The 72,089-nt window shown below is 40.5% G+C and overlaps 2 protein-coding genes across 3 annotated transcripts; one reads left to right on the top strand and one right to left on the bottom strand.

Annotated features, from left to right (window-relative positions):
* Positions 1 to 22,537: 22,537 nt before the first annotated feature.
* Positions 22,538 to 23,516, bottom strand: GSX2 (GS homeobox 2). The gene is made up of 2 exons (XM_021529727.1): positions 23,060 to 23,516; positions 22,538 to 22,878 (listed from the first exon to the last, which is right to left on the bottom strand). Exons 1-2 carry the CDS (start codon positions 23,514 to 23,516, stop codon positions 22,538 to 22,540), a joined length of 798 nt encoding a protein of 265 aa, XP_021385402.1.
* A 16,879-nt stretch (positions 23,517 to 40,395) lies between these two features.
* Positions 40,396 to 70,767, top strand: CHIC2 (cysteine rich hydrophobic domain 2). Of its 2 annotated transcripts, none has more exons than XM_021529926.3 (6): positions 40,396 to 40,559; positions 47,338 to 47,392; positions 47,535 to 47,690; positions 60,463 to 60,519; positions 60,686 to 60,745; positions 63,603 to 70,767. In XM_021529926.3, the coding sequence occupies exons 1-6, from the start codon at positions 40,489 to 40,491 to the stop codon at positions 63,651 to 63,653; spliced, it is 450 nt and encodes a 149-aa protein (XP_021385601.1). In that variant the 5' UTR covers positions 40,396 to 40,488; the 3' UTR covers positions 63,654 to 70,767. The 2 variants fall into 2 exon arrangements, with proteins under 2 accessions (XP_021385601.1, XP_021385526.1); XM_021529851.3 differs by having other exon boundaries at positions 40,396 to 40,607.
* Positions 70,768 to 72,089: the final 1,322 nt, after the last annotated feature.

The following is a 72,089-nucleotide window of genomic DNA, read 5'->3' as shown; positions in this document are numbered from 1 at the left end:
CTCTCAGCACCAAGGGCTCTGTGCAGGAGGTGATGCTGGTTCTGCACCCACCGGACACACTGGGGTTCACAAGGGGACATTTCAGTAAAACACAAAGCTTCTCACACTGTTAAAGTTTAAAGGAAAAGTCCAGCCAGACCACAGGCCCATGTCAACAGTAACACAGAAATTGAAGCAAATGCAGAAGGAGACATTTAGTATTTTATGTTTAATGATTCTCAGTGTCCATTCATTTTTACAGTTGTGCTTTTTTCCCCAGCAGATTCTTAGCCCCTGCACATCCAGCATCAAGGAGTTCCTTGGAAAGAAGCATCATTAGAGGCTTGGGAGAGATGAGTACCACACAACAATACAGAAGAATGATTGGCAGGTCTGGAAAGACTCAAAGTCAAAACATGAAATCAGTTTTTTGAGAGCCTAATAAAGAAAACATAAATTACTGCTGGCAAATATTAGACAGAAAATTAATAGGAAGTGTCATCATAAATTTCATAAAGAGAAGCATGAAAATGTTTAAAACAAACAGTAAGATTTTTTTTTTTTACCTGTTTTGGAAGAAAGATCTTAAAGAACATGGGGTTTTCTGGGTCACTAGGGATAAAAGGCAAACCTTCAAATAGACTCAGAAATATGGAAAGGTGTCTGCACTGAAGTTGGTCACTTCCCTTAAGAACCATTAGGCCATCTCGTAGATGTAAAAGTCAGAAATAGAATTTACAGTGCAGTAAATTTTCAGTTCCAGATGTTGCATATATGTAAAGGCTGTGATGAAGCTCAAGGCTGGATTTGCTGAGCAGTCAGTAACTACACACAGTATCCATGGTGGCTCCTCCAGGAGGCCAAAGAACTGCAAAGGCCACAGCTGCTCTTCAAAAACCTTTCTAGACAGTACAGCAAGGGAGACTCTGCCAATATAGTCTATTGGCATCAAGCTGGGAAGAATCACTGGTAAGCAAAAGGACCAGGACAGAGGGCAAAAAAGACGTTATGGACTGAAGCAAGAGAAGTAAGATTAAATCTGGCATAAGAAAGTGCAAGATCATCTGCCAATGGGGTATGAACAGTTTTTGCTGTGGATATAAGAAAAACTTATAGATTGATGGGATAATTTTGATCTCCTTCAGACATAATGGTAAAAAGAAAATAAACAAACAAACAAACAAACAAATAAAAGCAAACAGATAACAGGATATATCAGGATATAAATTAACATGAGAGAGATGGAAGAACAAATGCCATTCCACAAGGCACTGGGTTGACTTTGTTCATTTGTATTCAAGAATATCCATAAAAGGGAAATCCTAGGTACAGGAGAAGAGCTACTTTGAAAGTGGGAGGACACTTGGAGAGCTTGGCTACCTCAGTCTGTCAAACTGAAAACTGAAGTGTAAATGTCTTGAAAATTTATCAACAGAGTAAATACCAGAAGTGAGAATACTCTTAAAAAAAAAAAAAAAAAAAAAAAAAAAAACAAGGCAAAAGAAAAGTGTGCTTAAATATATTGGTAAATAAAACATCAATAATGAAGTAAATATTGATGATGCACATGTTTAGGATGATAAATAAAGTGCTTCCATTTTGCCCTCTAAAATGGTGGGCTGGTCACCAGGAGCACTGCAGCAGTCTGACAGGTGAAAGATCTCATGTTCCTAGTCTCAGACTCCATATAATCCTGAGGAGCATCTGTTTTGCCAGAAGGGAGGGACAGCAAAGGTAAGTGGGCATCCAAACTCTGGTATCCCATTCCCAGCTTGGAGAACCAAGCTATGGAGTAATGGCTTCTCTTACGGGGAGAAGGCATCTCCTTCACTGATAACCTCTGCTATATATGCACCAATTCATCCCTTGCTGGTGGCTGCAGTAACTGCAGTCTGATTTTCCAGAGCTTTAAGAAGAGGCAGAGATTTGCTTATGCTAAGAGTTAATGCTGAATTATGACACTTCACAAACCACTGCACTGCAGATAGGTTCATATCTCTTTATTAGGATTTTTAAAGGTCCTAAATAAAAATAAAAAAATAAAAAAACCCAAAACATTAATTGCATTCATGGTTCATTAATTGGCTTGTTAGAAGTTCAGTATTTGCTCATGATTTCCTAGATTACTGGGCAGGTCATCAGAAAGATTACACCTTTCTGAAGCTTGCATAATTAGCTGTTAGCTAGGATTAGTCCTCAGTATTGAATTAAAATGCTGTGACAGCAGGCAAGAAAAAGACCAGGAATGGAACCAAAGCTGCAGCCTGCCAACTTCACAGATACATGGTACTCTCCTCCGAGATCAGCTCATCAGCTTGTGAAGGGTCCTTCTCAGCACACAGCCCTTCAAAAGTGGTGTGGAGGGGTCAGCATCTCACTAAATACCTCGGCCATGTGCTGAATCATCTTGTTACACCCCCAAAAGTAAAGGAATGCTATTAAATCAGGCAAAACTGGAAGTCGTATTTGTAGAATGATCTGGACCTCCTGTTATTTATATCTGTAAAACAATTAGCCCTTGCACTCTCCTTTCAACACTCAATTCTATCTTCTTTTTGAAATGATAAAGGGAATTAAGTTTGTGGGTGTTTCTTAAGTAACTCTGAACACAGTTGCTATCAGTGTGGTCTCAAGGATTTCTCTCTCCTTTTCAGCACTCACCATCTAAGTTTCTTCAAATACTTTTATATATGGGCTGGTGCTGTGCCAACCTTTTATCATTTGCTTACACTTGTTGCCTGTTTGCTGCTTACAGACAGAAAACTAAGATTTTCCCATGGTGGAGAGAAGTATTTTGTTCTGCTTGCTCAGGCTCACACAGCAAATGCCACCTTTGCTTTGTGAGTTTCCTTGTCACTTCTCTGTCTCTCCTTCTTCTCTTCTGCTTCCAGAAGCAAAAATATTTTGTCTTGAAATAAATTCTCTGCATTCCACTTGCTATTTTTGTGAATGATGTGAGGCAAATACCTGCTTTTCATTACTCTAGCAACCAGACAGGTTTTTTCTTTTCTCAAAGCTTTGGAAATACTTAGGTGATCAGGGATCCTGATATAGCTCTGCGGATATGACTCACCCTTCACCTCCGGGGACATTCACATTCAACTCAGGGAGCAGAATCTGTAATTTGAATCTGAAGGACAATACTTCTGTTTCTATATTCACAACTCATTGAGTTTTAGAAATAATTTGTGTCAGCCCCATCCTAAGTCTGTGCCTCAACTCCATTAACACACCCACAAAATCTATTACAAAAATACACAGAGTGCATTGAGTGAAAATGTTGCATGTTTCCTACAAAAAGTAACAAATTCCAGCATTAACCAGTAGAAAATGAGGTCTCTGTATCAGCACACATGGAGGCAGAAGGGGATTAGAGTCCTTTCAATAATTAAAAATGTATAAAGTTGAGGCTTGACTCAAAGCCTGAATCACAACCCATTGAACTTTCTGGAGTAATTCCAGAGGCTGCAGTAGGTTTTGGATCAGTTCCAGACTCCAAAAAAGAAGTAGGTGAAATTTAATAACCTGATATATAAATGAGCCCGCATTAGACAAACTAATAATCTCATTTTGGGCTTCAACTCCATGCATCTTGTCAAGTCTGAGGCATTTTTAGCCTCTTAGAAACAGCTGTAGCATGAATGGTCTGAAGAAAACACAAAGTAGATGTCTATGCTACACAGCAGGGCATTCTACAGAGACCCCAGAGCCACTGCTGGCTGCACATTGTCCCCTCAGCTGCGTGGCACCATGCCCAGGCTAATAAACCCTGCTGAGCACCATCATTTGTGAGCGTCAGAGCAGCTTTTCCCAGCTCCTCTGCTCCTCACACCCATCCCCATATGGAAACTCCACCAGTGTCTGTCCTGTCTGCACAGCTGCTCAGACTTGCTCCTAAAATGGATCAGGTCAGCCAAAATCAACTCATTAAGCTAATTAAGTTTACCTGGTCCATCTCCATTGACTATGAAAACAGGAATGGCTTTACAGGAGGTGCTCCATGGGTAGATGCAAGTGGTGTGGAGCTGCTTGGAGTGTAAAATGGCTGTGCCAGAACATCTGTCACCCAGCTGCCACCCAGGAGTTTACCCCAGAAATGTTGCCTTGGTCTGTCATCTAAAAGTCTCTGTGTCTTTTTCTCCCTTAAAAACATTGTAGTAAGTCCTAAACATCTTTTCCCAGGCAATGCTTGCAGCCTTCTACATTGGTATAACTGTTTTGTTCTGAAGCAAAGCTGTAGCTCAGCTTGCAGTCAGAAATTTGGGATTCAACTTCATATTGATAAAAAGGCATCCAATGCAAGTAGAGTGATTAAAAATAAAACTGGAAAAGTCCTTTACTGACTTCTTTTGTCACATTTCAGCTCTTACAGGACAGAAGGCAAGTGTAAAAGGAGAATGGTATTGCTCCATCTGCTATGGGCTTCTGAGCAGAAAAAATCCCTGCTATCCTAAATATACCAACACCAATATGCTAGGGTAATATTTTCCCCACCTTTGGTTTTGTCAAGTCTTATTCCTTCTTGAGACTGTTGATCATGTTTCTATGTGAGAAGAAAGTCTATGATTGCAGGTTTCTCACTAGTGTTGCACTTTCTAAATATTGAAAAGGCAGCAGTGGCAATTTTGCTTGTGGAGTTGTGGTATGCAACATTTTCCCACCATGCTTTAAAGTTGCTTTTAAAGTGGAGTGAATCAGCACTGTTTTCCAAATTCCAGGAAGAGGCTATAACTCTTATGAACTCTAGAGGAATGGAAATAACAGTTGGTCATTTTACTGCAAAAAGCAATATTGCTCTAATGCATCATTTGAAACCTTCACACAGTTCATTATAACTATATTTTAAATCAAACTGTAAGGTAGTTAACCCCATAAATCTGAAAAGGGTCTTCTGGAAATCACAATACTTTCTTCATAGGCCAGTTTTTGTACCACTGAAATGAAGAAAGATTTTTACTTTCCTGGGAAAAGATAACAAACATTCATGTTGTCAAAACTCAGAGAACTATTTTAAATGACAGTAACACCAACTGAACATATTGAGTGCTGCGTTACAAGCATTTTCTCTCATCAGTCAAAATATTTTCCTGAGCAGTTCAACAAAATGTTCATCAGCTCAGCATAAAAAGATCCCTCTCTTGCCTACGTGGTCCAAATCAGGAGGAATCCCACTGAAATAGCACCACTGCTGCACCCCTGATACATGAAGGAGAACCAGGTAAGAGAATAAAGTGTAAGTTACCTGCCATTTTATATTAACTACTCCAGGAAATCACCTGAGAGACTTCCCAAACTAATCACCTGTTAAAACTATTATTTATCTGTATTATGTGTAGTTGAAAACAAAATTTTTATACACGTGTTTGTATTTTAAAATATAGATTCTTTTCCATTAGAAAGGTGTCGTTCTTTCTTGCCCATCACAATAGTTTCTTTCAACATACCAGATCCAATTACTGGTGTACAGCATGGGTTTCCCAAATTTGTGGTACTGCAGAAGTGCTTCATAAGTTAGCAGGGTTTAAGAAAAGGAAGCAGAGAATACCAAGAAATCCTCCTAGTTTGGACAATATACATGCAGCATAAATCTAGGGCCCAATACAGAGACTTACAAAGGTGACCTGAAACTGAGGTCAACATCAAAATGAAGAAGCAATGTCATTAATAAAAGTGTATGTAATATTTTATCCTGTATGCTCTCTCTCCATCTGTAACTAATCTTTACCATGTGCAAAGGTGCTTCTAACTAAAACTTCACAGAATTGAATGTATTAGATAAATATGCTACTACCCTCTCTTTTCTTTTCTTATAAAGTTGTCAAAACAGCACAGTAGATACCAATGAGGCCTCTTAGGTTTTTGCCCAATCTTTACCTTTTTGCAAGACTGTATAAACAGCATGGGCTCAATAGCTCTTGACTTCATGATGGTGAGACCAGAAAATCCCAATCCCTGTTCTTTTCTGATATATATGCCATACAGCAATCAAGTGTGAGCTGCTCTGATGACTTCACTCTGAAGCACACTCCACACTCTGGCAGTCATTGTACAGGTTGGATGGGGATGGAGGAATTGGGAGGAGTGAGAATCTTGACCCCACTTATTCCACATTTTCTGGCCAGTGGGTTTAATTTCTTGCCTACCAGATGACTAATGACTAATCACTACACTAGACTGACTGTGCATTTGCCCATAACTGCTATTCCTAAATCAAATTATTCCAGATTTCCTCTGTTTGATCACCTAATCCAAAACAAAACCCCTTTGAGATGCTACTACTAACTCTAAGCCTTCCCCAGGAAGATCCATAAAAAGTTCACAGAGGTGAAGATGAATATATGGAATGCAGACAGGGCAGGACTGGAAAAAAAAACCCCACACCTGAAAAATCCTCCCAGCTCTTTTGACATCACTGCCCTTTTCCCCAAAAAATGGGGAAAATGAAAGAAAAATCTCATCATAATTTCTGAGCTGGCAGGGAATACATCCACAATTACTTTTCTCCCAAATATTAAGGGTTAACATTTCATAGAAGTATGAAAGCAAGAAGACACCCACTGCTGCAGCCTTCAGAGCTATAGCATAATGAGCAGCAGAATTTTCCCAAGGGAATGTAAAGCCAATTTCAATGAGGTTTTTATGCTGCCAGACAGACCTGGAGAGGAAGACACTGGCTGATGGAACTTGATACATGTGATCTGGAAATGAAAAACTGTCTAGCCTCCTTTTACAGTCATATCCACCAAGAAGGAACTTAAGAGTAGCCAGTTCTAGCCTTCTATATGCAGGTACCCAAGCTGAGCTGGTTGCCTCTGCATTCATGGAAAGACAGCAGTGTCTCCAGAGAGTGATTCAGGAAAGCACTTAATCACATACTTAACCTCTGAAGTGTGCTCAAACAATATTGAATTCTCTAATTAAAAGGGAATGTTTCCAGTGTATAGCCATAGTGATGAAAAATGCAATGGACATAAGAGCATCAATCCCTTGCTCCCTCCAGTTAGAAACTGCTCTCAAGGTTTCTCTTTAGAGCCCGTGCCTTTAGCTGGCCTGCTACAGAAGCAGTAAAGAAATCATCAAATAAGAAAGTATTCTGATTCAGAGACCTGTTGGACTTAGCTCCCAAGGGGAAATCCCTGCACACTTACACCGATGAGTGGGATTAACAATAGCACTGTCAACTCATCTTGTCAACCTACTGCAGTACCTCTAAAATGGTTGACTTGGAACACTATAAACAAGACAGCTTTTGTGTTCACAGTGACAGAAATGTTTGCTTACAGTGAAGTGTGTGTTTCTCTCTGACAATCTTCCAGTATTTCAAGCTGAAATCCTCTATGCAGAATAATGCTTTTTCAAAGAAAAAGCATTTTTTCCAAAGAATTTGAACACACAGCTGAATATTTAAGGCATGTTAAAAGTAAAAATATCCCCTTGACAATGTTGTATACTCTATTTCACCACCAAAAACAAACAAACAAACAAAAAAAAAAGTAAAAAAGGAAGTATGTGTGTAAATGCTGAGGCATACTTACAACATTTTATATTCATTACTTAGAGCAGAGGGTGGGTGGTTATCTTGTTTTTGACAGTTCTCACATTTTTGCAGTCTGGGGAAATGTGGAATAACATGCAGCTCTGACACCCTGTAAAATATATGGCATCACCAGTTCTTGTACTTCGTTTTTTTCTTCCTGCCAGTGAGGGTTCATTTTGTCTCACTTCAGGCATCCAGTCTAAGAGTTTATTCAAGTAGACTGGAATAGTTCATGAAGGAAAATAAGTATGCTAAAATGGGCCAAACCTGTGCTTTTTTACATGTTATTTTTTCTTGGGTTGTTGCACTTAAAATAAAATTAGTTTCAGGTGTGTGCTTAAATTGTTACCATTCAGTATTAACAAAAAATAACATGTGCACACACTTCCACTTGAAAGAAAAAACAAAACCAGAAAAAATTGTATTTCCACTGAAGGTGTCTTACTGTATGTAAATTTTTTTGTGTGATTTCTGGGGTTTTTTTTAATTAATAGGCACTTGTTATAGTGCCTCACCATCTCCAGAGCAAAGGCTGCAAGTTTTCACGCTGAATTCCAGAAACAGACATATCTCCCAAAAGGTATGTGTATTTCTGCAATTTGTGGTAAAGCTTTAGAAGGATACCTGGATCTCAAAAGCCAACAGTCTGTTGCCCACAAAATTATAGTAAAATCTGGTGTGCACAATAATTCAATGCAAAAATTCTCTCCTTGAGCATTTAGTAAAGCTGATTCTTTTCTTATTTGAAAATGTAGGCGATGGAGGAATAGCGTATAACAGTGCATTGAAGAGTATCATAGAATAACTGTCCTGTGTGACATTACAATCTAGGGTTTGTATGCTCAAAGTTCTTACATCAGTCAATATTATCTTAGAAACTGACCCTGCAGTCAATGAAATCAAAGAGTAGTTTGTCACTGATTTCAGAGGAACATGCTCTAAAAGAGTAGGCATTCCTCCAAGTGAAACACTTCCTTATCCCAAGACTTTTAGGTAACCTATAGGAAGACCCAGAATACTGGAATGACAATCTGTTGAACGCAAAAGGGCAGGTGGCTCAAGGATATAAACAAATGCATCAGCATTCACCAGGACTGCTTCATACTGGGCTGATCTTGAGTAGTGAGCAGCACAGACAACAGCATTTGCAAAACGTGGCCTCTGGTCTTGTCTCTCATCATCTGTACTTGGTGATGCATTATTTTTATCCTCCTCACTCAACATAACAAGAAATGTCAGTAAGTGTTCTCTAAGACACAGAGTGGGGGAAGCTCCAACAAACAATACTTTCTGCAAGAGACTGAGAAACTTAAATAAATAAATAAAATCAACTATGGCAGTGTAAAAGCAGTGACAGATTTCCATACAATTTTAGCAGAGATTTGTTTTGAATAAAGGGGAAGTTTGCTCTGCATAGTAAATGCAGCAAAATAGTTTGGTTCCTTGCGGCTTAATATGGACAAATGAAACCTTAGAAGAATATTAAAAGAAAGCTGATAGAAATTATTCTGCACTGCTGTTATTTCTGGGCTGCCAACAGCACTGCTGACAATGCCATTGCTGCATAAAATCATTAGCTCCTTTTCCTGTGGATACCTACGATACAAACATCAGTATCTTCAGGCTTGCATTTGATTATAAACCTTCAGAGAAAATGCATTTCATTTAGACAACACATTGGACACCCCTGCTATTTCATATCCTGCATATCTGCAAAATTGTTTTGCCCTCATGCTGCTCAGATGCACAAATGCTTTGTGATCAATTCAAATAAACACTTTCACTTATTTCAGTGCGTAACACTTCCAGTCTTCTCCTGTGCTTCAAAACCTATTCCTTTGACTCAGAATACTGATAATAAATTTAACATGAGATCAGTGGCTATACATACATGGTGGGTAACTTTCAAATTCCACAAAAGCAGAAGGGCAATAGGGTCCTAAAAAGGAGCATTTTTAGATTATTAAGTACCAGAAAGTATTGAAAAATTCAGATTGGGGAAAATAGTTAATTCCTCTGGCATGGAAAATTAAAACAGAAGTATACAAATGCTTTTTGTGTTAGATGGAAGACCTACTTGAGGCCTAAAAGTGAAGTCATCACCCATCCCATCTCCTTACCTGTAGTACACATCTTTCTTTAAAAGATATAATTTACGTTATAAACTTAACCTAGGTATATTTTCTCCCATAAGTAGCCCTTAAAATTGTCATTTATTGGCTAAAAGATTTATAATTCTGGGATTTCTCAGTGTTCTGATAATATACCAAGTATATATAGAGAGATACAAAGAGAGATACACAGGTATCTGTAGTAGTCACAAAATCTTTTAATCAGTTTTTAACAAATTCTGTTAACAAATTCAAATGGTCTACAAAAAATATATCATGAGAGTTAATTAATCACCTAACTGGTGAGACTTGGCTTTCACCTTGGCCCACACTTAACTCTCAGCCCTGCTGCAGCCCTACTTCTAATCTGACTTTAAGATTTAGCAGCTCTCTAACAGTCAACAGCCCTCTAACAGTCCCCAGGAGGCTTTCCATAAGGATCTGTTTGACCCTTGCTGTAATTAACTCCTGAATTCCTGCCCCACTTTTCTTCTAGCTGTACACAAACCCACCAAGCTGTGCCTACAAGCCAGCAAAGCCTTCTCAGCTCTTTCCCAGGAGGGTGAGAAATGGCCAACAGCGTGAAGTGGCCCAGGCAAATATCACCATCCTTCTTCACTTTCTAAAATAATTAAAGCAAAACTTTCCTGCTGCTTTCTGCTCCAGCTAGTTAGTGTATGTGCTCAAACTCCCATTTACTTGTACATCCTGCTTTGCTTGTACTAACTTATGTTTGCATGTACACTTCAAGGTTTGTTTGTAGCTCCAGTTGTGTTTGCAGATATCTGAGCCAGGCACAGCGTTTGAAATGTTTGTTCCCTGACCTTTTTGGCTGACAATACAGTTCATCTTAGTAAAGACATCCCAATTTTGGAGTGCTCTAAGTGGATGGAATAGGCTGATACTGAAAGTATTGCTTTAGTCACTGTAACATCACTTTCATGGTGCTGTAGAACAGTTAAAACATATTTATTGATTAGAATTAATGTCATTACAATGGAAACTTCTGTTTTCCAAAGATGAAACTGTATTTGCTAATTCACTGCTCCAGGGCTACAAGCATGCAGTCATTCTAGCAAAGAAACCAGTGAATTACACAAAATAGAGAGCCAAAGGGTGTTAGGACCACACAAGTGTACCTTGTTAGGACTGGAAAGGGTTACCTTTGTGCCATTCCCTTTCTCATTTACAATCATTGCCCCTAGAATGGATTCATGTTGTGCCATTTTCTCTTCTAGCCACAATAACAATGAAGTTTTCAAATCCCCGTCCCCTCTTTGATTTGATGGTCATTCCTGTTGCCTCTTTTATACAGTCTGGCAGCCTGAACAGTAAAATCACCAATGAATCAAAATACTGCTTTTCTTAGGGAAAACTTTTGTTCTCCACTTTTTTTTTTTCAACTTTCACCTTTTGCTTTCACCGTACCTTCCAAAGAGAGCCCAGGGGGAAACCACCCAGCTCCCCTGAACCGACCCTAAACTTCAATCTTTTCTTTTGCCGCAGTGATTCCCACTCTCCATTAGGTGGCATTAGTTCAAATTCTATCTTGGAGCAAATTTGGTCCAATGACAGTTTCCCGTTAAAGTCCATCTCTGAGTGGGCTGGACCATGTCTTCCTTTCTCTCCTTGTTTCAGACCTGTATGTTGCCCACCGATAGAGCTGTTAATTCTGTATGTTTGCCAGGGTCCCCTGCCAAAAAGTATCTTTGCAAATGTATACCATTTTGATTAGTAAATAATCTTTTCAAATACAAAATTTCCTGTTAGTTTCTATATTTTTTTTCAGTGTGTAGAAAGAACTGTGCATATGTGTAATAGTACATATGTGTATAAGACCAACAAAAGAACAATAAACCATTGCTCAACATTATTCCCATTGTTTCCAAAAAATAAAGTTCTTAAAAGGTGAAAGAGAAACATTTCCTTATCTCGTTCCTAAATAACTTCCAAAAAAGAATAAGGGAATAAAAACAAATCCAGCAAAATCTGTTGTTTCTGTGTTGTTAATTCTGTGAAAGACAGCACTATGTAATAGACAGACTGGAGTATAAAACACCCTGTTTTCCTATGATTTTTTTTTTAATTATTACTGCAAAATGTGACCTAGAAGAATCACAAGATGCACAAGTTCCCTCAAGATAAGTTGAAACCTGAATAAAATCAAATAGGAAAACCAAGGTGAAGATACAGAGAGCTGGCTGAGGACTGCAGCTTGCTGCAGAGGCTGGGGATGTGCTAAATTAGGGTAAGGCAGAAATAGTTTTCAAACATCTCTACTTCCTGCTTATCTTTTACACAAAATATACACTTCCATTTCAAATGTCAAATTTCTTCAAATGCCCTGGAGTTTGTCTCGGTGGGAAGGGCATCAGAGAGAACATTAGTGTGGTAAGCATAAGGAAAAAATAATGAATCTCTTCCATTTCTCTTTAGAGTATGGGAAGAATTAAACACAAGACTAACAAGGGGGAAAAAACAGTTATGAAAACAACAACAGATCAGTCCTTTGCTCTAAATATGCACTATGTTTACTCTCTCCTCTTCCTGTAATTTTATGCAAGTCTTCTTTTTAAGTCAAAACCCCATAGTTCTTATAGGCAAAGAACCACCAAAGTATGTAATCTTTATGGCTTCAGGCAAACCATGGTTCCTGCTGATATTCCTGTATCTCAAGAACAGCAGAGGTCTTCCTCTGGAAAAAACTCTTTCAAAGCCTGCATTTACACTGAAGGTTTTATTTAAACTATCTCAACTTTGACCTAGAAGCTATGGGAGTGCAGGTTCTGCCAGCAGATTATATTGTAAATCTCATATTCTAAAGAGGCCAAATTTATGACAGTGGTCTTTTCTCTCTCTCAAGCTTGTCCCGCCCACTCAACCCCCAGTAATTTTGGGATATATTAGCTAATGTCAATTAGAAAAGTGTAGAAGTAATACAGATGTACTGATACTCTCTCCTCTCGTGTAGGTGCAGGGCTGTAAACAAGTTGACCTGATAATATCCTCTGATTTTGTATATTTCTCAAGAAATGGAATGAAGGCAAGGGCAGAAGTTTCCATAGAAAAGAAAAAAGAGCAAAACATGAGACAGTCCAGAGAACTGTGAATGACCAGAGGCAAAGGCCATTTTTTTTTGGCAACAACACTGTCCTCTGTCATAAGATTCCAGCATAAACAAGGCTGACACACATCATTCTGGCAGCCTGCACTTCTCAGGATTCACTTTCATTTACTTGTACAGAATTTCCCTTAATGCAAAAAGCAGCATCACCCCTTTGCTTGTCTGATGGCACAATGCCTGTACCCTCAGGATGATGAGTCACAGCACTGCTGCTCCAATCTCAGCAGCATCAAGGGGCTCAGAGCAGCACTGTTGGGAGGGGACACATGTCCTCCCACCCCGTGGAGACACCTCCAATAACTGCTGGCCCTATTATCTATGCTGATAGTAGAGACAATAAAGAAACCCTCCAAGTACTAAGGTGATGATCCCAGTCTTGTTCCTGAATATTTCCACAGATCAAGGTGTTTGAAGGACTCGGTGCCTGTTTTGGGAAATATCTTTAGCTGTGAGTTTCTTCTCAAGCTCATCTATAATGGCAGCTCACCTGCAAGGTCTGAATTCCATCCCTAAATCAAATTTCTAGCTGAAACTCATTCTGATAATTAGTTCTGAAGATAAAAGGTCTGCTCATTTTATCACAAACTGGGAGACTGACTCAAGAGGCAATCCATTGCTGAAGCGGACTAGTGTGGAGTAATAGGCATTTGGAACTCAATACATTTCAGCTTTGCTCAAGAAAGAAAAAATAGAAAAGCTTGAGAGCTACTTTCTGTGCATGCAATCACTTACTCATATTTAATAGCAATTGGAAAAGAGAAAAAATTTGACAACTTCACTACAATTCGACAACTTTTGCTAAAAATCCAGTGCGCTGAACTGCAGCAGTCTATTAAATTACACGTTGCCTAAACCCACTCTGTCCTGTGTTAATTAAAAAAGACAAATCAGATCTTGAAAAAATGTTTTAGCAAGAGAAAATAGACAATACTAAAACACTCAAAAAATATTGTGAGCTTTTCTTAATGGCAGCAGTGTTTCAGTAATTATTTTAAACTGGTAATATGAAATTGGCAGGTCATGCTGAAAAACAACAACACAAATGAACAAAAAAACACCCCTACTTTTGGCTTTTCATTTGACTGTAAAAAAATGTAATTTCAAAACAAAACTATGGGAGTAGGTGAAAATGATGACAGCAAAATTAAAACTGATCTTAATGGTATAAAGTAGCAATTTTTTTCTGTTACTCTTCTAGCTCCCCTCAGGGTTATTGCAGATTTTAGACGAGAAATATTTACTGATCAACACTGTTCTCCTGTATTTGGTGGAGGCAATCACATGTCTAATTGTGACAAATGTCTAAGTCACATTGTGGCATCTTTATGAGTACTAGTTCAAACCAAGTTAGCATAGAATCCCTGTCTATCCATTCCAGAAGATATATCAGAAGACAGGATGGGTCTTTCAAGAGAATGGAAACAAAAAGAAAGAAATGTCTCTTCTTCACAGTACCTAAGCTGGAGATGTCTACTTGCTTTTCTACAGCAACACTGAGGATAGGAGACCATGACTCCTCTGAAAACTGTTCTAGGAGAATACAATAAAGGTGGTAGGTTAGTTAAAATCTAAACATATTGGAGAAAAAAAGGAATACCAAGTTTTGTTCAAATGCATTTTACATGTCTTATGCTCCTAGGCTTAATGCTATTTACATCTTCTGCACGTGTGGTTGACCACATTCTGACTTAAACTTCATGGTATTTTGAGAAGACTGTGAGCATGGAGAGATGGAATTTTCTCTGTCATGTTATAATTCTGAAGAAGAAAAGGGAGTGATCTGTGCTCACATGTATGCATTGGTGGTCAGGACTGAAGACTCTGTGGTCCCAAACACAGTTCTGTGTGCAGTGGCACATAGGTCTGAGCTAAAATTCCTCTGCTATTATAGGAGTCAGATTTTTTAGGGTAAGATGACTACAACATGTAAGCTATTTCTCAAACACTTTGGAAATTGTGTTTTATATACCAACTACAGCCATGCATATATTATGGCCTGTTGGCTCAGGAAGGTAGAACTGGAAAGCAAATGAATAAATTAATTGTCTGGGTCAACCTTATTGTTAGGTCTCCAGTATTTTGTCTGGATGGCCTTCAGTCCACTCTGGAGTTTCATGCCTCTCAGCCCGCGAAAAAGCCCCTTGGCAGTTCACCGCTGACCCCTGTTGAGTGACAATTAAGAAAGTGAGGGAGAATTCTTACAGAAAACCGGCAGCTTTGCTGGTGTATTAATCGACAGTTTCACAGCGCTGTCCTGCAAACTGGAGGCAGCTTTCCTTGCTCCTCTTTGCAAGAGGATGCTCCTGCCGCTGCCAGCGACACCCGGCCCGCTCGGGGCTCCGTGGGATGGGACTTGTGCGCCCTGGGCAGCACCCACCCCGCCCCTCCTCCTCCTCCCACCCCTGCCACCAAATTACATATATAGATAACGGGAATGACACATAAAACACCAAACAAACATACCCAACACCCAACCCAGACCCGCGGTTGTTGATATTTTTCACCGCCCCTTCGCATAATGAATATATTCGCGTTTCCTCCCACTCTCCCAATGGGCTACCAGCTGCAGAAGTCCTGAATAGCGAGCTTAATTGGGCTTTGTCATGCAGAATATCTCCATTTTCTATAGCAGGTTAGAAAGGGGCCCTTGGCAGACGTGGCGGGCTCCTCTGGCGACGGCGGGTCCTGCCTGGCTGCGCCCAAAACCTCCGCACACCGCGCAGGTAGCGCCTCCGCCACCATCCCCCGGCACAGGGCCACCTCCAGCCCACCATCCCCCGGCACAGGGCCACCTCCAGCCCACCGCCCCCGGCACAGGGCCACCTCCAGCCCACCATCTCCCGGCACAGGGCCACCTCCAGCCCACCATCCCCCGGCACAGGGCCACCTCCAGCCCACCGCTGTCCGAAGCTGCCCGGTACAGGATCACAGCTGCTTTTCCGCTGCTCCCTGGGCTGCTCCGGGACTCTCCGATCCCGGCGGATCCTTTTCCCTTGGAGAACACGGCAGGAATGTCAGACGTAGTTTATTTCCGACACGACCTTTTATTAAAACTGGGACCGTATGACCAAGTATTCCGGTTTCATAGCAAATTGGTGCGGTGAGGATTAATGGGCAAACCCCGGACTCAAAAGAGATTTGCCATTACGCGTTAATCGTATATTCTCTATTTGATATAAATGGTGTAGAGTATGGAGTGTAAATATTCACCGTGAATTACAGCTAATTGCCATTTGGAATCCAAGCTACTACTTCTGCCCACTGATTGGCATTGTTTTCTTCAGACTTATCTTTTCCCCCTCTTGTTTCTTGTTTTGACAGTTTCAATCCAGGTCTATATGACATAGAAAACTAATAAAATTCTCATTTCATTGTTAATCTGATTTCATCGCAGTATAGGTTTTACCCTCACACCTGCGTAGCAGGGTGTAATTCCATTAATAATAATGATAAAAAAACCCCCTAAATCAACATATTCACTGCATGTCTTTTCCCTGATGATATATTGTGAGCAGTGAGAGTTGAAAAAGAGCCATTTATTCTCACCGTGAATGAGTCTGCCTGGAACTGAAGACTTCACCTGCCTCCTCAGTCAATTAGGAATGTATCGAAAATTCTACCAGAAAACGAGTTAAATTAACCGTTAGCTAATTTCCTTGTGTCCCTCCTACATAATCCCCCCTTTTCAGCTTGCCCCAGAAATTACCACATGTTGCAAGGTTCAAATAGTGCCTAATGAAACAGTGACTAAATGGTTCTCTCAAACCCACAGTGAAGCCCTTTCGCTGTGCCTTCAAAGCCTGGGGGGCTGCAACGGTCGGGGGTCCTAATTTTAAAAAACATTTTACATCTATATATATATAATAATTATCGAGTTTGGCAGCAAAGTCTCCCCCGGTAGGGCTGCGACGTCTCGCTCTTCCCAGCGCGCACAGTCCGGGGCTGCGGCGGCCCGGCTGCCCCGGGCAGAGGGAAAGTATCGTCCCACCAGAACACGGCGGGAAGGGCCGGGGACCGGAGGGGACACGGCGGGAAGGGCCGGGGACCTGAGGGGACACGGCCACGGAGAGACTGCGCGTACACGCGGAACCGTGCCCCGGCGTGCGTGGGAACACGCATGGGCTGCCTGCGGGAGTGCACACAACTTTATTTCTAACACTCTGAGCCGGCGCTGCCTCCGGGGGTGTAGAAACTTCTTCGGAAAGACCGCCTCTGTTTTGCTGGGCTCTGCCGGGAGGCAGAATTTCTCGCCGTCGTGTCGAGGTCTCCCTTTCGCTTCCTTTACATTCACACGGAGGCGGAGCGTTTTTCCCTATTTCATACAGCGGTTCCACGTAAATTGTAAACCTCGGTTTTACCGAGGCTCCTGAATTTAAGGTCGGGAAGAAAAAAAAAAAAAAAAACCCTGGTCGGCAATCTTCTATATAAAACCCTCCAGAAGAGAAGATTTGCCCCACAGTTACGAGCTCCCATTTCTGTCTAAAGCGGCTTCACTGAAGTGTCATCTACTAAAACTCGGTGAATTCCGTAAAGAGAGTAGAGTCACTTATTTGAAACGGTAAGGCTAATACAAAGTCATCAAAGCACTATGGTTCTTGTCTTTAAGTGACAACCCTCTTTATTGAACTGTTTGAAATACGCCTCCTGCTTTTCAATGTCTCTCTATCCATCTTTGTCTGTTCTTCAGAAAAGCAGACAATATAAAGCAAAGCCTGGCGAGCTCCCCACGCTCTGGCTTGGGCAGTGCCAACGTTAGCCTTGAAATTGTCACTCCTTCATTAATCTGAAACTAGTTATTTTTCCAGAGCACACAGCGCACGCTTCCGATCTCTTTGGGTTCGCTTCCAACAGCTTAAATCCCCCCGGACACGCCGGCTGGGGTCGGGGCAGGGGGGAGGCGTGGAGGGGCCGAGGCCGGTTCATCGCCTTGAGCGGGGCCGGCTGGGAAGCGCGCAGGGGGGCGGAGAGGGGCGCGGAGCAGATCCTGCGTGAAATCGGCCCTTTCACGGCGAGGCTGAGCGCGCTGCAGCGCGGACACACGCCCCGAGGTTTTCCGAGTGGCACAGTGGGTTCGGGCTGTTTGTTATTCCGCCGTCATGCGGGACTCCTCGGCAGCTGCCCGGCGCACGGCGTTCCGCCACCGGCGGGGGCCCGGCGGAGCGAGGGCGCCTTCCCAGGGCCGGGTTCCACCCAGGACCCCCGGGCCCGGGCTGCCAACCTTGCCTGGGGTTTCTCGCCCAGACCGAGACCCAGTTCAGCCGACAGAGATGCGCAGAGGCTGCGGGGTGCGCTTCCTGCTATCGTACTTACGCTTTTCGAGCAGACACTAAAAGAATGGGGGGGGGGGCAAGTGTTTTGGCCGAGTTTCTTTCCCGAAGGACTGCATGCGGTCATCTTTAGGCTCCGGATCCAGAATGGGAGTGCTCCCCGCCCTGCCCACGTCCTCCGAGCTGGTGTAAGGACGCTCGCCGGAGTCCCGGAGTGGTGGTAATAGGACTCGCCACTTCCTCGCCATCTTATTCCCGTGGGCACCACAAAAACTCCCGGATGATCCTTTCTGGCCGTGGCCTCGTCCTGCTGCTGTGCCGTCGACTGAACCGTACAGGAGGGAAAAAGAGCCCCGGGCAGCATCTGAGCGGCCGAGCAGCGCTGCCGACGATTCGGCTGCCCCTGCCCGCAAGGGCAGCACGAGGGAGGCGCTGGGGAGCCGCACCCGAGGCCGTGTCCCGTTGGGGTTAGGTCAGCGGGAGGGGCGGGAGTAGGAAATCAGGATAAACTAGGGGTGAATGCAACAGGATTAGATAGACTGTCTTCTCTCTGCCCAGCTCCAAGTACCTGAGATACTGAGGAAGGAGAGCTTCCCTGCAGTTTCCTGGCCTGGATCCCTACACTGTGAACCCTCATCTCCGTGAGTGCTTGGGGCTTGACTGATGAGGTCTAGCCTGCCCCATATCCCCTAGAGAGGATGTGCAGCCAGACAAAACACTGAACCCTTCAGCCTGGGAATCTCTAGAGTGTACTTGCCACTGTGTCCCAGCTACACCACATGTGGAAGCATGGAGCTGACCGAAGGGCCTCCACTTCCCCACGTCTGGGGTAGAAGTGCGAGATGCTGGTCACAAACATTGTGACAAGAGCTCAGACAGTGAGGAAAGGCTTCAGCAGTGCCTATGGGGGCTTCAGGGCAGGGTTGGAAAGAGCAGCCGAGAGAGAACGGTGTCTTTGGCACTGCAGTTCCAGCAGCCTGTGAGCTAGCACATCTGCCTGGGAGCAGGTTCAACCAGGGGATCCACAACCAGAGGTTCTGACCTCAGCCATGCAGACCAAGGTCACAGAAACTCCTCAAGAGTGATGTTTTCTTCTTCTGATTTTTTTTTAATTTTTATTGAAAATAGTTAAATGGAATTACAGTTAGTAAATAAATATCTCAAGGGAAAAATTTTCTGGAGGGATGATAACCGAACAGGTTACAGAAGGTCAGTAGTAGGGTCACCCACACAAACATGAGTCACACCTCTTGTGCCAATGCTCATGCTTTAGTTGTGTGACCTTCCCTTTGCTGGGGCCCCTAGGTAACCCGGAGGGCCATTAGGAGCTGTTCCATACCTGAAATCCACACAGGACACAGGCAACTCCTCTGCCACCATGTTATGCCATGAATGGCTCCATCAGCAGCTGAACAGTGAGAGGAAAATATTGCACTTCACACTTTGTGGGAGGAAAAAAAAAGGATAGAAAGAAGAAGGGGTGGGGGGGTAGGGGGACAGGGGGACGGGGAAGGAAAAACCCAACACATTTTAATGTAAATTTGCCTAAATTTCAAAATGTTGAATGCTGGATGTGGACCATACAAAACATTTCCTGCAAATTACAGCATATTCAGCTTCCAGTGGTGTTTCTGTCACACTGACTTGGCCTGCCAGGTTCAGGTCGAGTTGGTTCTATCCACCTTCTGAAATGTGTCAGGGCAAACCATTGCACCAGTCCTCTTTTCCGAAGTTTTTTACATTAAACATATACTATGAAATAAAATATTGTTGAAATATTTTTGAAATAAATATTGTCTCAACTGTCCCAATGATAGCTTGTATCTGATGATGTTGATCACCATCATAACTACCTCCCAACCCTTGAAAGACACATGCAAGCATTGGTTGTTACAAGAACGACCAACTAGCTTCATTTTCCTTTTTTTTTTTTAAGAAATTGCTAAACACTGCAATGAAGAGAAATCTCACTGTTTACTTTCTAGAAACACAGGGAAATACCAAATTATTCACTGGTGCATATTTCTACAGAGGTACACTCAGAACATATACACTCTATCAAGTGTATCCTTGCAGTTTTAAAATATCTTTGAGTTTTGCAATCTTAGATTTCAGAGACTGTGATGCTTTTTCTCACCCAGCAAAGTTTTGCTTTCCTAGGCTGCTGGAGGCCTGTTGACTCCCTTCTGTTACAGTACTGGGATGACATTGCTGAGAGAATGGGCAGTACTTTCTGTGGAACTAACGCCTCTTCCCAGAGCTTCAAGGTTGGGAAAGACCCACTATGTAGAAGCAATTTAGACACAGGTGAACTGAAGCAGAGAATCAGCAGTTTTCAGATTTCACCTCAGCAAATTTTAGGGGAAAAGGGGACAACCCCTCAGTCATACCCTCCATGAAGTCTCTCAAGAAGGAGTCACAAGGACCTCAAAAGCCTTTGGCTCATTGGTCTCCCCAGCCTGGCAAGTGAGAGGACTGCCACTGGGGTACCAATATCCCCAGCCACTGAGCTGGCATGCTTCTGGCCTCTGTAGTTAGCTCAGGCAGTGAAATAACAGTGGTATTAATCAGTGAGATTTTGTATTTGTTTTTCAAGTCCAGGCTAGAAATATCAGTCCTGCCTTTCCCTTCCTGTCAGATGTGTATGTGCTGACTCTGCCTCTGCCCCAAGCCCTGAAGTTGGTCCAGGCTGTGGGGCAGTGCCCATACCAGGCTCTCTCCATCCTGCCCCAGCCCTGCCCATGCATCTGGCCTCTCCTCCAAGACAGGCCAGCAGTGCAAGTGTCCCTGTGCTGTGCCTGCCTCTCTCTTCAGCAGCCAGGGTGATTGCAGGCAAGTCAATGTGGAGACGTACCTCTGAGCTGAAGCTCTGAAGTTAGGGATAAAACACGATAAATATAAGGATTGTTTCAGATGTTGAAGTCAAAAGTGTATATTGGATTAGTGGAAAATCCATCCAAGGAAAAGGTGAGAGAAATAACATAATGTGCAAAAGGCATTTCTGATTTGCTTATATTGCTTGCTGTATATAAGCTTGCTGTCTGTCAGTACTCAGGAACTAGGGAAAAAAACTGTAAAGGGGGTCATTTGGGACCGACTAGTTCCAGGTCCATCCCACTCTCATGAGCCACCTGTAACTCTCCTGCAAGGAGCTCAGGATGGGCTGCCCAAGGCAGAGGCAGGATGGGATCCGTGGCTGAGCGCTGCCCGACGCAGATTGCTGAGGACTTCAACCGTGCCTCAGCCTAACGGGTTTGCACTCAGATCTTCTCCCTAAGCCTGGTCAGGGTGCCTAATGAAATCAACACCGAAAAGAGCTAACGCTGTTCCGGCGCCTGAGGGGAAAAACAAACCCTGATCTCTGCTTAACATCGACCTGTAAAATAACTTAAACGGAGCTTCAGCCTGGTGAAGGGTCGACGTGTGCAGCCAGCCCCCTCGGTGAGGGAAGAGCCGGAGCTACCAGGCTGGCGGGGCGGGGATCCCGGCACACAGCCCTTCTCCCGGCCCCGTGCCGCGATCGGCGGCCCTGCCAGCGGCAGCCGCTTGTCCCCAGCGCGGTGCCTTAGGGCTGGCAGACGGGAGAAAGCTGTCAGTCGCCAGGAGGGCGTGCCCTGGCTCGGCTTGGGAAGGAACACAAGGCTGCTGGACTCAGAGGACCGGCTGTATTTGCATTCCGGCCGGAGCGGAGTTCCCCCCCTTCTCCGCCCCCCAGCCGTCCCGGGTCACAGGGGAACAGAAAACATGTTCGTGTTAGTAGCCGATGGCTTTTATTTTCACTCTTTACGCAGATCGGACACATATACAGCGATGCTTTCACCGTGGGAAGGACAAGGACTGCAAAGGAAAGCACCTTGCCCAGCCAGTGCACCTTCGCTGCTGCGACTGGGCTAACACTTCAGGAGAGGAAGGGGGAGTCGGGGGGGTAAGAGGAAAAAAGTTAAATTCTCGTCTGATTTCATTTATTTAAATAAATATAAATATAATTTTTATATAAAACTATTCACAGACAAACAGCCGTCCCAAACCCAAATGGGCGATCATTATGACTTTTCTTATTTTTGTTAAGAAATCCGTCCAGTAGGTTCTTTACAGGTTTTAATTTGCTTTTCAGGTTAGTTTTTTGGTTTTTTCTCTGTCGCCTTTCGGCTTCAAATGTGTTTCTTTTTTTCCTTTAAATTGCCTGTGGGGATACAGAGGAAGACACCCTGGGCTATGCGAGCCTTGTCCCATGTTACATTTTTGAAATGAGCAGGTGCTCTCTCCTGGGGTTACATAAATAACGTTTAGGTTGACCTCCCACGACTAAAACGTTTGCATTCCGAAAAAAAAAAATATATATATACACTTCTATTTCTATTACTGCGAATGGATGACAATGAAACCTCCGCGGCGGCGAGGGCCAGCCCGCTGCAGGTTAGCGGGCTGCCGTCCGTGGGCAGCGGTGCCAGGTAAGTCGCCGTGCCGCCACCTCGCTCCGGGCTGGGACCCGGCGGCAGGAGCGGAGCTCCAGCCGGGCTCATAACGGGGAGATCTCTTTATCCTCGGTAGCCGATGAGGGGGATAGAGACTCTTCATCCTCTGACCGGGGGTAATGCCCCTGGCTGGTGCTGCACTTGCAGCCCCCGTGCGTGTTTCGCTGGGTGCCTTTGCCTTCTTTCTTGTGCTTCACCCTCCTGTTTTGGAACCAGATTTTCACTTGCTTCTCAGACAGGTTCAGGTACGTGGCTATCTCGATCCTCCGCAGCCGGGACAGGTACATGTTAGAGGAAAATTCCCTCTCCAGCTCCAAGAGCTGGGTGCTAGTAAAAGCAGTCCTCATCCGTTTCCCATTTTGAATTTGACTGGATTCGGACCCTCCTGGACGGGAGAGAAATACGAACTTCAGCGGGACAGGGAAGAGTGGGAGAGGGAGGCGAGGCAGACAGACAGACAGAGAGAAGACATTCCCCAGTAGCTTTCCGACCCGGGACAGCCGCTCTCCCTTGGCGACACCCCTTCTCCCCCTGCCCCCCTTCCCCGGCGGCCGCAGGGCTCCTACCCATGCCGAGGCAGTGAAACCTCCGGGGGTCGCTGACGCTGTAGGTGGTGGCGGCGCAGGCAGGTGGGTGATGCGCAGGGTGTCCCAGGGCGGCGGCGGCGGCGGGCACGGCGGCGGCGGGCGGCGGGTGCTGCGGCGGGTGGTGAGCGTGGCCGCTCCGCGGGCAGCACTGGGCCTCGCCTGCGGCCGCGGGGAACTGGCTCTTGAGCAGAGGGATGGCCCCGCCGGCGCCGCCGCCGCGGGACGAGTGCAGGTGCGAGGTGACACAGAGCGGGCAGACGCAGAAGGCGCCGCTCTTTCGGGACGGGCAGCCCGGGCCCGACACCGACATGACGAGGGGGGAAGGCATGCTGAGAGGGATGAAGAAGTCCTGGCCGTGATGATGCTCAGGAAGGGACGGAGCCGGCCTCGAGGAGTCTTTGATGATTAAGGAATCGACATAGAAGGAGCGTGACATTGCGGAGGGCTGCGAGGCCGGGGGCGGCTCTCCCAAAGTCGGGTTTTCCTGCTCGGCCAAGTTGCCACTGAAGTCCTGGCGAGTCGAGAAGGTGCTTATGTTTGAGAGCTGAACAAAAGGGTCCCTGGAGAGGGCCGGTCTTAAAGTCCCCCCGCCTGGATCCCCTGCGCCGGGGTTTTATATCAAGTATTTAAACACGTGATGGCTGAAAGCCCCGCAGATCTAAATCTCCCCGGCTTCCCAGGCCGGCAGGAGAGGCTGCCGGGGGGGACCAAAGCGGGGTAGGGGAGGGGGGCAAAGTGTGCGTGCTTGCTCGTTGCCCGATGACTTCACTCCTTTGCCTCCGCCTCAAATAAATTATAGGAGCAGAGAAAGCGGGGAGGGGGCGGCTGCTCCGCGGCCCCGTCACACGCCGCGCTCGCACGCATGTCTCTCTGTCAACACACCCGGGACGCTGGGGATAAATTTAATCGGAAGGAATTTCTGCTCAGGGGTTTTCCCCAAGGACAACGCTCCTTTCCCTCACCGTGAGGGAAAGAGAGGTGAGAGCAGGTAATGCCCTGAAACACGCGGTTCAACTCCGCCCCCCTGACCCCCAGTAAAAGAACATCCAAAGGGCCGTGGATCCCACAGAGGCCTGCGGCCAACACCTTTCCCCAGTCCGGCCCACTCCCTGCACTCAGGACTCCTTCAGGAGGCTCTTTCTGCATCAGAGGAGCCAGGTACACAAGCAGCCATGGATATAAGGTTAGGGATGGAGCGCGTTTGTGCGTCTATGCATACGTACGCACGCAGGGTGGGTTGAGTGGCTTTTTTTTCTCCTCGCCCTTTTCACCTCAAAGGAGTCTTGCCAAATTGGCAATTACTGCAACGGACAAAGCCTTCAAATATCTGGACACTTCTCAGCCAAACGGTATCAAAACGGAAAACTTCCAAGCGAACTTCCCCGGCCTCTCCAGGACCGCAGTGCGTAGCGCTAATGAAAAGCGAACATGTCAGGGAGGGATTCTTTGATCTCCACCAAGTTTGCTGAAGCAATCATTCAAACTAAAATTGGATAAACAGCTAAATACGGTCGGTGGCTCGGAAGCATTTCAGAATGCATTACAAAGCCAAGGTATTCGCAGCATATTACGCGATTTTCCAATGACCTGTTTTATGGGAGTTTAAGAAGAGACTTATCGTTAATAGAAGGACTATCGCGTGCTTGTTTAGTAGATGCGAAGCGGCGTTTAAAACAGAGTGCGGATCCCATCCCACTTGACACGGGAAAGGGAAGTGACAATTGTGCTCTAAAGCAGAAAACACAGACTATGCCTGATTGCCGGAGGCTAACCAGAAACTCGGGAGCCCAGCAATAGCCGAAACGTGTTTAGAAGCGGTTAGTGCAAGGGCCGGGCCGCGGGCATCCTATCATCCCTCCCGCACACCCAGTCTCCCGCTGTTAAACCCAGCAAAATAAAACCGCCTTCTGAAGGAGCCGGCATTTTCTCGCCCGGGAACTCGAGCCTTGCTAAGAGAAGGGCCCGGTCTCGACCGTGTTGTCCCGTCCTCATCCCCATCCCCATCCTGCCGCGGGCAGTGCCGCTGTGCAGGGACCGGCTTTCCCCTAGCCCTGCTCCCCTTTTCCCCTCGCACCTCCCCGGGCAGGCACCATGCAACAGCTTTTTTAGGGACACCCTGCACTCGGTGATCTGAGGATTTATGGATAGCAATTAAAGTTTTATGAATTGCAGCTGAGGTCTGTTATGTGGCTATTTGAATGTGATTAGAATTCAATTAGAAAGTGTTTACCGGCCGGCGGGGGCTCCTGAGTGTAAACAGACAGCTATTCCAGCAATGCGCTAATCCCGCGTCTTGTGACAACAATTAGGGGCTCGCGGGGTTTAGGCGGGTCGGCTCCAACCTCACCTACTTTTCCCCAAACTGCTGCCCAGGACTCAGCCGAGGCCCCGCGACCGCCAGGCCCTGGAGCCCCAGCGACCGCAGCAGCCCGCGGAGCCCTGGGGTCCGGGTCCGCGGGGATCCCCGGGGCTCTGCCTCCTGAGCTCCCGTGGGGCCCGTGAGATTCTAGTCACGGTCACCGTGCACAAACATGGCATATTTGGTTCGGCTCTTCCCGTTTAAAGCAAAGTGTATCTGGAGAAGGTTTGAATTGATATCTGCATTTTATTTTAATTTTTTAAATTAATTTTTCTGTTTTCCTTTAGGAGATACTATTCTGGAAAATGAAAATATAATAGTACAACCCCAAACCTCGATGGAAAAAGCTGTCTGCAGTGATGGAGTGGATCTGGGGAGGGGCTGTCGTAAGGGAAGGCAGACAGAGAAAGAGTCGGATCAAAATTGCAATTTGTAATTGTTATAATAAACCGAACGCAGTGATAAAAGGGAGGGGAAGAGAGAGATCACTAGGAAAAACCCACCCCTGAAAGCCAGAGCAAGAAAAGAAGTCATTTGAAAGCAAAGACATCCCAAACCAGGCGGAATGATGCAAGGCGTGCGCCCACATCACATCGGCCTCGTTACAATTTTATTTTTCAATAATTCTGTCCGATAAAATTTCATTGTCCATTAAGTAATCCCCGAAATGAGAGCTCTTATGAGCCTATAATGAGCTCTAATTGCTACGACTGGGAGAGCCACGTGGAAGGATTTAGAAGGTATTAAGCAGTTGGGTACAGAGCACAGGCTGTTACCTAGCCATTACTTTCATAATTCAAGGAGAAAATTAGTCCTTTTAAGGGAAAATCCTTTGATTCCCTTCATTCTGCTCGGGGTGACAGAGTATAGCTTTGTCTGCCTTTAGTTCAAGACAGTGTAACAAATGAGAATGTAACGAAATTGCCCCCTTTTGAAAGTGGAGCAGTTCAAAAAGAACATCAGAGCCGCTCCCCTGGTCCGCCGAGCGCAGGACTGGGTGCTGGTCCCTCTTTTCTTCCAGATGTCTCTAACACCTTTATGTAGAAGAGATTCACGGCTTAAATGACAAAAGCAACTCTTTCCCTTCCCTCCCCCAACCCCGGCAGAAGAAAAAGCCATGCCCGCCTGGAGAAAGTGCCGGCTTTCAGCCGCGCATCTCCGCGGAGTTCACGGGAGGAGCTGCTTCAGCGGAAAGTGCCGCAGCCCGGGGACATGTTTTAAACTGAAAAACAAAACAAAACCAAACCAAAACAAAAAACAACAACCAAAAAACCAGAAAAATAAAAAACCAACCAACCAAAAAAAAAAAAAACCCAAACCAAACCAAAAAAAAACCCACGCAAAACCTAAAAAAAACCCCCAAAACAACACCTGCAGAGCAGCCATGGCCGCAAACATCACACCGGGGTGACATGCGGTGGGACTAGGCAGGCTGCGCCCCGGGCTGGAGCAGTTCCCGTCCGGGAAAGTCCCGCTCAAAATAAAGCCTTGCGTGGGTAAGAGAGGGGCCGCGGGCTCCTGCGCTATAATCGCATTTATTCGCTACTCTAGCATTGATTTCCTATTAATTTCCAAAGTGATCGGCAATCCCGAGGCTGGCCTTTCTGAAGTGAACGCAATCTAAAGACAGGACTTGCCCCCAGCTCCCATTAAGGCGGTCATTATAAAAGCGTGAACAAGTCTATTAATGTTTTATTGAAAGCGCATCGTTAACTTGTATCCATCCTTTTCTGAAAGTGGCATTGTGATATTGCTGTCTGTGGCACATCTTACCCAATATAGCCCGAGATTTCTCCATTATCTGTAACCAAGCAACACTTTCTGAATACCAAAAATTGAAAAGAACCGCTTAGTCTTCAAGAAAGTCCTCAATAATAGTGGAAAAGAACAAAGATCCAGGAGACAACAAAATGCCACAGGGGTGACTTTTCATGAGCAATTATCTCTCATTAATCAGAAGAACAGCTGCAATATTAATTTTCTCTCTTTCTTCCTCTCTTTTCACAGTCCCCAACATTTGAATAATCATAAATTTTGATTTCATGGAGCAGCTACATTGCCAGCGACTGCCAGCTACCTAGGCAGGGCGCACGCTTTGCACATAGCTCTTATTTTAAGGCTGCCAAAGAATAAACTGAAGAAAAGAAAAGAGAGGAAAAGTCCGGATTGCTTTCCCCCCTCCCTTTGCCTCAGAGCACGGATTAAACCAGCAGCCCCTTCCCTCCACCCCTGCCGCTTTCACTCATGGAAAGTAACAGGCGAAAGTACCGAGTGTCTGCGCCAGCTTCAAGCGTGGGAGTTTCTACAACCTCGCTGTCCATTTAACTTCCAAACATGAAGCCAAGCGTTGTAGATCTGTCCAAAGAGACAATCTTTGGGCGTAACACACATTGTGAGACATCAAAAGGCCTTGGCGTTATGCGCACTGAGAAGCGTATTCAGCACGAAGGGTGCAATGCCTCTCTTTTCAGGGGCTCAGCCGCGGATTGTTTAACAAGTGACGTCGCCGCGGCAAGAAAACTGCGCTCTTCCAAAGATAAGGATGTAACATTAAATCTCGCTTTTTTGGATTTCAAAGAATCTCATTAAGGGCAGGGGCCGGAGGCGGCCAAGCCGGGAACGGGAACCATGTCCCGGGGAAGTGAGCGCTCAGTGCCGCCTGCACTCGCTGCCTGGGGGAACAGGGCACAGTGGAGGCCGAGATCCCACCACTCCTGGAACTCTGCTCATCTTCGGGCATCCGCCTTTCCCTCCTCGGCCCCAGAGGGCAGGGACGCAAAGCCTCTCTCTGGACTGAGGAGAGGAAAGGCAACTTCCCACCTTTCCCCGCAGATGCTGATCCCTAGTGTCCTTCGCTTCCGTGAGAGATTTCCTTTGCCTCCATCCCTGGTCATAAATTACCCCACCTAGAGCTTGGCACAGCAACTCCCTTCCCCCTCCAGGACATGGGGCCGTTTCCGAGGGAATGAAGGGGCACTCCTGCACTCTCTCAGGAAGGACAGGCCCCCGGCTGCCCTGCCTGGGACTGCCGAGCCCCTCTTGCCCCAGTGCCCTCTCGCCCCTTGTGGAGTGGGGGTGGTGGTGGATGGTGGGACACGGAGCTCCAGCAGGAGCGGCCCCCTCTCTCTAGGAAGAAACCTGCTACATCTTCCAACCTTCGGAGAGATGATGCTACTTCACGCTGGTGCTGTTCATAAAGTTACTCATTCCCACGATTAGCAGTAAATTTCTACATGAGTCCTCCAGGGAGACACTGATCCCTTGTTTTTGAATGAGTGCTTCCAAAGAGCTCCAGCAGCAGCCTTTGTCTACTTTTTAGTGCCTTTTGCTTTTACCTGCAGGCCCACAGACACAACCATCTTTCATGTAAAGAGCAGCCAGAAGGCTTAATTATGCTATACATTTTATTTGGAGGGGGAAAGGGGCAAAGTTTTCCCTAAGTCAATCAGGTCTGCTCATATATACGCAAACGTAGGCCTTAATTCTCTCCCTCTTCAACACTCTTAAAAAGAGTGTTAGCACTTTGATGGGTTCCCTTCAATGGGAGCAAAAATCTTTTGTCTGCATCTCCTCACCAGAGTGCCCTTCTATAAGAGATCATGTGAAGAAGACTGAATAAGAAAATATCCAATGAGATTGTTATCCACAGTCTTGCCTGATATTTCTTTGAGTCTGCCGTGTTTCTAGTACTCTTCAGGTATGGGGCAGCATCAGGCCAGACACTACAGGTGGTCTGGGCTGCAGTTTCATTACTGGCTGCTGTTTACAGCTCTAACAGCTAAAACTGCTATAGTTGTTATGCATGATATGTGTGAGAGAAAGCTGTGATGGTGTATCTTTAAAGGGGATAAAGTTAAACCCCTGCAGCAGCCTCAGTGGAGTTTTATGTTGGGAGATAGAGATGAAACCCCAAGCTTATGTTAGTCAGAACAAGGATTCAAAATGCTGCTGCGGACTCTAGAACACACCAATCATGATCTGTTTTGGTTTTACAGTGATGTACCACAAATCAACACAGGATTGATACTTTGTAGTGATACAGGCCCCAATCCAACAAAGAACATGAAATTCTGTGTAATATTAAACATTCTACTCCATTTCTCTCCTTGAAATTCAGACCTCATGAATTTCGATCCTTAGGTGTCATGGTTAAGTTGAAGCATTCTGCCTAATAGTGATCAAGATGCAGTCTTTTGAATTTTCTACCACAGGAAGTACCACATTTTTAAAAGGCAGGTTAACAGGAATGGACATTTAATGCTGCTTGTGAGAAAAATGAAGAGGTCATCAAAAAATATCATATTGTAGGAGCTAACTATTTCACAGTCAGAAAACTGTAAATTTTGAGTTTAATTCACAAAACCTAAACAAATAAAATGGTTATAATTTCTTTATTTTTCCTGTAATGAAAGTATGGATGTGGTATAGTTCAAGAACTGTAGCCTGATGAAGGAATTACTTAAGGAGAGATGATACCACTCCTCCAAATTCAGAAAGCAGACAGGAATACAGTTACGACAGAGTTCCTCAAGGATAAGTCTCAGAAGAAGTTGAAATACTTTGTTTAACTTGCTTTCTTGCCACAGACAATAGGACTTCACTATTCATAGGAAGGAGGTGAAGGCAGTACCTGTGGAGGCTGGAGTGCCATACTGGAAGAAGCGCAGTGATGAACAACAAACTAGGAGCTCCACTGCTGAACGTGACATTAACAACCCAGATACATTAAACCATGTCTATCTACAAAGCATCACTGCAGTGTGGCTAGGTGACAGGTGTGACAGAGCAGAACAGGCAAGGCCATTGCACTAAGGAGACAGAAATACTGTGCCTGTGGACTCTGGAGCATGTCAACCATACATGGAGAAACCCACGTAGATGGTCAAAGCCCATGACACTGTGCATGCTCATCAGTGATGGCAGACAGATTTCCATGTCCATCTCAGAAAAAAACTAGATCACAGCACATCCAGTGAACAGAGCTTTAAAAGCATAGTATCAGAGGAACATGGAACCTCATGAAAAGAGAAGACTCAGAGAGAGGAGACATGATTTTTTTTTATACCAGTGAGGTAAATATCCACAAGAGAGAAGAGCTACTCCATCTAAAGAAGAGTATTATCATAAAAACAGGTGGATATACTCTGGCCATGTAGAAATCTAGCATGGAAAAAAAGGCAAAAAACCCCCTTCTAACTATGAGAGAAATAAGGTTCTGGAACTCCTTGTGGGATTTACCAATGGGAATATGTGAAATAGAAGTAGTTTTAAGAGAAAACTTGACACATTTCTGACTGTTATGTAACAGTCCCTGATATGATGAGACTTTTTCTGAAGACACATACAACTCTGCTTAACATCCATTTTGAAACAGTACTGACTTAATTCCAAATTGTTGATTATTTCAGGGAATATGTTGTCTAAAAAATATGCTGGATTTGTACTCCTAAAACCTAAGGTCCACAGAGTGCCTAGAGCAAGTGTGGAAGTAGTGCTCTGCTGTATCCTTCCTGTCCTCTGCCCTGTACCATCCCTACTCATTGCCTGTTCAGTGTTCTGCCTCTGCTCCAACAGAAACTGTTGTTCTTGTTTGGGTTTTCACTCTGTTTTTACATTTGTTGTTACAATGTGTAATAAAAGCCATACGTGTCCAAGTAGTCAGGTTTTTTCATATGTCAGAATTGGTCAGATTTTGATACAATCTGTAAAGCTCTACAAGAAATAAACCAAATCCTCTCATTTTTTCAGTTCCATTTTCACAATATAGTCTTGGCTTTGCATGAGTAGGTGTTATGGGAAAACAAGTATCTAATGCCTGTAGCTGGAAGCAGCTCTTTATCACATTCATCTTTTTACATGTGTTTTTATCCTCAATTTAAAATATAGGAACAAAACCAAAAGTTTCAGGAAGCAGAGTCTGAGTGACTAGGTTACCTCTACAGGCTAGAGGTACCCTACTCCTGCCTTCCTATGAAGAAAGTAACATTGAAGAAGGACACAATATAAGCATGTAAAAATGAAATAAAAATGAATGTTTTTACTAAAAAAATATAAAAAAGGTTTTGTGTAGTCTGCTTCTTCTTTCTCATGAATACCTTGTTCAAACTTGTATTTGAAGCCTTCTGTTTGAAAAATCATGGAAACAAAATAATTGCACGTGTTTTATGACCTTGTCTAAGTATATTAGTTCAACGCTTATTTAATATGCTATCATATTGAGGCTATGCCAAAATATAATAAAAAAGAATGATAGATGTCTTGAAAATAATTGTATAAAGTTAGTAAAAAGACCCCAACACATTAAAGCAAAAGAAACTCCCCAAAATCAACCAAATAATCTAAAACAGTATGAAGCCTCTGAAGGAGGAAGAAGTGTTGGAACCTAAACTGGTAGAAGATATAACCAGGAAGGTATAAGTTACAAGTTTATTGTGCAAAAAAATTACTATGATACATTGACCAGATGAAAAAACATCAGTCAAAAAGGAGTCCAAAGTTTTAAGAGTAGGTCAGACACAACTGTGTCCACATTAGCAGTCTGTGTTCTCTCTTTTACACTTCAGCTGAGCCAAGGAATGAATATTCCTATTAAAACATGTATGTGTCTGGAATACAAGTAACACTACAGTGTATAAGAGGTGTGGCTGTCTGCACTCTCAGATGTACTAGGACAGACTAGTTACAAGTCAGAAGATGGAAAGCTTTGGGTAAAATACTACTCTCAGCTCAGAGCTGTAAGACAGAATAACTCTGCAGCTATTCTGAATGGTGCAGTGGGAGTAGAATTTGGCCTGGTGTTTTCAAAGGTTAGTTAAACAAAATATGACCTTTTTCAGGCTAGGGGAACAAAGGAGGTCAGCTCATTCTCCAGAGCTACAAAAGGTCTTTCAAGGATACCAAAGAAATAAAAATAAAAGCCATGATCACACTTCCTAGATGCACACATAGAAACAACACCTGTATGTTAAGGTATTACCCAGTGGAAAAACTCCTGGGAGCATCCCCATTAATAAGGCGTCCCTCCAGTAATTCACCCACTGTGGGAAAGGTGTACATATTCAAACAATCTATTTTGTCCAGGGTGCCAGAGCAAGACAGTTGCAGAACTGAGATTGGCAAAAACCTCCTTTTTTTCAGCATCACAGTGCTTCATAAGGCACCTTGAAGAATTGCAAAGAGCCTGCTGAATCTGGTTGTACTTTAATAACTCATTGGACAGAGGAAGCCTAATGCAGCTTTCCCATTCCTTTGTGGGTAAGAACTTACATAGGTTATTTTCCTGCTTGCAAGGACATTCTGGTACAAGTTTGCCATCGTGTACAAACAGATCAGTTACCCAAACTTCACTAATTTAATTCTCTGCTGCAGGCTGGAATTGATACTCTAGTCTCTTTGGAGGGAGAAAAACTCTGCTCCAATGTCATAAAGGAGCTGCAGTGAATCTGATCACAAAGTACCTATGAATCAGATGTGCAACTTTTTCCTCTGCTTCTTCTTCACATGCACATCAAGAAACTGTTGCACTCACATAGTGATGCGATAAAGCAGATTTTCACTGAGCTGCATCAGGTGATGCTTAGGGTGAGACTGCTAGCAGTCAAAAATGAACTTGAAGGAACTGGATCCTGCAGAAAGGATATTCTTTTCCAATGTCTCTCTTGCTTTGAAAGGAAAGTAAGTTTGTTTTGAGGTTGCAGATTATTCCCCTCTCTCATGCTTTATCACAGAGGTTGGAATTGTTATTTGTTCCCTACCTTCCTTGAGGAAGTCATGCTCTAGGAATGTAATATATTCCACTATACATTAATTTTTCACACTTTAAACAACTCATAATGAAAATATCTATTTTTTCATTGTTTAAGGATGATGTCCAGTACTATCAGAGAGAAAAAATATCTACTTGGAAGCAGTAAGGATGCTATTTTAAAGATATTCCAAAGGAAATAAAAATGACATTTTTGAACGAGACGTGCTAGAAATCTCTCTTTGCTAATATGCAATAGGAATGAACATGTTAGCATTCCCAAATACTAGTGAACTTGAAAGTATTCAGAGGAAATCTCAACTGTTCATGTTTTGATGATTTTAAATGAAAGATACCCTTCCCTGTTCTCTCTATATCAACATTTGTCACAGTAACTAATGAGGAAGTAATTATAATGTAATTTATCAGAATAATTTGACAGGCAAAGAATTATGTTCTTGATCCTAAAGGACTACATAGTTCTAGTTTTCCAACATGTGGGTAGCATAGCAGAGGGTATTTGTCTTTAAGAAGGATAAAAACTTTTGCACTTTCTATTCTCAAGCAAAAATGGACAAAGGCATTGTCTAATTCTCTAAAATATGTTACATGAAGACATTTCACCTTAATACAGATTAGTAAATCTTATTTTAACAATTTCATAATATAAAAGCTACTTCTTTTTACAGTGACTTTGAGATTTATAGTTCAGTTGCAGTAGTTAAGTAATCACCACTATGTCTTTAAGACAGTGAGTAAAACAATTTAGTCATTTAGTCATATTTACCAAGAGGAAAACAGCTGTCCTCAGAATAAACATAAACTACAAGAAGGTACTGAAGGATGGAAAACCAAAGAAACAAGAAAAAAAGAAGACATTAGTTTAAAATCTGCACTGATATTGAGGGAGGTGTGATTGTTCACTCCAATAGCAGCTGGGGGAGGCCTGCATTTGTCATTGGCCATTTTGTTGTGGGACATGTTTTGGTTCATTTTTTTAAGAATAGAAGTTGACCACAGCTTTACCCAAGTTACAGTATCTGTATTTCTAATATATATGGCAGAGGACTCAGCCCACATTACTCCTTTATACTTGTTTTCAGCACTTCCAGCAGATACTGTTCTTTCTTAAAGGTGGCCTTCTGAAGAAAGTATTGATATTGTACATCTGCTGTTTTAAGAATGTCTTTAAAACTTGATGTTCCATTTGTGTGTTTATATGATTTTATTTACATTTTGCCTTAGTTGACTTTATGCTTTTAGTCTCCCAGCACTGAATAAAACCCCATCAGTTTCAATGCTAGATTAATCTTAAATCAAATACAAAAGAGTTTTGTGTATTTCTGTTTAATTGATGTGATTATAGGAAAAAACCCTAAAAGCCAAGCAGTATGTTGTATTACATTCTAATATTGGTAGGAAGAGAAGAAACAAATTGTTGTCCTCCAAGAAGAAAGCAAAACCCAATGAAATGCCTAAAAACAGCCAAGAGTTTATCCTGCCTGTAGATTATGTGAAACACAAGTAGATCTTTAAGTCAAGCATATCACAAATTCTTTATGGATTTGGATATTCTGCCTTCAGAAATTTGTAATCATTTGGTCTTGAAAGATCAGGAGTATCCAACTCCACCCATCCACAGTTTTAACAGACTTGAAACTACAAGGACTCTATTCTTTGTTTTGTTATATGTTAAGGGAATTCTGAAAAGGAAGCATCTGCTTTTCTCTTTACATGCAATTTATGCTTTCTGTACTTTATTTATGATATAGTCTCTTTCAGAAATACTATATTCTATATAGAGGTATCTTTTGAACTTGTCTCATTAACCTCATGCAATATAGGAAGCTGGAACAAAAGGAAAATAAAATAAATTGCTTGACAGAAAAAAAAAAAAAGGCTAATAAAAAAGGACATGAAATGGAGCTATTCAACATACCTTGTTACTCTAAGAGCTTACTCAATCCTGCATCAGAAAGTCAGAAATAGAAATATTACTTACCATAATGGTTTGGTGCCAAGAGTTCCCTTTGATTTTTGCACAGAAAATCTTGGTTCATTTATTTGGGGTTTACAGGGATTTTGCAAAATAATCAGTTAATCAGCAAGAAATGACATAATGAAATTGGTCAGACAAACAAATACAATGCTGTGACTAATAGTAAGTTCTGGTGTGTGAGTTTTATCTATGTACCTGTTCCTCACTTTGCCTTTCCATGTTTCTGAAATACTGTAAATAATTTTTAAAATTTTATTTGATTTTACCATTAGCAGAAACATGTACATTATCAGATACACTTTATCCAGATTTGTCATGAGCAATGACATTTAAGCAGGACAGAGGAGCCAACCCAGAGGTGAGGGAGTCTGTGTCAAGGGAAGGGACTGATGACAAGGTCTCAGAGCAGACCAGGTCATTAAGAAAAGCACAGCCTGATGTGAGTGCCCTTGGAGATTTGCTACAGTTCTGTAGCTTTGTTAAACTCCCTCTGCAGTGTATGTTATTTCTATCTTGTCTCCTCTGGCTTCTGCTTGCCCCCTTTCCTTGCTATCACCACCCACTCTTGTTTTCCTTCTGGCTACCTCTCTTAATTAATCAGGGAAAGAGAAGCTGTTCCTGCCAGCTTTGCTTTGCTATTGAGTAGTGGTAGGAGTTCAAAGAACAAGGTTACGCCTGCACCTGCTGCTTGTTCTTTGATGCCCTGTTGCGTGAAACAATTTCCTTCAGAAGTTCCAACAATGTACTAATTAACAAGGAAAAGACAGGGAGAAACAAGACAAAGACTGTGGGAGGAATGAGGTGAGTAACAACTGAAAGATCTCAGAGGAAAGCAGGGGAAAGAAGCAATTACAAAGGGGGAGCTGGGAAAGAAACATAGAAAAAAGGAGAGGGAGAAACAATAAAGGGAAGGAAAGTAAAAAAAAAAAAAAAAAAAAAAAAAGGAGAAACCAGAAGACAGGGAACTGGAATAAAGAGTTGCAAAAAAAGAAATTATTTAAAGTCTCCTTTAGATTACAATATGCAATTCTTACAGAGAACTCTGAGAACAGTGAGTACCTCTGTTAGAGAGATCTGTACATAGTATCAGTTCTCCCCTATTGCAGTAAGGAAATTCACTGGGGAGGGAGGGCATTCCTACCTGGAACAGCAGCACAATGCTCCCCAGTCTGGACTCTAAGGCTAATATCTTTATTTAGATATAATGAGAGTTAAGTTGCTTAAAAATGCAATTAGTATCAGCCTGGCATTACTCTCACTGTTCCCAAAGAAAGGATAATGAACTGTAAGTGGGAGTCCCACAGTGTTGGGTCAGAGTAGACACCAAAATAATCACAAGCAAACTCTGTGATGTAAAAACATGGACTTGGAAGTACATGGCTGGTGGCAGGGCTGGCACATAGCAGGGACACATCAGCAGTGGAGAAGAAGTGACAGCTCACTGATACTTCTTGAAACAAAGGACAGGTCTGCCTTCTTCAGTGCAGGTGGTAGAACAAGCTGCACAAAATGATGAGTCTCCTTGCAGCCTCTGAGGGTGGTCCAGTACTGCTGAGTCCAGTGCTGAAGGCTTCAAGCACACCAGGTGCTGTGAACACATGCTGAAGCATCATGGGCACCTCAGCCTAGAAACTTAGAACTTCTACATTATACCTACCACAGCTCCTTATCTTTTAAAGGCTGCCACATACTGAACACCTGAAAACTGTGGACTGTGGAACCAGCATTTGTTAGGCAAGTAATATACACCTAAATTGAGATTGAGAGGCATGAGACTTTCTTTCTCTTTATCAAATCCACCAAGTGAGTTAACCAAGCTTGTCATGCCACACAGCACAGGGATCTGGTAACTCAAACATTTGTTTGAGTTAAGCATACTAGTATGAAAAGTGCATTAAACATGAGTTAAGCATACTAGTATGAAAGTGCATTATTACTCAGCTGAATTCTGTGTTATTCTGTAGAATTCTGTTATTTAGGAAATGAAACCTGTTGCAAGTAGCTCATGATAGAAATACTGTCACACTTCTAGTGTGACAGCACAAAATGCTGCTTTCTCCTTTGCAGCAAAGCCAGTGTTATGAATTCTCTCACAACCACACTGTTTCTACCCTGGTTTACCCAGTCAGCATTGCCACATCTTTATATACACTCTACACCTGAGAAATACACCATGAGGATCTTTATGAGTAATGGAGAGTAAATGGCAATGTAATCTTTCAGAAAATAAACTAATCAGTATAACGAATTCAGGGGAGTGCGACAAAGATGACTAGAGGGATCAAGCACCTCTCCATTGAAAATAGGTTGGTTTTATTCTTTTGGGAGAGCTGGGGTTTTTCAGCCTGGACAAGCACTGGGGAGACCTCACAGCAGCCCTCCAGTACCTAAAGGGAGCCTACAAAAGGCTGGAGGGGAAGTTTTTACAGGGGCCTGTAATGATAGGAGAAGGGGAAATGGCCTTAAATTGAAGCACAATAGGTTTAGATTTAGATGTTAGTAAGAAATTCTTTCCTTTGAGGATGTTGAAGTGTTCAAGGGCACTTTGGATGGGTCTCTGAGTGATCTGGTCTAGTGGAAGTTTCCCTGCCCATGGCAGGAGGATTGGATGATATTTAAGTTCCCTTTCAACTCAAACATTCTATGATTCTATGATATACCGAAACAAGCCAGGAAAAAAGAGCTGCAGGTTTCAAAGGAAAAGTTATAATGTGAAAAGGAGGCTATTGTAAATAAGATATGTAAAGTACTAGGAAAATAAAGAGGAATGCAGAATTCCCTTCACACTTACGAAAGTGGACAATGGGAGTGCTACAGATGTAATTTATTTGGACTTCCGTAAAGCCTGTAAAAGCCCACAGCATCCTTTTTTCTTAATTGGAGAGAGATGGAATTAAGGGGTCGGCTGTGAGATGGATAAGAAAGTGGTTGGATGGTTGCATCCAGAAGGTGGAGGTCAACAGCTCCCGATGGACATCGGGGGTAAGTGATATCCCTCAGGAGTCTGTACTGGGACCAGCACTGCTTGATATATTCATCAATGGCATAGACAAAGGGATCTAGTACACTTCCAGTGAATTTGCAGATGACATTAAGCTGAGAAGAATGGTCAACACACCTGGAGGATGGGATTCCATCCAGAAGGACTTGGACAAGCATGAGAAATAGGTACATAGGAATCTCCTGATGTTTAACAAGCCCAAGTACAAGATGCTGCACCTGGGTTGGGGCAACCACCCCTGCCAACCCAGGCTGGGGATGAACAGATCCAGAACAGCCCTGCTGGGAGAGACTTGGGGGTGCTGGTGGGCGAGAGGCTGGACATGACCCTGCCATGGGAACTCACAGCCCAGAAACCCAAACGTGTCCTGGGCTGCACCCAGAGCCCCGTGGGCAGCAGGGGAGGGAGGGGATTCTGTCCCTCTGCTCTCATGAGACCCCACCTGGAACACTGAATCCAGCTCTGGGGTCCGCAATACAGGAAGGACACGGACCTGCTGGAGCGAGTCCAGAGAAGGGCCACCAAGTTGATTAGAGGGGTGGAGAAATGCTGAGAGAATTGGGGTTGTTCAGCCTGGAGAAGAGAAGGTTTTCAGGTGACCTGAATGTGGCCTTGCATACCTGAAGAAGGCCTACAAGAAAGATGAAGAGGGACTTTCTACAAGGACATGTATTAGACATAGCAAAAAATTATTTACTGTGAGGGAAAGATGCAGTTTTTATATTTTCTGTAAAATGCATTCTATGATTCCTATGATTCCCAGATTTACCTTTTTTTTTTTTTTTTTACTGTTTCAGGCTGAACCCTCTGACATTATATATTAGCTACTGCTGCAAGTAGGCAATCCAACAATCTACTCTGTCAAATAAAAAAGATCTTCTCCCCCTTTTTAAAATGTCATCCTACTAGTGCTATATCCTGTGTCACATTGCCTTCCACTGTTGTCACAAGAGCTGATGGCCTACCTGTTGCTAAGGCCATTATGCTCACAATGGCATTTCCCAGTCTTTGTTCTAAGTTTTGGTTACGAAAAATACCAAAACTGCCAAGAGAGAAGAATTCCTGCAATTTTTAGGGTTTTCTGCTTAGCATTCATCAACGTAGTCCTAAATGGGCTGCTACTCTGCAAATTCATTGTTAGTCTCCTCTGCAAACAGTGGCCTAAGCATGATGCTTTCCACGGAGGATTCAAGGCTGCCAGAGGAATGGCAGATCCAGGAACTGACAGTACCAAGGGACATGCACACACCTGGTCTCAGCCTTCAGCAGGTCAGTCTTGGCCAGGGGCCACTTTCCCCACATCTCCATGTACTAAACCAGAGGGACCAATGGGCAACCCCTCAGCTCACAGCAGATGTCCAAATACACCCCCCAACCCCCTGTGCCGTGGGCTTCATGGATGCTCAGAAAAGGGATAAAACCTTGTGATCAAGAAGGCCAATGGTATTCCAGGCTGCATTGGGAAGGGCAGGTGATCCTGCCCCTCTGCTCAGCCCTGGTGAGGCTGCATCAGGAGTGCTGCGTCCAGTTCTGGGCTCCTCAGGGCAGGAGAGACTTGGAGCTCTGGGAGCAGGTCCAGTGGAGGGCAACAAAGATGAGTAAGGGATTGGAGCATCTCTCTTGTGAGGAAAGGCTGAGGGAGCTGGGCCTGTTCAGCATTGAGATGTCTGAGAGGGAACCTAATCAGTATCTATGAGAATCTGCAGAGAGGATGTCAGAGGATGGAGTCAGCTTCTTCTCAGGGGTGCCAAGCAATAGGAAAAGGGACAACGGCCAGAATCTCATGCACAGGAAGTTCCAGCGCGGTGTGGAAGGAGGAAGAACTTCTTTACTGTGCAGGTGACCACCCTCCAGAACAGATTGTCCAGAGAGGCTGAGGAGTCTCCCTCACCGGAGATACTCAGGAACCGTCTGGACACAATCCTTTGCCCCGTGCCCTAGGCAGACCCCCTTCAGCAGGGCTTGGACCCGATGACCGCCGCGGTCGCTGCAGCCGTTCCGCGCCCCTGGGAGGGCCCGCTCCCCGCACCGCCGCCCCACGCGCCGGCCGGCCGGGAGCGGGGCGGGCCCGCGGCCGGATGTTGTTGTTGTTGTTCCTGCCCCGCCCCTCGCCCCCTCCCCCCGCGGAGGGTGACGGGCGCGTCCCCGCCCGGAGCCGCCGCCGCTTCAGCCGCTGCCGCCGCCGCGGCCCCGCTGCCGCCCGGCCCGGCCCGGCCCCGGGCCGCCCCCCTCCCGTCCGCCTCCCTGGCCGGCTCCCGTCGCGTCGCCCCGGCTCCTCTGGCTCATCGGACGCCCCGGCCCGGCCATGGCGGACTTCGATGAAATCTACGAGGAGGAGGAGGACGAGGAACGGGCTCTGGAGGAGCAGCTCCTGAAGTACTCCCCCGACCCGGTGGTGGTGCGCGGCTCGGGCCATGTCACCGTGTAAGGGCCGCGCGGGGCCTGCGCGGCCGGGGCGGGCGGCGGGGCAGGCCCGGGCGGCGGGCCGGGGGCGGCCGGGAGCGCCGAGCTCCTGGGCACAGCTTGGGCAATTCGGGGGGTGGGCGTGGGGAGCACCGGGCCGGGGCTGCTGCCCTGCCCCCACGCCCGTGAAGCTGCGAGGGGGCTCTTGTCGGCCCCACCGAGCCGCCAGGAAACTCGCAGGCAGGTGCGAACCTCTAAGTAGGCGCTGAGGAAACGAGACTGGCTTGGGCTGTGACTGGCAGAGGAATGTGAAGTATTTGCCCAAAATGATGAGCTGTCAGGAAGTAAGGTGCCTGTGTTCTCTGTATAACAGCTATGTGCCAGCACATGACTGGCTGGACTGTTGAACAAGGTTGTTTATGTGCCTCTTACCGACTCCCACTTAACTTGTGGCTGCTGATATACCTCTGAGGACTTTAACAAAGAGAAGGCATCAGTTAGTCAGATACCTACGTGTAAAGTTATGTGGTGGTTGGTGTGTGTTGTTTCACTGTGTTTGACATGGAAGCAACTTCGTTTTGTGCGTGTTTGGTATCTGAGTCTAGCGGGAAGTGACCACGAGCTTGTGTAGTACTTCTCAATAATGTAAGAGATGAGGATATTGTTCCTTCCATCAGTTCTGTCAGTCTCACTCCGTTGAAGTGTAGTAGTTGTCAGTTACAATGTATAGTGTCAGAAGCTGAAATACAAACCTGGAGACAAGGCACAGTAGTACAAACTTTCGGTTTATTTTGTATTCAGAGTTCAGCAGTACTAGGTTTGCAGTACAGATATAAAAGACATACTGTGGTCTGCTTCTCTGAGTCTCATAAACTATATTGATTTTCAGATACTGACTGACAAGTTTTTTTGGCACTTGGGTGCATTGTTGCTTTATTATTAGGTTGACACAAATGCTAATAGCTGATAGCAGTTAGCTGTCTAGTTAAAAACAGGAAGTTATGGATAGACTGAGAGAGATTTGAAAAGTTAGAAGACAAATGTGGCTGGAGGCCAAGGAGACCCTGTGAAAGAGTAGAAGCATGTAGTCAGTGTGTTGAGCTTATGATTGTTTATTGTGAACAAAAGCTGTTCCAGTGATTCACTGAAAATAAGGCAGCAGCCTTAGTCTGTTTCTGAAAAACTGAGCAAAACCACAATCAAATAGTTTTCACATTAGCAAATGAAAAGTACAAACTGAAATGGAGGCTAACACTGGTTTCTTCTCTAAGACTTGAAGGTAAGTTGTGCAAGACAAGATGAAGACCCGTTAGTGGAATGTTGGAGAAGCTTTCGAAGCATTGACTGTGACTAGTAAGGGCCTTGTGGTTGAAGGATGGCTAACTTGATAATTGTTCATTAATAGTTACTAGCTCATTATTACTTTAAGATCTTCCTTAAAGTACTTTTTGTTCTTTAGGTTTTGAATGAGCAATGAAATACCAAAGTGTGCCTCCAAAATTAGGCAATTGATCTTCATCTACTTTATTTACTGTGCCAGGTGTTAACAGTAAACTACTAGCATTTATCAATAGCATTGTCCACTTTTACCTTTGTACAGCCTATAACTTTTTTGTTATTGATCCAGAAGCTTATTATTAAAAGTTAGATCTCTTTTATAGCATTCATTTGGTAGATATAAGGAATAGGTGAAGTCCTGTGTACGTGATGAATTTGTCTTGCCAGTATAAAAGCACACATGCATTCTGAAGGACTGACAAAAATGATCAGCAGTTAAGCAAATACTGGGTTGATCTCTCCCTGGCTCTGCAGTTTGAAGAGTTGCTGACTGCTTCTGCTGTGTGTGTATTTAAACAGAAGCTCTCTTTTCATAGTCTGTTGTCATATCCTTTCTGATCTTACATAGGAGTCATAATGTTGTGTTTGAAAAATGTCAATTCCATGACTACGTATTAACATCAGAAAGACATTTACCATTACTTGATTTCACCCAACAGAGAATGGAAGTGAGTATTTTCTAAGCTGAGTAATTAAAATCAATTAAAGAAAAGCAGTTAAATATTAACCAAATAAAACATAAGTCTTTGCCTCTTGAGGATGTGGAGCTTTTGGTTAGCACTAAGTTTTCTCCTTAAACTCACTGTTTGAAGCAGGCTGCCAGCAATGCTAATATTTTTTTTAACATTGTTTTTTAAATAATTGGGTAAACTGTTTTCACACCAGCAGAGTTTTGATAGCTTAGTAGAAAGGAGTAACATCACCTGGTTGCTGAAAATTTGAGGTTCTCTCTTGTTACGGCAAAAAATTTGAAAGCACTGTGAAAATAGAGATCCTTACTTACAACTGAATTAAAAGTCCAAGGTGTTTCATACTTGTTCCTGAAATCTGTATTATGGTAGGAATGGAGGTACATGATGTATTTGAAATAGTGAAGAGAATATTTATGATAGATGTCTGATAGTGAGTGTTTTCCTGTTCCTCAACTAGTTGAGACATGTATCATATATATAGCAGACTGTGTTAACTGGTAATACTGGATTTATTCCTGCAGTGCTGGAATGATGGAGAGCCATTGGGATGTGCTGATGAATGCCTTTCTGTGCTGTTGTTACAGCACCTTTTATCTTAATGCAAGATAACTTTTTGTAGGGGGAAAAAGAACTTAGAAAAGATGTATTTACCCAAGTAAGTTTCTTTATTGTTAAACTGAAGTCTGCTAATATATTTTTCAACCTTGCTCTGTATCAAGGACACATGAGTGAAAACAGGGCTATGTGAGAATCATGAAGCATGTTAAGATTTGTGAAATATATATTTATTCTTTAAGGGTTGGGGACATGTGGACCTAAAGAGTAGAGTTAAGGTAGGGAAAAAGTGGTTTAGTGTCTCCATAAGAGAGGACAAAGAGATAGAGGATAACATGTGTCAATTTTTTGTGTTAGGATGATCTGAGCTGCATGCTGGGAAAGGTTCCAAATGGTCTGTGTCCTATACTGTAAACTTCTGTACTTTAAAGTTTCCACCTCTCACCATTTCTTTCTCCACTGTGTACAAGGGCAGGAATTTATCTGTAACTTTGAAGTGGAGTCAGGTTCCAGAAATGCTTGTTCAGGTCCAGGAAGGGTAAAGAAAGTACTCATGCATAAGGTGAGCATGGATCTCTTGAAGATATGATGTAAAGTGGGAAAGGCATAGAGCAAGCAGAGAAGGGTGCAGGGTGTCACTGTAGATGCTGTATTGTACTAAAGAAAGCTAATAGGACAGCTGTCTAAGGAAATGCATCTCCAAAACATTGATTTCCGATATTTTAAGGCTTATTTTTGTTGGGTTTTTTTTTTTTTTTGTCAAAACAGTTATTCTGTTCTGTAGTTACATTGAACATGTAGGAGTGTTCTATGGAGTTTCTAATACTTTAATTTCCAAATTTTGGCTTGCAGTCGAGTGACAATTCTGAGATCACATAACTACTTAAAATGCTTTTATGTGCTTTTATGGATGCTTTTAATATATGGAGTCACCCTTTTTACTACCTGCATATGATGACAGCACTCTGATGTGTCGAGCTCAAAATTATACTGGTAACTGTTTGAGTTAGCTTCTGCTTTGCTACCCCACCATATATTAAAAATTACCACAAGCCTTGAGTACAAGCTCTCAGTATCTTTGCTTATAACTTCAACCAAGTGTGACTGCATTGGTTGGAAGTTTCTCTGCCTCACTCTGCCTCAGTGTTTGTAATTTCAGATAGCTGGAGAGCTTTTCCAGTGGGAGTTGCTTTTGTCAGGCATGACTTTTTGTGACCTTTATGAATATTTGTTTGTGTTTGATGAAGCTGTCAACATTTGAATACTTAACAAATATTGATTTAATAAACTAATTATATAGTGAAGTGGTGTTACCTTTTAGTTTTGCGACTTGTGATGTCACTTGCGTATCTCAAGCTTGGAGTCATTCTCCAGGCTTGGCTACTTGTAAAATGTATGTGAATCAAAGGGTTTTTTTCAGACTTTGGTTTCCACTTCAACTTACTGGCAGTTTTAAGTAGGGCATGACACTTAACTGATAGGGCATGACTCTGACATTTATGTAACTTTTGCCTCAGCGCTTAGTTTCACTCAGCAGTTTGCAGAAAAGGTGGATGGTCCTCCTGTCATGGAGTATTCAGCAGGGTTTTCAATGGTAGCAATGTTTTCAGTAAGTTAAGTTTCCTTTGTTCTGTGTTGAAGTAGTAAACTTTCCGTGTGTGTTTCTGTGTAACAATTCTCATTTGTTATTTCACCAGTTTTGAGAGACTTACAGACTTGCAGAGCTACTATTCTAGTTGCAAATACTGAAATATGGTAGATAACTTCTATGTAAATAAGGTCTCCTTTGAGATTTTATTGCAGCCTTTCATTATGCAAAGGAGGCATATAAGAAAGGTGGAGAAACACTTTTTGCCTGGGCCTATAGTGGCAGGACTGTGGAGAATAGTTTTAAACAGAAAGAGCATAGGTTTAGTTTGGATATAAGGATGAAGGTGATGAGATGCTGGAACAGGCTGCCCAGAGAAGGTGTGGATGCACCATCATGGGAAGTGTTCAATGGAGCACTTGGTTCATTGGAAGTGTTGGTTGGATGCAGCTTTGAGCAACTTGATCTAGTGACAGGGAGATGGGATTGGATGATTTTTGGTTCCTTCCAACACAAATAATTTTATGTTTCTATTGCCTGTAATGAATGATTGGAAAATTACCTGCTTGCCTTTTGACCCTATGAAAAAGTCACCTACATCCCCAAGCTATGTAGCCCAGTGTGCTGCTGCAAACTTTGGCAACAGGTATTGCTGTGAATGGATTGCATGTAAGTCTGGCTGTTCCTGGTGTCCAGTCTTCTAGTACTGTCTGGCATCTACAGCTATGTGAGTGATATATACTTCAGCATTGTCTTTGCTTTAGTGTGTTTGTCAGGGAACTTGTGTAATCTTGCTTCAAATCTTTTGGCACTGTTTTCATTAGTAATGTTGACTGGAAACAAACCCAGAAGTTAGCTACTTGCACTTTCTTTTTAGCTGCACTTTCTTTTAACTGTAGTAAATAAATTTCTGACTATTTTCACTCAGTGCTCTCTGTTGTGGGATCTGTTGATGAACACTCCCCTTACCCATTGCCTTCTGGAAACTTTGCACTTTAATAATATGTTCCCCTCAACCTTCTCTTTTCCAGCTTAATGTCAGCCTTAGTCTATTGAGGCTTTATTCCATTTATTACACTCGTCTTCCTCCTCTCTGCCTTTTTCTAGCTCCAAATCCTTCATGAAAGATGGATACCAGAGCTGCGCCCAATACTGAATATGTTGGTTTCATGGAGAGTCAAAATGATGTTAATCACTTTCCCAGTGGTGCCCAGTATTTTATTGCTATTTCTGGTGACTGGTGCTTGCATTGAGGTGATGTTTAAGAGAATCATGAGTGGTGATAAAAGATCTATCCTGTGAGCTGTACCTGTCAAACTAAAGTTTGACAGGTACAGCTCACAGGACATGCATATGCTTGTGTCACATAAGCATAGTTTAGGAATCCCAAAATTCACCATCTTTTATTTATCTACAAAGAAGCTCATCTGCCACTTTTTGTCCACTGGATTTTATGAGGTTTCCACAGTAGCTTATCACATAACTGCTGGTTTGATTACTTGGACAAAGTTCTCCATTGGCATGCAGATCATTCATTTCAGTAAGAAAAACAACCCCAAAACTCTCGTAAGTACCTAGTGCTCAATAGCATATTGTGAAAGCAAATTATGTATTTAAAATCTTCAGCTGTCAAGGCTCAGGTAAGCTTTTCTGCATACAATGCAGCAATGTGTGATAGGTGTTGCTGCCAGTATATCAAGTCTTGAGCAGTTTAGTTTCTGATTTTTGTTTATAGTACCTGATAGAGTGCTCTGGTTTATACTCAGGATTTTTAAAATTACAGCTTAAATTTTACAATGACTGCTGTATACCAAACTAGTAGCCAGTCACATCAATGATTTTATAGTCTGTATAGTCTCTGCTTGAAGTTGTTGTCCAGCCCAGATGCCAGAAAATATTCAGATTTTCCTTGAAGTTCATCTGTTTGTGAACCCAAGCAAACGACTGTAACGTAGAAAACATTTTTAATAAATAAACTGTCACTCTTCTGACCTTTAGATCTTGTGAAACTCAGTAGATTCAATAACTTCAGCTCATTTCAAACTGCTTCACAACTTTACATTTATAGTTAGTTATTGTTTAAGCCGTGTTTTGTTACTTAGCATTTTGTGTTTTGAAACTTATTACGTATTTATTTTCTGAAAATCAAGCTGGTGTTTATTCCATTTTTATGCTTAGAACAGTTATTTAGCACCAGATGAGCTTTTCTTCAAGATACGTCTATACTGGTGCAGGAGAGAGGTAGTTCAAACTGTGGCATTAAGTTGCTTCCCTTTCTCCTTAAGTACTTTGCTTACCTCACTTGCCACTATTGCTTAGAGGTTTTGCTGACTTTGGGGAAGAGTCAATAGTGTCAAGAGAACTATGAGAAGAGACTATGGGCAAAGTGGTTTTCAATCTATGTATGTTTTTGTTTGTTAGTATAATTTTAATAATTACTCTTAATAACAAGTGGTGTCTTCCTGAAATTATTGCTGTTACTGATACAGACCCTGAGAGTATTATGAGGTGCTTGTAAATTGTGCCATGGATTAGGGTTATTTATAATTTTGGTACAATCTAAATTTTGTTTTTGCAGGTTTGGACTAAGCAACAAATTTGAAGCAGAATTTCCTTCATCTTTAACTGGAAAGGTGAGTATCTCTGTATAGAAGTTTGGAATTGGAGTTCAGGTTTTATTACAAAATCAAGTGTTCCAAGTATAGAGTACTGGAAAAGTAATAAAGTACACTGCTGTAGTACTAGTTTGTTTATTCTTTTTCATTTCCCTTGTAGGTTGCACCTGAGGAATTCAAAGCCAGCATCAGTAGAGTTAACAGTTGTCTTAAGAAGAATCTTCCAGTTAATGTTCGATGGCTGCTATGTGGATGCCTTTGCTGCTGCTGCACTTTAGGTTGTAGTATGTGGCCAGTTATCTGCCTCAGTAAAAGAGTAAGTTGAATGATTAATACAGTTTTTGATAGTTGGAATTGTACTGATTGTACTGGTTTTGTCTTATTTTGATTTTTTTTTTCTTCCTTCACCATTAAAAACTGTTGCTAGATCTTACTTAAATCACTTCTATTTTGTACATTTTGGTATCAGTTGTCCTCTGTACTGGTTAAAGTTACAGAAGACACCAGTCAGAACTTAGAGCTTATAAGTCAATGAGAGGTAGCTGAATGCCTCCTAGAGCCCTTTGTAAACTACTGTTGTTACTGAACCAACTTTCAGTATGCTCTTTAATAGCTGCATCTTTTCTGTGATACCCTGAGATGATCAGAATTTGCCAGTGAATGAGTAGCAGTTTGTTTTTGAGGAGTTTCTGATTACACTGTGGCTCCAAAGAACCACGTTTTTTTGTTAAAAGAGCAGTTTTTAAAAAGAATACTTGATTTTTCTTTTTGATTTTTTTCTTCCAAGCTTAGTTGAGTAAGATGCTTTTTTTTTTACATGAAGAATTTGAAAACAGGCTTTTGTCTATGTGCACTTGGCACTTAGAGCATTGTTCACAACAGAAGCTCATTACACATGCCTGGTTTTCACTTCCTTTCCTCAGTGCTGTTAGACTACCTTCCTACCTCTTCTGTGTATGTAAAAATTGTGTTTGGCTAGTTCTATTTCACTACTTTGCAAGAAGTGTCTATGCCTCCCCATCATATCCTCACTAGTACTGTTTATCTTTCCATTTCATGTCACACCTTGTATATGTTCTCTCCTGTGTTATGCCTCTTAATACTACAACTTGTCTACAGTTGCGTACACAAGAATTCAGAACAATGTCATGATTTTCTTTATCAAAATCATAATTTTTTTAGAGGTAATAAGTAAAGGCATTCTGAAAAAATACTTATGGGATGAACATTTATAATAATAAACCTGGTATGCATTTTCGTATCATCTGACTGTGTTGAGATCTAAATGCTTAGTCCCTTTAAGAGATTACTTAAGGCTAGTTTTAATTATATACAAAATAAAGTAGAAAAGTCTCCTGGTAATGTTGAGTCTGTGGAGAAACTAACCAAAACAAAAATATTGGTGTCAGTGTGAATTATATCAAACCCTAAGTTTTTTATCCTCAAGCTGTTGCAAACTAGTAAGTATCCTGTAGCATTATTATATATCCATAGCCCAAAAAACTGCTAGAAGAAATTAGAATATAGTGATTGCTTCAGCAGATAAGCAGGTGAATTCACTAGCTTGCAGAGAAGACCTTTACCATTCAAGGCCTAACACTGTAGGTAGCAAACACAAGAGAAGCATCCATTAGTATGGTCCATGTTTAACTTCTCAATGCTAATGCTTCTGCTGTTACCAAGTTTGACCCAGTTTTCTCACATATTGTGTTGTAGCAGGAAATGATAACAGGATGTAACTTGGTAGGGGCTGATGTCACGAGCTCTCATCTTCTAGACTGGGTCCTATAATAAACTTTTTTACAGTGTCAAGCAGTGTCAGAAAAAATACAAAGGCTTCTAGCATCTGGAGTCAGAAAACAGTTTGAAGCTGAGGAAAGAGGTTCTGTGTGGGAACCTGGTCAAGCAACAGTTAGAGAAGAAGTGTGGGATAAGGTAAAAAGGTAAGGTCCTTCCAAAAGGATAAATCTGGAAAAGAAAAAAAACCACAGATACTTTGTTCAGAGGAGGCTGGAAAGAGGGATAACAGTTTCATTGTTGCTGTAATATAGAATGCCTAAGGAGAGATGAGTCCTGGAAAGGGTATGTTGCATTTTTCCTGTTCAAGCTGGTACCAGAAGACATTTATGGACCTTTGCATCTTTTTCTGCACTTGGATGTCCAGCATTAGTGCAACTTAAGACTCAGCTGCCTAAACAAAGTATCTTGTGCCATTGTAGATGCACAATGGCATTAGACACTGATGACATTTTGATTATTCTTCCAGAGTAAAAGTAATTTAAATAAATGTGGAGATTTCAGATCAGCATTGCTTGTCCATATCAGCAGCTTGCCAAATGAATGTGTGCTTACAGGGTTGTTTCTCAGATAGAAAACTCAGAACTTGGTGTCTGTTGGACATCTGAAGAATATATAGAGAGAATTAATTAACATGTGTACTTAAAGACAAAGTGAAAGGGAAGAGTCTGCTTTCCCAAGCTCCTGACTCTTAATCCTGGAAATGGCTGGGTAAGAATATTTTTCTTTGGTAAAGGAGTTAAGGGGGAAAGCTGTGGGATATTTTTCAAGGACATGTTTGGAAATTCTAGTGTAGAAAACAAGCAGAAGAATTTTTAATGATTCTAGTCAGGGCTATTACTTTTACTTACAGAAAAATGGTGAAAAGTTACTGCCATTTGGCTTGATTGTATAGATACGAGTGGATTAAATTTTGTCTTGGTAGATCTAGAGCAGGAAAATATGAAGTGATATCTTAAAATCCCTCTTGAAGTGATATCCTTAAATCCCTCATACTGGGAATTACAGGATTTGAACCCTGTGAGATCTCAGTATTGAATTGCATCCACAAGCTTCTGCATTAAAGAAAAATTTTAGGACTTTAATTTATGTCAGAGTGCTGTGACAAGTGCAGGAAACTAACAATATGTATGTTCCTAGAGGTGTGGAAAGTAAGAGACAGTACATTGTGAATTACCTGGAACTGCTCAGCAAAAACAGCACTTGTAAAAAATACCTGGTTCCTCTAGGTTCCAGTCTGCTATTTGCTCAGTAGATTCCAGTAGAATTGTGTTAAGAAGCAACTTCATATTCTCCCCCCACAAAAACAACAACAACAAAAAGCCACCAAAAAACAAAAACCAACCAAACAACAACAACAACAAAAAAAAAAAAAACCAACAACAAAAAAACCCACCCAAACCAAAAACCAACTACCTTGGTTTGCTGCTACTGCTGCAGTTTTTCTAATATGTAAGACTAAGGTATTTGGTGTGAACTACTTGTGTCTGACTTTACCTGTGTCTTGGAGGAGGGTTGTGTTGATCAAATTGTCTTCTGTGCTTTGACTTCTTTAGCCATCCTTTCCCTGGCTGGACTCAGCCATAGGTATAGTCACAACAGCCAGGATTCTTGGGGAAACAGGGGTCCATGATGATGTATGCTTGTTTCTTCCCTTTAATTTTTAGATACAATGAATTATTTCCCATTTGTACTCATACTGTAAAAGAAGTGTAACAAATGATCAATAAATAAAAGGTTGCTTTTTTACATTGGTTGCACTTATCTGAGAAGTGTTAGCCTGAGAGCTTTGTGAGCTCAGCCTTGTTCTAAGTGATTCCCAGTGAAAAGACAGTTACTTGGAGCTGACTTGTGTTATATCCTTTGCTGCAGTGATCACAAAAGACTCCCAAGACTTTATAATTAGAGTTTGATTTTTGAAAGCATGATGGGAGTGTTCCCATCATGAAATTTGTGCTGATCATGTGTTAATTGCACAACAAAAATATACAAGTCTTCATATTTGCTCTTTTCCACTGAAATAGAAGACTGATAAATTTGTTTTGTTGAATTACTGATATAGTGAGCTAACAAGTGGGAGGGTTTCTCAAGGATTTTATTAAATGAAACAACAGTTTTAATATAGAAGAGGAATTTTTCTCAGAATGACCAATTAAGAAGTGTCTGTTTTAATGAGTCTTAATCTAGCTACCCTGGTCTTGAATTAGTGGTATAGTTTGTGGCTTTTTCAAAAAAGATTTTTTTTTATAGTTCATGTAGACAAAATGTCAATTGTAGCTTCAGAGTTAGAATAATTTTCTTAATGGTTATCTTCATTCTATATTTTTACTGCCTTTCATTGACTTTTTAAGTTCTAACATGGGAAAGTTATCACAAATCTAAGTACAAATTGTGAAATTGTTGAAAGTTTATGTATAATTGGAATACATGCTTCTTTTTATGTAGTGAAAAATAAGGTATTGGTTTGTCTCCTTAAATCAGGAGGTGCTTCAAATGAGGAATTAAGCCACAAATGTTTGTAAGTTTAATTGTTAATTATATAATTTTAATGGGTTTCCATGCAGTGAAAGCTTTCCTTTCACTGGATTATTCTTTTCAGTGCTGGTTTTGGAGTCTTTTTTATAGTTTTGTTTCCTTTCTTTGTTTGCACTGAGATATTTGGAAAAAGCCTTCTACTCTTCAGCAGCAAAATAAGTGTTTTATTTGATTCAGTATATTATTGCTTCTCTCCTTTTATGTGGTCTTGATTCAATTTTAATTAATAAAAGCTGCAAGAAAGTTGCAGGAAGTACAGTCCTTCATTTGCAGATCTAGATTATAAATTATCATAAGTAGTTTTACTCATAGAATTTGCCATCTTTTCTGGGAAAAATTCCAGGTAAGTGAACAGTAAGTCTTTAAGTTGTTCTTTTAAAAAAAAAGAATGCCATAGTGGATTATAATTCAAGAAGCACTGCAGGCTGAGGTGCCCATTTGAAGCCACTTTTTCAAATGAATTGGCACTCATTTTCAGTATTAACTAAATGCTGTAGTTCCTGATGGGTAAATAGGATATATAATTTCAACAGAAACAGTAACAATGAATGCTATGATAGCATTGCAGTACTGCTAGATTTCTTAAAAGCTGGTATTGTACAAGTAAATTGCATGTTTTAAATGTTTCATGGGCAATCTCTTAAAATGAATAGAATTAGATATTTAACAGTGTGATCTGTACTAATACTTTCAAGAGCAATTTGTTTGTTTGTTAATTCACACAAAGCTGATGAACGCTGCTTAAGCCTCATCATTAGTTGTCACACTCATAGCAGTTCACATCTTCGGTGTGCTGTATAAACATAGCTAATTACAACTTCTAAAGTATAAATTAAATATGTAGTGGAGGAGCTGGAATGAATTTTCTTAAATGTGATAGTCTTGTTTGTCAGTGGATGATACTAAGATTAAAATATATCAGATCAGTTTATTGAATTTATGAATACATTACATTTCTTTTCAAAACTGAAGAAAATGTATTTTTTTCTCCTATGCCCATCTGCCAGGGACTTAGCACTGGAGGTACTCTTAATGGCATAATGCTTTTCTGAGGAATTCCACAAGGCAATTGCTTAAGACTAAAGGTGCCTTGTTTTTGAAGCATCTGTTTAGACAGTTTACATTGTAGTTCAGTTTGGAAGAATCCTTAAAATTGTAATGTATTTATGATTATCCTAACCACAGCGCATGTAATTTCTGTGTTGGCTCTAGTCAACTTAGTATAATTTTTTTTAAAGTGGAACTTGTATATCAAATATGCATTCTTGACCATTGTTTTGAAATGTATTCAGAGGTCTGGGGTTTTTTTAAAAAGTATTAACTATGGAAGGAAACTTCAGGAAATCAGAAGATTCAGGCCTGGAATATTTTGCTTTAGATATTATTCACTATTATTTTTGAAAATTTTATTTTATTTTATTATTTTTCACTATTATTTAGAAGAGTCACTAAGTCATCCATATACTCAAGTAGCTCAGCTTGTAGAATAAATAAATGTGAAATTATAATGTGTATACTTATGTGGTTAGTGTTTTTCTCTATATGAAATCAGGTTTCATTTCCTTCACGCTTACCGGGTTTTAATGTGCTTTCCTAAAGGTTATAGTATAGAGTTGGTGCACAATGGGGTGTGGGAGCAACTAGTTTTACCATGTCTTTTAATTTGCAGACTTGCTTGGTGGAGAACCAGGCAATAAGATTGGCATGAAGAATACTTACAGATAAAAGGAGATCACAGAATACTAGTTTGGTTCTTTATAGATCAAATGTAAACCTTTTAGTACTTCAAAAATATGTATTCTGAAGTTAAATTTGTGATTGCTTTTTTTTTTTTATTTTCTATAAATCCTAAATATAGTGTATCTCTGGCATGTATAGTGAATATTCTAAATGCTATTTAAAATTTAGTTGCATTTGTAATTAGAATTATGTCTCTGAATATTTTAATATTATTCAAAACAATCTGGGTAAAATTACCATTTCCATGTTATAGCCATGTTGTGCTGGCTAAGGTATATAAAGGGATCATGCAGTGGTTTGGGTTTGCTCTTCCTGTCCAGGTTGATGTGTTCCTGTAACTACTAGCATGAGTTGGGTAAAATTGGCATAGAGCTGTTTTGAAAGAGCATGCTAAAAATTATCTAGTTAGTTGTAAGATTTGGAAATTAGTCTAGAAAGGAACATTTTTAGGGTTCTGTCTTTAGCAATTTAGAGATAATCCCAAATAAGGAACATATGCAAACACTGCTGAGGAAAGAATTAGAAGGCAAAATTACTTGAAATTTATATAACAAAATTAAACTAAGTAGAAAGCACTTGACAGAACAATAGCTTGTTAGACTGTTACTGTAAAACAGAAAATCAGATGTACCCTTTGAGAGGGTTCATTCTCTTCAGCATGCAGACTAGTGAAGTGATGGATTTTACAATCTGCTACAGTTTTGTCAAGTCGTGCAGCCTTTCAGTCTTTCTGGCCATGAGGCTTCTCTCCCATTCTTGACCACTGCCCTTAGACACTCCTAACAGCAGAAGTCAAAGGATTCCTATGTACTAATAAACTAAACCTGAGAATGTTCCTCGGAGTTGGTGCTTTATAATTTGTACTTTTAGGAAGGTCCCTGGCAGGCTGTGGGTCTGTTTGGTGTAACAATTCATAGGCATTATCAGAATGCTTCAGGCACTGAGTGGTTCGGAGGTTATGAAAACTTACTGATAGAGATTATAAGCTGTTCCCTGCCAGCTGGCTTGAAATGAATGGGAATGTTTCTGGGCACAGTTTCGTTTCTTAATAGAGATGTAATCAGAGATCTTTTAGCTTCTCAACCTACGCTGGCCTTGAACTATTTTCCATAGCATAACTCTGGGATATTTTGGAAATAAATTACAAGGACCAAAATTAACATCTCTCTAACCTTGAAGGAGGAGATGGAATTTTCATACATGTTCAGTGTAAAATTTCCCACAGATAATGACACCTGATGAGTTACTTGGTGGAGATTTGATCCTATTTTCATCCCTTTGTGGTCAATTCCATTTTACATGTTCATTTTCTGTGGCCTTTTCTGTGAGAATGTCCTTCAGCAGGAGGTGGATGCTTTAGTGTGTCATGGCTAAATTTGAATAATTTCCTTGGAGTGATCAGACTTTCATGGATTTTGTTTCCATATGATGACAGAATCAGAGTTAGAATTTAATCCTAGAATGATTGAGTTACAAATCTTTATTTAAAAGTTCAACAACATGAAGTGTAGTCATGATGCTTCATGGATCAGTTCAACACCTGTCTGCCTGTGAAATGTGTTTTTTTTCACCACATTTCAAGGCCTTAAGGGAAGTGTGTTATTTTTGCCAAGATCAAGACTATTTCTGCTACAAGGCTTCTCCATGTTATGAAATTTTTACAAATGGTTACCTCTAGTCAGTGTTACCTCTTTATAGAAAGTAGCTAGCTTAGCTTACAAGATCTAAGTTAGTGATTTAGCTCTTGTAGGACAGCTAGAATATCCAGTGGCTAAAATATCAGTTAGCATCTTGAATCCTTTAGATTTTGTGTATTTGAGAGGAAACTTACAGAAGACTTGAATGAACTTCTAGGAACTTTCTTTGATAGTTTCTCTCTGCTAAGTGTTTCTTCTGCAGACTAAAATGCCTTTGGAAAATACTCATTCAGTGTCTGTCAATTAGTACATTGGTGATCCTCTCCATTTTACTCCTGGATAATATAAATGGATTGTATGTTTCTGTACACCTTCTCTATTCTGCACAAGTTTCATGGCTTTACTGCTTTCTTAAACACTCCAGGAATTTGACAATCAAGGCAACCAGAGTAACTGAAGAATCATCTTAAGTTTAGATACTAAAAAGTGTTACATGCAGTAGTGTCAAATAACACTGAGCTTGCCTTTATGTCAGCAAATAGTTTGGTGGAAGAGACCTTTCCAGAAAGTAATTGGAATGATTTGGTTCACTAAGCTTTAAATTCATCTCTTAGTGATGTACCAACCCAGGGTTGAGACCCATACAAATGAGGTTAGGTTATGGATCGTGTGACACCATATCCTCAGGGCTATCTTCCAGAATGTGAAGTTTCATGAAGTCAGCTTGATGTTGTCAGTTCTCCTGCTCCAGAATTCTGTTGGTTATATTTCTCTCAGTGTGATCTGGAGCTTTGATCTGTGCTTTAGGTTGGACTCGCTTTCTGCACGAATTAATCAATCTAGTAAGGCAGAATGCAGCAATAGCAATCTTGTTGGATAAGGCAGTTATTTTCAGATATTCTTCATTATATTTAATATAGATTTCACTTGCTTTCTTGCATGGATGCTGAAGTGGCTTCTGGGATGAGCATCCTTACAATGGTCTAAAATAAGAAATATCCTAGCTACTAATAGGAGAAATTACGCAAGATCTGCATGTTCACCTATGTAGTAGAACAGACACCTTTTCAAACTACTGTGCACTAAAGCAGATAGTCCAGGATGTCAGGATCTGAAATTAACTCAGGTTTCACCTTTGTGATCTTCTCCCTTCACAACTGGAGAATTCCTTAGCAACATGGCAATCTTAAAAATTTGCATTTTCTATTGGTTTACTTGAGGTATAGTGTTCAAGATGAGGACATTCTCAGCACAGATGTACTTCCTTCAGTTATGTGTGCTTTGCGTACAGCTTTGGCATTTTTGTGGTAGCAGCATGGGCCTCAAAATTGGCTTGGGGAATGTTCTGATGTATTGAAAGTGAGGATATGAGATTCAGTTATCTTCTAACTTTCTATTTCATTTGTGCTGATGGCTAAATTACTTGGGTATAAATTTTGTAATCAGAATGAGTAGAAATTCCTGCTTCTGTCTTTTCTCTCTTTGAGTGAGTGGAATATAGTGATACTATAGTTCCAACCTCTGGCAGGATCCTTTGACTTTTTTCTGTGGTGTATAATACAAATTCTGGCCATGTGAGAAGCTAACAAAAGTCTGCTTAGTGTTGTCTCTTTGTATTTTGAAATTTAAGCATAAAGGGTATTTGTTCGGGGCAATATTCAAAACCAGTAATACTTGATTGTGGTAAAGTTTTGTATGAGGGAATTTGAAAATCTCATGCTATTTATTGGGCTAATAGTGCACTACTTATACATATGTATGATTTCAGATGACAAGTTAAAGATCAAATGCATGTAGGGGAGAGTCTTTGGGAAAACAACTACAAATATAGTTGTTAGTGGAGCATCCTGTTGTTGCTATCCAGTTGTTTCCCCATATAATAAAGACAAAGGGAGGTACTCAAATTAGCACCACTTTGGGAGTCATGTAAGATCCTTTTGTTTAGTATTGTACCAGCCATTCACCGATTTACATCGGGACTTGAGGTGGCCTTGGCCCATTTGCTCGTGTGGTTTAGTGCAGTGTGCATGTTCCTGGCCATGCACTGCCAGAGGGGTCCTGTTGCTGCACAGCCTTCCTGTCCAGATCATAATTCCATCTGGAACTAACTGGATAGACACTGCAAAGGTGTAACAGAAATGTCTTTCAGTTGGTCATGGATTCAGTACTCTCCTTCTTTCTGCATGGAAAATTCATATTTAGGCTTAGATTTTTCTTTTTTTCCCCCATGTTTGAGGGAAAAACTTTATTTTACTGAATCAAAAATGGTAAGCATCAGTGAAAGTGTATTCTGCACTGGGGTTTTTTGAGAGTCTGATTTTTCAAAAGACACTCTTAGACATTAATGTCTTTAAAGAATCAGTTATGTTACAGAAATATTTCATTAAACATTCCATCTAGACAATCGAAGAGGTCTAATTTACAAAATTCTGTGGATAGCATTGAAGATTGCTTTTTTTGTGAAATATGTTACGAAGCATTGAAGACTGCTTTTTTCGTGAAATATGTTACGAAGCATGTTTTCTTATCATTGGTCTGCTGAAAAGTGTACTTGAATTGCAAGTTTTTTTTTCTTTGCTCAAATATTGGACTGGGTGAAAAAAAAATTAAAAGCTGGATAGTATTAAATCTTCCTAATAAGCAAGTCTCTCTTCCACTTAATTTGTGCTTTTGTTGTGGCTAACAAATAATTTGCTGTATGGGTTTTTCTGTACACCATTGATAGAATATACAAGCTTGTCATCCTAGTGTGCTGGAAATGCTACACTCAAATCAAGTGTTCCTTTCTGGTTTTGTATATCCTCACCTGCTCCTCACTGTAAATCATTGAGATGTCAAGAGCAGTGATTAATTAAGCTGCACGTGCAAGTGCTTTTTTTCACCTGTCAAGTAGGAAGAAAACTTACTATAGTGAATTGTGTGATGCTGTTTAATGAATTTCTTCTTTTTTTTTCCAGGCTCTGAGGTTTGCAGAAATATTTTACAGTCTAATTTTCATTAACATTTCTATATTAGTAATATGGTATGTTTGGGAGCTATGACTAGTCCAGATTATACTATAGGAAGGGTAGGTAGAATTTAAGGCTATGGGAAGATAAAGAATCATGGTCTTGAGTCTGCATGTATTTTTATCTCATGCTAGTCAAATGACTTTAAGCTGTCCTCTTGTTAGAATAAACCAATTAATAGTACCTATCAATTTCTTATTTATATTTATGTATTGTAATATAGGTGTAATTTTATTGGAATTTGAAAAGCTTGGATGTTTTTCACAGTCTTTAGGGCAAACAATGAAATTAAATTGTATAGTGATCTTAATCTATTATTAAAAGGTCCTGGAAAGGAAGATTACAAGGTAGATTCAGGTTTTGAATCAGTTTTGCCATTGGTTTAGCAGCGGGTGGGCAGGCAGATGCCTGCTCAGAGTAGAACCTATTGCCATTTTTCACCATTGATAGAGTAGCCTTTCAGAGTCAATGAGCTCTGTCAATGTGAGCTTGTCAAGGCTACAACTTCATAGACCTGAGAGGCGGTTTGAGAGGTCAGCCCTTTTCAGGTTTGCTGTGATGCAAATGAACTTTAATGCTTAAACAACTATTGGAATTTTTATGTCTGCTCCTTGTTCTTTTTTCTTCACAAAGTCATTGACGAGACATTCAGTGCTTTTTAAATTGGAAGTTGCATTGTGCTAAAGACCTAGTACAGATTTACGGAGGGCTGAAAGCAGTTAGATCATGTTCTTTTCATGGTGCGATTAGAATCAAATCGATTTCCCTACAGCCTTCAGCATTCAGATGGCAATTTTAACAAAGCTTAGGGGCTAGACAAGGGACAAAACGACTGAACTGAATGTTAATTACACTCTGCAGCCTTATTTTCTTTTGATTTGGAGCTGACTGGCAACTAAATTAACAAAAGTGTGACCATAACTGCTGCCCTATTTTCATTTAAAAGGAGAGCAGACTCTAAAAGGCTATCTTTACAAAGAAACAAGTGAGGTCTACTGATTATTGTTAAAGGGCACTGTCTTTAAAAACATAATAATAAGAATAACTCCAAAAATACTCAATTTCCAGTTGATGTGATAAATTAGTCACTGGTATGCCCACCTTTTGATAATTCCTTGGCTTGTGATTTTAAAATAAAACATAATAAAAAATTTGCTGTAATGAATAGTGATAGCAGTGGTCTAATTTTTAATAATGTGACCACAGTACATGCTTAGCTGTGTTTCCCCAAAACTACTTCAGTATTAAACTAGAGGATGTTTGAAAACCAAGATGTTAATGTTTGGGGGGAAATGAGCAATTTGTTGTCTAATTTTGATTTTAGTTGGACATTTTTGTTTCTCATGACAGCATTTAGTTTGGTTTGTTAAGGTTCATTTACTGTACTAGTATTTTGTAGTAATAACAGCAAGATGCTTTCCCCTGACCCTTCTCTGCCTTGTGAGGAAGCTGCAGCTGCATGAAGTTGTATTTGAAACTTGTCATTGCTCAGTCCTTTTGCACCTGCAGCTCTGTTGGTCTCATCTTAACACCTGGCACCATGAATTATCCTCTTTTTATTCACTGTCTGTAGCAAATCCCATTTAGAGCTAAGCAATATATATTCTGGCAGTTAAATGACCATAAATGTCAGTATGTATTTCTCAAATGTAAATATAACTGAATAATTATATTCAAAATGCTGTGAAACTTTGCAGCACAGAATGTCCTTTAATTCTTGCATGCATAATCTTAAAAAGCTGGGCAGAACAGCTTTCAGGATTCTCTATTTGAAATGTCAAGTTTGGATGGCATAGGCAGCAAACCTTTCCTTTAGAATGCTAAGTATTTGGTTTGCTCTCTATACAGATCATGAACTTAGTAATGCTTTTTTGTGGAATTTACTGTAACTTTCTGCATTTGCTTTTTCACTCTCTAAAATCTGGATGTAAGTTTACTTATTTAGAGTAGTACTGTGTATTTACACTTGACCTACAGCACTGCAAAATAGTTTGCAACATTTGTGAGTTTATATGCTGACCTTAGCAGTACATTTAGATCACGGATCCTAAGGGAGCAGTGTTCCTGCTTTTTATACTTAGATCCCTTTGAAATTTCCATGATCTTAAAGTGAAAACTGCCGTAAGAGCCCAGAGAGCAAACATACCAACAGTTTTTATCCCAAAGTGATTGAAGGTACTTACTCGGCTATCATAAAAAGTTGTTTCTGTTCTAGATACTATTTAATACCAGACAAGTTTTGATCATACTACAGGCCACCTTGTACTCAGTCACTGTCCTGTACCTCTCTCCTTTTCACAAAAAAGCAGCTGCAAAACAAAGTTTTTCTAAAACCAGTCAAGAGTAAAATTCTTTCTCATTTGTCTTCCAGACACGAAGATCGATTGAGAAGTTATTAGAATGGGAAAACAATAGGTTATACCACAAGGTGAGTGCCGCAGGGAGCAGCTTCGTACTGTTGGAGTTTGAATTGCACAGTATGGAAACAGATGCTTTTGTTGAACAAAAAATATGAAAGGTGAACAAATGGGCTAGTCTGTGTGCTGCAATAAAATACAGCTCATTTTTCTTCTTTTTCTTTCCTCCTTGTCTAGCTGTGCTTGCATTGGAGACTAAGCAAAAGGAAATGTGAAACGAATAACATGATGGAATATGTAAGTTAAAGGGCTGTTTTGTGAGTTTCTCTATTAAATGATCATTTATTTTGCTTCTGATCTTATTCTTTTCATGATTATTAATCAGTAAAGGTGTCAGGAGCTTAATCGCCTGAGTGCAAGGATTTTCTACGGTTCACAGATGCATGGTTTCATGTGCAGGACTGATTTATAAAGTTATGAATGACTTGAAAACAACGCTTCACTGTGTTCTGAAAAATAATAAATTAATTGCCAAGATAAAATAGCTTCAACATGTGCTGATGGAGTGTGAAATTTTAGATGCTGTATAAAGAATAACCACAACTTTGGTTACGCAGCAAGTCAGATATGGCTATTTTATATAATGCTAATCAAGTCCAAAAGTATGGAAGAAGACCTTTCAACTAAGCTGTTGGAGCTTAAGAAACAGCCTTTTTAGATTTTAACTGCCCCTTACCTCAACTATCTTGAAAGTATTTTTATCTCCAATTGGTGTCACTAAAATATTTTCAAATCAGTCTCTGGAGTTTTAATCTACTTTAGTCTTTGGCTGAGACTCCATAAACCTGTCTTAGAAGTATACAGTGAGAAGTTGTGTGGTTTAAAATTAATGGTGTCCTGTGTAGGATTTAGCTTGCAACTTAGTCTTTTTGGTGCTGTTCTTATTTCCATTTTCAATATATCTTGGAAGTACAGAGGATAGGGTGAAATTAAGCTGCTAAAATGTAAACAACATTAGAATTTCCATCATTTCTTTTAATGCTTTAGTAGCTAGGCTGTAGAAGGTTAGGTTTTTAAAAATAAAGATTAGCTTTGAAGAAATACCTACTGCATCAGGTGTAACTTAGTTGTGATCTTCCATTACACCGCATGTTGTCTGTTCTTTAAAATAACAAATCTACAATGCCTGTAAAAATTTTTAAATGTGATTTAATAATACAAAATTATATTTAAATTATCTTTGTATTTTAGTCTTCCCTTTTTCCCTGTCCCTCCACTAGATCTTGTCCCTTGCCTGAAATAGAGGGTCTTCAAAAAGCATTTTTTTACAGAATGGCTCTATTCAGTTCACGGAATAAGTACTTTTTGTAAAATTTATTCTACTGAAATATTTAGGTTAGATGTAGGGGTGTGACTGAAAATGGAATAAATTAAATTTCAAAAAATAGACTTACGCTTTGCCTAAATTAAGCATTTGTATTTTGCTGAAAACCTTATTTTTCTCCAGGAAACATTGTCAAACCCAATGTTCTGCAGATTCAATTGGAAAAAAAATAATGTGAGTTTGTAAATACTATGGCCCAGCAATATTCATTCTGTCGAATAAAATTTCAAATAATTTGACCTGCTTACTATAATAATATATACATGGGCATATAGTTTTACAGGATAAAGGCCAAAGATTTTATTTTCAATTTGTGAAACGTTGGATATACTTAATGAGAAAATTTTTACAAAACCTCAGTGTGACATTTTCTTGCTTTCAGTGAACTGATCTGTTAGTATCTCTAAAAACTGCCCCTAATATGATTGTAATTTGATTTTAAATAATAGACAAATAGTAATGCCTATCCTCAACTTTTCATAAAATAGATGATTTAGACTCTTATACACAAAATTTGGTGCTTCACCAAACTGAGGTTTGAAATCCACTGTAGTAGATGTTAAATACATAATTAATTAAATTAGGAACAACAAGATGATCTTATACCTTTGGCATAAACACAGTGCTCCAGCTTTACTTCTTGCTCCCTTTTTGAAAACTTGCCTGAAAATCAGAAGCCCTGGTATCTCTACAGAATACAGTGGTTGACTCAGGTCAGTGATAAGTGGATTTTGAGCAGTTTGCATTACTTCTGTGTAAAAAAGTCACCCCTGAATATCTCAAAAAATAAACTTGTATACCTGATTTCCATATTTGTTATTCCAAAAGTGCTTACCTTAGAAATAAGATTGGAGACTTTATTTTCTGAAGCTTTGTATGCTTTTAGAGATAGAAGTCTTTATTCTCTAAGCAGCTAAGTTGTATTCTCCTTTACAATCACAAGCATTGAGAAATAATTAACTTCTTAAAAAGGTAAGCTTCCCTTACAAGTAAATAAAATCCTTATTTATGTTACCTGATGCATTTATTTGTTTATAAATCGGATCATGTTGCTGTGTTATGACTGTCTCAAAATAAAGAATGTGCAAAATTCAACATTTTCTTCAAGCTTTCTATTTAAAGAGGATAAATACTTGAATTGTGTTCTGGAGTGGACCCTATAGTGTACTTAGCTGAGAAAGATGGTGTTTAAATTTGAATTGAGACCATAAGAATAATCACGCAAAACCATTAGTCAAGTTCTCATTAATACTTGAACATTTATACATATGGGAGCTTTGCAAAAGTTGACACACTTTATTATACAGGTACTGAACTATAAACATAGTTTTAGAATCCTGTATTAAGTGGCAACAATTCTGAAGTAAGTGAATTTGCAATTGAAAATTAACTTTTCATGCATTGTGCATTCAGGAGGTTTGTTTATGTTTTAATGAATGCATTTATATCTCTTTTGTAATTTTTTTCCCAATAAATAAATTACTGCATAATAATTCTTCAACATCATTAGCTTACTTCAGTTTGTGTTTCATATGAATAGGCAAACTTTTCCAGTTGAATTTTATTCTTTGAGTATTGGTTTTCATCACCAAACCAATTACCATGCATGACTTTTCTAATGGTCTCTTACCTGAGACAAATGCCATGATTTTTTTCATCACAACTTGATATACTAAAAAAAACCCAAACCTAAAACCATGTGAATTATAATTGTGATAGATAATAGGATTGCTGCCATTTTTAATAAGTATTTGTTTTCTTTTTATACAGGTCATCCTTATAGAATTTTTACCAAAGACACCGATTTTTCGACCGGATTAGCATTCAATTTATTTATAGAGACTTACTCAAGTATGTTGTCTTTCCAATGGTGCCTTGCTTGGTGCTCTCCTGGTAGTGACATAACTTTGGTTCTACAGAATCTTGTGGTGGTTTCATTTGTTTTTGTTTGTTTGTCTTGGTTTTTCATGTTTGTTTGTTTTGATTTATTTTTGGTTGGTTAGTTGTTTTTTGTGGATTTTTTTAAATAACAGTATGTTCTAAGTGTATTTGGTCAAACTCTGCAGAGTAATTTCATACAAATGTTAATTACTACTTAAGTTATTTTTACTTTTGCTACTTCTGTTTATTAATGTATCTTGATTTTCAAAGAAGTCTTTTATATGTATGCGCACGCGTGTGTACATATATATATATTACTATAAATACACAGCTGAAAATGATATACAAGTGAACAGGTATTTTTTTATCCCTATATGATACAACTGGTTGACTGTACATTGTGTAAATTCCTTTAGTCATTCTGAAGTTGCTGAAGTTCCTTCTAAGATATTTGGAGGTTTCTGTCATTGACTAGTCAATTGTAAATACTTCTATTTCTTTTTGGGATATTGACTAGTCCCTTTCCAGCAAAAGGAGGAGACAAAGTTCTTTTTGAAACTGATTTTTGGAACCCAGATATTATTAGTAGAAATCTCTGTGCTTTTCATGAAGAAGTCCTGTCAACTGGTTTTGAAAAAAATTGGCTTTAAAAAAATTAAAAAAGGCAGCCAAGTGGAATTATTTTACTCAGACTGGAAGAATCACTGAGAACATTGCATGCATCTGATTAGTAGAATTCAAGATCACAAAAGTATATTATTATTGCATTTTATAATGTAGCTGTTTTAATTCAGTCAATTGCCATGTGCCAGCTTTATTCATACTGTTTACCAGAGCTTGTACACAGGGGTGCAGAAGGACTTATTTTAGTAAAACTTAATTGACCAAGAAAACCTTTCATGTTTTTGTTTTTTTTTTTTTTTTTTTTGGTTAAAACTACTTATGCAGAAAAAAATTATTGAATTCTTGAACAGTTCCAGATGCAAATGCCATGTATTCAAGTAATCAAAGCAGGGTGCACTGGGCAACAGTGTATGTTTAAATGTGTTAGACAGTTATTTATTGCACCCTTTCTTTTGCTCATTTTGGTTTACAAAGCTTATTTTCTGCACAAGTATAAGACTTTTCTTAACTGGATATATGATATGTGCTTGGGTCAGGCCAATTGTATTTCATTTTGTCTGGTTATACTTTAGTTTTACATATCTTCACACATAGCTTTTGGGGTTTTTTTTACTTGCAACTCTCATACTGTATAATTTACTTAAGTATCTAAAATTACTGTACACAAAATTGATCTAAGTTAGGAACATGTTTCTTGTACAGATGTGTTAGCAAGCAATAATGTGAATATATTAAAAAACAAGATATACTCTGCTTAATATTTGTATGAATGAAAAGCTGATACCACTACAAGAATAGTCTTCTCTTTTTAGTCTTTTAAATACAAGTTTTATTTCAAGGTACTGTATTACATGTACCTTGATGCTGTGAGCTATTTTTCTATGTCTTCAAAATATTTATTCTCTGTAAAATATTCCCTAGTGAGTATTCTATTCCGGAATTGTTCATAGTGGGAGTGGTCTAGAAAGTTCTAAGTTTTCTTAAATCTAAGCTTTCTGTATCTGTTCCCAAAATTCATCCTTTGTTCAGCTTTCATCTGTGGATTCCTACTGTTCACTTTGAGAGTAGCTCAGCTATGCTTTCCGTACAAGCCTACAAGGGTGTTTCTTTGACTTAACAGAATATGATTTTTAATTAACAAATCCCAGTTTTGTGCTGGCCTCAGTCTTCGGAGTGGCACCCATGATTTCTCTACAGAGTAACTGTTTATGATTTTCTAAAAATCAGTTTCAACCTCTTCTTCAGTACAAATCTGGGTCTGCTACATTCCTCTCACCCAGAAGTATTAATTATAACCTCGGACTATTTTCAGCCTGCGGAAGGACAGAAACCTAACATCGATGGCAACAGAGATGGGGGAGGTTGGAGGTGCAGAGGAAAGGTTGGAATTGAATGGAAGTGATAACTGGTGATAAATACTTATCACCAGAAATAGAATTGATTTCTTTTGTGTCAGTTTTCAATAAAATGAATATTGGATCATATGAGGCCTAGATTTTATAAAAAAATTTATTTTACTGTAGAGATAATTTGTGTCATGGATGCAGTTTTCCACTGATGTGGAAACCTATCCCTCCCCTCTAGTGGAGGGTATGGCTTGTGATATGGTCATAGCAGCTATTTGCCTTAGTTTAGTACTCAAACTTCCCATAGCATGTTCTGTCCACGTCCACAGCTACCTTGCCAGCAGCACCCAAACCCAGTGAGGGTAAAGCAGCTTTAGGTGTGATGTGTGCTGAGACCAGAACAGTGAACAGCATGTGACTTACAGGTTTGCAGAGTATCCCATTCGGAAAGCTTCCACATCAACAGTAGTGATGCTTCAGTTCTTGTCTACATCTAGGTGCATCAGCAGTCATAGGCTTGGTTAGCAGGCAGGCATTTCTATATTACAGCTGTGACTTTCTCTTTAATAAATAATATAGAGATCCAAAGTAGAGCTCTGAGCAACTAAAAAGTTAAATCCCTTTATAAGGAGGCCAGACTTACTTGCTCCCTCAAAAAGTATTTTGGATATTTTATTAATACAATGTCTCTGACTTAAAATATAATCAGGAAATTTGAGAAAATGCCTATATTGAGAGATTAGTTTTATCTCAGAAGTGGTACTCTCCTCAAGAAGTAGTACATTCACCTAGTAAGAATGTTACAAAACATTTTCATACAGTCCCTTTCAATTCATTAATTACAGTGATGGAAATTGAAGATGGCAGGAGATTTAATCAGCTGTTTAATGCCTGCGGCAGTTGTCAGGATTTTCTTTTGATGTTGCTTCTGAAATACTAAATCTGTTTATTTTGATTGCAAGTGAGAAGACATATATTACCTTTTTTTGTCACTTGGCAAAGAATGAAATTGCACAGTTTGAGCAGACTAGAAGCTGTAGTAAGACTTCCAGGACACAGCCTACTCTTTGCTAAAATAGCTATTACATTATAGTAACTTGTTTAGCTTATTGCAGCTCAGCAGTTCCTACAAATAATCTTATCTAGTTCAAATTTCCTTGAACAGTTAAGTTAGGTATGAAGTTGATAATAATACTTTAGCAAATTATGCTAATTATGCCTGTTTCATCTTTAGCCTGCTGAACTAATGGTGAAGGCATCAATGAATCCCTGTGAGAACTAATTATTAGTTTTAGATATAGTTGCCTTTAACCGGTGAATAAAGATTTTTTACTTACTGTAATATAATAGAAATGAATTCTTTTAAATTTTTTAGTCATAGGTGGAAATAAGTTCTGAGAGAGAAGGACATTCTCTCTGACCCTATGTGAAGAATTCTGAAGAGCTTACTTGTTGTTAAATAGTTGTGACTCCAAGTTTGTATTGGGATTGACAAACTTCACCAAAAATGAAAGTGTTTATGGAGATACAGGAAGTCAGTAAATTTTTTTGTAGTAGGTCAGTAATTTTAATAAACTATTTATGCAAATCCAAAATTTCCCATGATATTTAAACCCAAGAAAAATAGTTTGTAAAAACTTTTTACAGAACTTAAATGCAAATTATAATCTCTAAATCAATGATATGTTTTTGTAATTCTCAAGACCATGATGTTTAAATGTAATACATTGTCTCTCAGATACAGGCTTACTTAAAAGTCAGTTTTAATTTTTTTTTCCTAAAAGTTATTATTTAGCCCCAAAGATTTTAGGAAGAGCTTTAAAATGCAATCTGTAACTGCTTAGAAGCCAGGAGCCAAGGAAAAAGAACATGTCTTTATTCCCTCCCCCCCAACCCACCCCCCCCCAGGTCTTAATTTTAAATTGGTCCCCTTGTTTTGGAGCCTTAGTTTATGGGTTTTGAGCAGCTGGCAATAATGCAAATTGTCCACCAAAACCCCATTTGAATTCTGAACAGTTAAAGAGATCACTTTATTGAAGAAGTGAAAGACTTGTTAAGCAAAGAAAATCCGTGGTTCTTTTAAGTTCTCCCAGCACTGCTGTTGAGTAATTAAAATAAGGTTCATGATGACCTTACATTAGGTCAAAATCCAGATGATTATGTGTAAAGGAAACACTCAATTAGAGAGGTCTCAGAGTCTCAAATGTCTTGGATTCATAGTAGTGACTTATTAAGGATAAGTGGCACTGGCTAGTTTTGTACCTGTGACTAAAATAATTTATGTTGCTCTTCAGCAACCTCACTTATGAAAAGAAAGCATTTTAGAAATCTATATTCATCACTATTAATTTGCTGTAATTTCTGTGCTTCTCCCTATACCATGTTGCATTTCCATGACAAACAGCTAAGTGTATGATAATTATAATGCCTTTAATAGCCATATTGTAGGTAGAAATATTAACTTCTCAGGGACTAAAAGGAAATACGAACATGGAATAAATGAGCTGAATGCCTATCTGCATGAAGGCTTACTTTGCAAATGTCACCCTAGAAACTTGATTGTAATATGCATGACCATTATGAATGTTATTCAATATAAAGTTATGAGAGCTTCTTTTACTCTGTATTACGAGGCTGCTGAATGTCAAAGTATGTTGAAGAAGGATAAATGAAGGGGTTTTTTTTCTGATTTGGATGGATCGATTATTTCTAATGGTGCTACCTTCTTAATTCCTGTGTTTATTCTTTGTAAAGTTTTCTCTGTAGGCTGAGTGAATCAAGGGATACTGGTGTAGTAAGAAAACAGTATCATTCTTCTTAAGAAAGTAGAATAATTTCAAAGGGCAAAGTACTCTAGAAGTGAAAAAAAGTGACTGCTAAAAACATGCATTTATTATTCATTAGATATCAATTTATACTGTTTTGTTGGTAACTGCATTTCATTACTTTTTGAACTTTCTAATACATCAGTCAGTGTAGGCTGAATTAGAAACCATGTTTGAATTGCTTGAAACCCTTGTTTCCTTGCTTGAAAGATCATATGTTGACACTTGTGCTGATGTATGTATGTATTCCTACAATATAGCACCTGAGTAATATACATCTTTTATAAAACTACATTTTACTGGTTTCATGGAAATTGTCCTTTAAGAAAAATAATCTGTTTTTTTAGCTCATAAATATTTAATTAAGATTTATTTTCTTGAAGAAGGATTCATAAATGTTTGGCTCTTCAAAATACAACAGTTCGGTAGGAACAATTTAGTGAGGCAAAAGATGAAATATAGGAATTAGGAGAAGCAACACTCAAAAGATTGGATTTGGGGATTAGGTTTAGAGTTCTGTGGGTATGGCAGAAAATAGTTTTGAACTGAATGAAATGGTATTGAATGATGCAAATTAAACAAAAGCTAGCTGTCCATTTTGGTAATTACGTAGACTGTTTATTAACTTCTGTTAATTTTTTTTAATTTGGTGCGTTATTGATTTATTTTGGTTATGCTCTAGTTGATAGACAATTCTGCTATCATGCAGAATAATAATGCAGAAGGTAAGCTTCCTTCTAAACTCAGAATCTCTTCATTTAAAATTGACCAAAATGGAATTGCTGATGAGAGCTGCGCTGAGTGCGGAACAGTCTTTTCCTAAGCTGGAGCCTGTAATGCATGACTAATTGTTTCCAAAGAAAATTCTTGACCTGTCCAGACAGCTCCTGTCATGTGACAGTATATCTAAGGCCCACAAGTAGGATCCAGTTAGTACAACTTATGTTCAGGTAAGTAAGACTTTTGTAGTTAATTGTAGTTTTACAGAGAAGGGAACCATTGACAAATGCTCACTTTGGGAGAACAAATAGATTTTTTATAATGTTTATTGAAACATGCTTTTTTCTTGTTGTTTGCTCCTCATTTATAGCTTAGTAAATGAAAGTTACTTTGCCTCGTATTGAAAACTAGACTTAGTAGTCAGCTGAAGACTTTTTTTTTTTTGTTACAGTATTTTAAGTTTATGAATACATTTTTTAAGTCATGTTTAGAAATGTTTCAAAAAGTCATATCCTGGTGCAATGTAACTGATATTTTTAGTGGCTGTATGTTTAAACTGGTTTCATTGTGCTGATATAAGTATCTAACTCATCCACTCCAAGTATGTATCTCTGATCCTTTTATGCTAGCAATAGGCTTTCTAACTTGTTAGGATATGCAGTGTACCTACGGCTAATATTGTCAATGAACAGTTTGGTTCAGTGAGATAACAGGGAATGTGAAGTAGTTCCTGATATAAAAAGTGTGATCCAGATTCTTGATTTCATAAAGGGCAGAGTCTGGAAATCAGAATATGGACTCATTCCAAACATAAATTTGAAAGAGAATAGTAAACTACAAAACAGTGCCTAAATGTTGTGTGCTAAATTATACCTGTGTAACTCATGTTGCATTAAAAGAATTTGCAGAGAATTGCATTGGACTGCGTGTGCTTAGGAAAGATCTGTTAAATGTATGAAGCGGTAATAGTAAATAAATCACTGAAAAGATGTTGTCATCAAGAAGGAAAACTTAAACCCCAGTATTTTGGAGTATGCTAAAAATCCATTTCAAGCAAAAAACATGTAAGCAATAATTTAACCTAAAACTGGAAATTAAAGAAGCTGCTAATTACAGAGAGACTCGATGTTAATTTAGCCTGTTGGGCATCTCTCCTCTCACGAAGAGTTTAGAAAGATAGGTTTGCTGTGATTTCTACTATTGTAACATTCCTCTTCAAGTATCCTAAGTCCAGAGACTTAGAAAAAGCTTAGAAGCCAGCACTGTGTTTATAGGGTGCACAACTTTGGGAGGAGAAGATAGGAATAAAAAGATTTTTTTAAGGCTGCAAAATTGTATATATGCATATTTAAGACTATTTAACCATGTCTGCTAAATTAGTGAGGGTAAACTATTGTTGAATTCTGGAATATTACTTAATACATCAATATTGGTTTTTCCTGACCTGACCCAGAATTAGAAAGGACTCCAGTATAACATTTTTTAAAGCATTTCTTAAGTTGTATGTATTATAAACTAATAAAATAATTGTTTAACCTATCTTCTAAGCCTTACAGTTTTTCATCTGTGTTGTGGGGAGGGTGTGGTAGGGAGAGGAAGAAAAGGAAAAAGTTGAGAAACTGCTGTATTGTGCAATGGTCTCATCTTACTTCCAGTTTATGCTTTTAGTCTCAATGGCGGGGGGGGAGGGTGAGAGGGGAGAGAAAACATTTTGGATAATTTAGGTGACTCCAGGACTAGAGTTACCAAATTACAGGTATTGCCTGCTGTAAGTGTTTCAAACTGGTTTTTCATTAATTCCACATTTGGAGTTCTTTAAGCTTTTCAAGCACTAATGATAGTAGGATTTATTAAATGTACTGTCATTATGGTTGAATGGTGACTTTGAAACTGTGTCTATGTTTTTATGTTTTATTCACGTGTGCTCTCAAACAAGACAGGTTTTCCATGTACTAGACACCACCTATTCAGAAAGGAATCATTCTCATCCATGCAATTCACATGTTTCAAGAGCATTCAGTATGAAATACTGCTTAACCTGAGTCTTATGAACATAAACCAAGTCTGAGCTCTCCACCATGCCGAGGATGGCCTTGGTTCTCATCAGCCGGCAGCTTTTCCTTGCATGAAATGTTTTAAGCTCGTTGGTTACTCTAGTATGGAAGTCTTGACAGCCTCTTTATAATGTGCGTGTGTGTAATGTCTCTAGCGTGCATGAGAGGTGTGTTAGACATGCTCATGTCCCAGCGTGCGGGTGGGGAGGGGTGCTCCTGTCCGGTGCTGTGAAGCATTCGGGTGTTGTAATGTGGGCTTGCAAAGCGGTAGATACAATGTTGCTGAGCAGAAAAGCGCACGATAGATTTAATGTAGCCAATTGTGTACTTTTGAAAAAAAGAGTAACTGTTCAGTGTGAGTTAATTTTGGATTTTTTCAGCATCTCTCTTTTAGGCTTTGTGCTGCATTCTTCTAGACAAATGCGTATTCCATGTGGGCCACTGTTCTGCTAAATGCTCTCAGTTCTCCTTTTGCAATCAAGATTATGTTGCTAAGGAGATTTTGCTTTTATTGGTGCCATTGATTTGTGTTAATACGTTTTGAATACCTCTCGGTATTCTTCCGTAGACAAGGCCAAAAGAAAAACTTCCCTGAGTTTCCCGATTTACATCACAAATGGAGCGGTGGTGTAATGAAGCCGATATAAAGTGGGCAGTTGAAAGGGAACTAAAGAAGGGCACTCAAGTGAGAAATGAAGAAATGTGCCGAGAGCGGTCTGCGGGCCGCCTCCGGCCCAGCTGCGGGAGCGGGCCGGGCCCGGCGCCGGGGCAGGGGGACAGCCCGCGCCTCCGGCCGCCCGGACCACC

Source organism: Lonchura striata, chromosome 4 (genome assembly GCF_046129695.1).
Source record: "Lonchura striata isolate bLonStr1 chromosome 4, bLonStr1.mat, whole genome shotgun sequence".
NCBI classification, from domain to species: domain Eukaryota; kingdom Metazoa; phylum Chordata; class Aves; order Passeriformes; family Estrildidae; genus Lonchura; species Lonchura striata.
Note: the sequence above shows the minus strand (reverse complement) of the source record. Positions and strands in the feature narration are given on the sequence as shown.

Coding starts and splice junctions, on each gene's coding strand:
- GSX2 (XM_021529727.1), bottom strand. CDS start 23,516: ATGTCACGCTCCTTCTATGTCGATTCCTTAATCATCAAAGACTCCTCG. Junction 22,879..23,059: donor GTTTCACTGCCTCGGCATGG/GTAGGAGCCCTG, acceptor TCTCCCGTCCAG/GAGGGTCCGAATCCAGTCAA.
- CHIC2 (XM_021529851.3), top strand. CDS start 40,489: ATGGCGGACTTCGATGAAATCTACGAGGAGGAGGAGGACGAGGAACGG. Junction 47,691..60,462: donor TTATCTGCCTCAGTAAAAGA/GTAAGTTGAATG, acceptor TTTGTCTTCCAG/ACACGAAGATCGATTGAGAA. Junction 60,520..60,685: donor ACAATAGGTTATACCACAAG/GTGAGTGCCGCA, acceptor CTCCTTGTCTAG/CTGTGCTTGCATTGGAGACT.